Source organism: Sapajus apella, unplaced genomic scaffold, assembly GCF_009761245.1.
Source record: "Sapajus apella isolate SASKATOON/1434 unplaced genomic scaffold, GSC_monkey_1.0 scaffold5, whole genome shotgun sequence".
NCBI classification, from domain to species: Eukaryota; Metazoa; Chordata; class Mammalia; order Primates; family Cebidae; genus Sapajus; species Sapajus apella.
In genome coordinates this window covers 41,916,893-41,988,981 of record NW_022436945.1, presented here as the reverse complement: position 1 = coordinate 41,988,981, position 72,089 = coordinate 41,916,893, and the positions used below count along the sequence as shown (strand labels likewise).

Sequence of the window (72,089 nt, the reverse complement as noted above, 5' to 3'; positions counted from 1 at the left end):
CTGACTCCCTTGGCCTCCCCTGGGTCCTCCCTGCAAACACCTCTGACTTCTGGCTGTGACTCCACTTTAGTCCTGGCCACCTGGTAGTGCTTCACCTACCTCACCTGCACTATAGATCCCAGCCGGATTTTCACAGACTTCTGGGTCACAGGGCCCCCTGTGGAAACTTTAGGAGACTCTAAAGTTAAACCTCGTAACCTCCCTCTACCTGGCCACGCTGGCCCACTAGCATTGAGATGAGGTAGCCTGCAATGAGGCCTCTTCTCAGAGTCTCAGTTGGGGAGCTGGGGAGAGAACCATGCCCTTTTGTCCTTGGTGTTTCCCCCAGTCACCTCATGCACAGTCAGGACACACATCTATCTGACTGCATTGCTTCTTTGTCTCTGTCCCTGTCTGTCCGTCTCTCCTTTTTCTTCCCCCAGTTCTGGGACAGAAGAGGAATGACTTCCCTCCTCCTCTTCCTCCGTAGTCCATTGCCCTTCTACTTAGAGGAGTTAAACCCACGGCCCTGCTGCTCTCCCTATAACAGGAGTGTGTCTTCTCTGCAGTATGAGAGAACGCTCTCAGCTGAGTTTCCAGGCTCAGTGTGATGGTTAATTTTATGTGTTGACTCGACTGGGCTGAGGATGCCTGGAGAGCTGGTGAAATATTTCTGGGTGTGTCTGTGAGGGTGTTTCTGGAAGAGTGTAACATTTGAATAGGTAGACAAGGTCTACTCTCACCAATGTGGGTGGCATCATCCACTCCATTGAGGACCAGAATAGAATGAAAAGCTGGAGGAAGGGCAAATTCTTTCTCTCCTTGAGATGGGACATCCATCTTCTTCTGCCCTTGGACATTGAAGTTTCCAGTTCTGGGGCCTTCAGACTCAGACTGAATCACACCCCCAGTTTTCCTGGTTTTCTAGCTTGCAGATGGCAGATGGTGGGACTTCTGGGCCTCCATAATTACATGAGCCAATTCTCATATATATCTATAGTATGTAGAATATATGTGAGAGATGTATTAACGTAAGTATACACATGTGAGACGTATGTGTGTGTGTGTGTCCTATTGGTTTCATTCCTCTGGGGAACCTTGATTAATATACTTGGTTTCTAGCAGATAGGGGATGAAGGTGAATAAAATAATTAGAAACGTTCTCTCCTAATACACTAGCTTGAGGCCAGGTGTGGTGGCTCACGCCTGTAATTCCAGCACTTTGGCAGGCCAAGGTGGAGGGATCACTCGAGCCCAAAAGTTCAAGACAAACCTGGGCAACTTAGATTTGGCCAGGTGGCAAATCTTAGAATGAGGGCAACCTCATATTTAACCCCCTCAAAAAAAAAAATTAGCTGGGCACGGTGGCATCTGTAGTTCCCACTACTCAGGAGGCTGAGGATCCACTGAGTCCAGGAGGTCGAGGCTGCAGTGAACCATTATTTTGTCACTGCAGCCTGGGTGACAGAATGAGACCCTATCTAAAAAAAAAAAAAAAAAAAATTACAATAACCTGGTTTTTAAGGCTGTTGTTTGGTTGTGCAGTTTTATTTTGAAGGTCAGAAATTGAATTTAATTCTGTCTCTTTGCATTACATGTAAATTGCTTAGAACAGTGACTGGCACACAGTAAGTGGCAACTGTTGTTATTGTATAACAAATCACTTATCTCCTTCTGAGGCTGGGTAGTTTCTTGGGCCCACTAAGAAACATATGTTCCAGGAAAAGCAAAAGAGAAAAATCATACTAATAATTTCTAAGATATCAAACCCATTAACATTTACATTTTACCATATTTTGAAATTATCAACTCATATATGCTTGGAGAGAAATTTAAACAATATACAGGTGTCATGATTACAAAGTAAAACTCCTCACATAACTTTGTGTTTTTTTGTTTTGTTTTGTTTTGAGATAGAGTCTTGCTCTGTCGCCCAGGCTGAAGTGCAGTGGTGGGATCTTGGCTCACTACAACCTCTGCCTTCTGGGCTCAAGCAATTTTCATGCCTCAGCCTCCTGAGTACCTGGGATTACAGGCACCTACCACCACACCCCGCTAATTTTTGTATTGTTAGTAGAGCCGGGGTTTTGCCATGTTGGCCAGGCTTGTCTTGAACTCCCTACCTAAAGTGATCATCTCGCCTCAGCCTCCCAAAGTATGGGATTACAGGTGTGAGTCACTGCACTTGACTCCTTGCTTAACTTTGAAGATTTTCCCTGTTCTGGCCCCCATTTTACTCTTTTCCTAAAAGATTAAAACTTTAAATATTTTGGTTGAATTTTTTCACTCATCTGTCTCCTCCATTACCCTGTGAGTTTTTGAAGTAAGTAACCTACAGAGGGAGTTCCATAAGCCATCAGTAAATGCTTGATGAATGAGTAAATTATTGAATAACGAATGGACACAATTATCAAGTAATACAGAGTAAATTAAGTATCTTTAAGAAAAATGGGTCTGGCGCAGTGGCTCACTTCTGTAATCCCAGCACTTTGGGATGCCGAGGCGGGTGGATCACCTGAGATCAGGAGTTCAAGACCAGCCCAGCCAGCCTGGTGAAACCCCGTCTCTACTAAAAATACAAAAATTAGCTGGGCATGGTGGTGGGCATCTGTAATCCAAACTACTCGGAAGGTTAAGACAGGAGAATCACTTGAACCTGGGAGACGGAGGTTGCAGTGAGCCGAGATCGTGCCATTGCACTCCAGCCTGGGCGACAGAGAGAGACTCCATCTCAAAAAAAAGAAGAAAAATGCACTGTTATGTAAATTTGCCGCGATGCCTAATGCCTGGTTATTTTTTGAACTTTCTTGATAGGATTATATTGATTAAAATAGTTAAATAGAACAGAGATTAAATTAAGAGGCTTTATTTTTAAGTTTATTTATTTATTTTTGGGAACAGGGTCTTGCTCTGTCATCCAGGCCGGAATGGAGTGGCACAGTCACAGCTCACTGTAGCCTTGACCTCTCCAGCTCAAGAGATCCTCCCACCTCAGCCTCTTTAGTAGCTGGGACTACAGGCACCTACCACCACGCCTGGCTAATTGAATAAAACATTTTTTTTCTGGTGGAAATGGGGTTGCTGTGTTGCCCAGGCTGGTTTTGAACTCCTGGGCTCAAACAATCTTCCCGCCTTGGCCTCCTAAAGTGTTGGGATTACAGGTGTGAGCCACTGTGCCTGGCCTATGATACTTTATTTACATGTTTCTTTTAATTGCTTCCTATCATAAGTGCTTCATATATAAGTGACCTTACACTGAGTAATAGAATGGAGATATTAGATGATGACAAGGCATTTTATCACTGTTTAATCACTGTTTTTACCAAGCAGTAATATTTAAAGCTTTCATGTCTTATTTTATTTTTTGATGTGTCATAAAGCATAGCCAATACAGCCTCTGCTCTCTAATGTGATAAAGTAACATGGAATGCACTGGTGATTAATCAACTGGATTTGTCAATGTCTTAAAAGGCAGTAATATGATCTTTTTTAAATTAAAGAAGACATAACTTTGACAGGCTGTTAAAATGGGGACGAGTCATGCCAAGCCAGTGAATCGATTGTTGGCATAGACATAAGAAACAGGACCCAGTTTATGTCTAGTTTCCAGGACTGGTGAGCTGGGCTGTTTTTGAGGTTGTTTTGGAGTATTCTAAACCAATTTCTTGGAAGGTTGGTTGAGAATAAAAGCCCTTCTTCTCTGCTTTGTCCCAAGCAGCCAGGTAGCAAATGTCTTTGCTTGGTGGCTGTGTCAGGGAAGCACAGTTGAAGTCAGACAAGCCAGGGTTGGAATTGTGGCCGCATCACTTTCTAGTCATGTGACTTGGAAAACTGCTCACATGGGCCGCTGACCTCCCTTAGTGTGCTTGTTGTGAAAATTAAACCAGACAATACATTCTGACTGCAGTGCTTGGTACACCGTGCTCTGGGATAATCACAAATGACTACCCATTTGGAAATAGGGCTCTGTTTCTAACCAGTATATGTTTGGGTTGCTACATATGGGAAATCTTCACTTCCTGCTTCCAAATCCACCGTCATCTAAACCAGCTCTCGTCCTTCTCCCCTTCGCTATCTTGGAGGTGGAGCAGGAGGCTATGGTGTGGCAGCTTCAGTGGTAGCAGTGGTGGAAGCTGTGGATTACAGCAGGAGTGATGTCATCTTGAAGCCAAAAGTTCAGTGATGGCCCTTTGACTTCTGGCCCTCCAGCACTTCCACCGATTTTGTAAGCACACAATTTCATGAATGAATGAATTGTTATTATTATTTTTTGAGACAGGTTCTTTCTCTGTCAGCCAGGCTGAAGTGGAGTGTCACGATCACAGCTCACTACAATCCTGACCTCCTAGGCTCAAATAATCCTCCCATCTCAGCCTCCCGAGTACCTGGGACTACTGATGGGCACCAGCATGCCCGGCAAAATTTTTTTTGTGTGTGTGACAGTGTTTCACTCTTGTTGCCCAGTCTGGAGTGCAATGGCACAATCTCTGCTCACCACAACCTCCACCTCCTGGGTTTAAGCGATTCTTTTGCCTCAGCCTCCCGAATAGCTGGGATTACAGGCATGTGCCACCATGCCCAGCTAATTTTGTATTTTTAGTAGAGATGGAGTTTCTCCATGTTGGTTAGGCTGGTCTTGAACTCCCGACCTCAGGTGATCTGCCCACCTCAGCCTCCCAAACTGCTGGGTTTACAGGCATAAGTCACCTCGCCTGGCAAATTTTTGTGTGTGTGTGTATTTTTAGTAGAGATGTGGTTTTGCCATGTTGCCCAGGCTGCTCTCAAACTCCTGTGCTTAAGCAATCTGCCTGCCTCGGTCTCCCAAAGTGTTGGGATTACAGGTGTGAGGCACCTTGCCCAGCCTAAATCCTTCTTCAAATACCTATTATGCTTCTTATTTCCTTCACTGAACTCTGACAGATGCATGTGCTCAAGTTCATTTAAATAAAATCCTGGCTTTGACTGTGAGTATTCATCTGGGTTACTACTGTTCTTTTCTTTTTTTTGACATGGAGTCTGGCTCTGTCACAAGGCTGGAATGCAGTGGCCTGATCTTGGTTCACTGCAACCTCTGACTTCCTGGTTCAAGCGATTCTCCTGCCTCAGCCTCCTGAGTAGCTGGGATTACAGGCACACACCATCATGCTCAGTTAATTTTTGCACTTTTAGTAGACACGGGGTTTCACCATGTTGGCCAGAATGATCTCAATCTCCTGATCTCATGATCTGCCTAACTCGGCCTCCCAAAGTGCTGGGATTATTGTTCTTTTCTTCACAATCAAGCTTCTGGAAAGAGTGGTTCCTTAATACCTTAAACCTTCCTATGCACCTTTGCACTTAATTCTACCACAGTCAGTCTTTCTCTCTGCTACTGAAGCACTGATATGCCTTGACCAAGGTCAGCAATGACCAACCCAATGCCAATTTTAGTGGACTCTTTCCATCCTTCTCTTATCTAACCACTGTTGGATGCTGTGGATCACACCTTTCTTTCTGGAACGTGTTCTTCTCTTGGTCCCTGTAGCACAGTCTCTTCCTGATTACCCCTTACCTCTTTGGCCACTATTGGTCAACCTCCATTGTGAGCTCCTTATCCTCTCTAAATTTTGGCATTCCCCAGAGTTCGAGCTTCAGAGCTCTTCTCTTCTTAGTATATAATACACTGAGCAATCGAACAGACTTCTGTGAATTCTGCTACTGCCCCTATGGTAATGACTCTCAAATCTCTACCCCTCTGTTGTATACAAATCCTTCATGCTCTGGGCACTGTAGACTCCCCCCCTCTATCCTTCTGCCTCCAAATATGTTGAATTCTGAAAACGTCTTGCCAGGTGCTTTCATTCTCCCATGCCTTAACTTACATGGCTCTTTCCCCCTTGTTATTTCTCTCCCACACCCAAATTTTCCTTAACTATAAAAAAACTTGCTTGTTAGACTATGGTTTCTTAGATACAATACCATGAGCATACGGTGACAAAAGAAAAAAAAATAGATGAATTGGGCTCCATCAAAACTAAAATATTTTATACTAAAAGGATAACATCAAAAAAAGAGTTTTTTCTGCAGAATAGGAAAAATTTTCTGCAAATTATATATCCAAAGAGGAACTTAAATTCAAGATATGTTGAAGAATGCTGACAACTTGATAATAAAGAGACAACCCAATTTTAAAATGGGCAAATGATTTAAATACACATTTCTCTAAAGAAGATACGTAAGTGGCCAAAAAGCACATCAAAAGATGCTCATCATCATTATTCATCAGAAATAGATAAATCATCCATATGGGTAAATCATAATGAAAAACTATTTCACATCCACTAAAATGGCTATAATCCAAAAGACAGGTAATAACAAGTGTTGGCAAGGATGTGGCAAAATCGAAACTCTCACACATGGCTGCTGGGAACGTAAAATAGTATAGCCACTTTGGAAAACAGTTTGGCGGTTCCACAAAAAGTTAAACATAGACTTACCATATGACCCACCAATTCCTCTCCCAGATATACATTCAGAAGAAATAAAAAAGTGCTTCCAGTCAAAAATGTACTCAAATGTTCGGAGCAACAGAATTCACAATAGCTAAAATAAAAACCCAAATTTCTATCAACTGATGAATGGATGAATAAAATGTATGTCCATAAAATGAAATATTATTTGGCAATAAAAGGGAGTGAAACTTTTGATACATGCCACAACATATTTTTAACAACATATTAAAAATATGATGTTAAGTGAAACAAGTCAATCAGAAAATACTACCTATGATTCCAGTCGTTCATACAAAATATCAAAATAGGTGCATCTACTTATAAAGAAAGTAGGTTTGTGGTTGCTAGGGGTTGGAGGGAAATGGAGGGTGAATGCTAGTGGGTACGGGGTTTCTTTCTGGGGTGATAAAATATGTTCTGGAATTAGTGGTAATGGTTACACAATTCTGCAAATAAACTAAAAGCCATTGATTGTAAAGGTCCCATTTTGTATTTAAGTTGTATGATATGTGAATTATATACCTCAGTAAAGCTGTTTTTAAAAAATCTCATCTGGGCACAGTGGCTCATGACTGTAATTCCAATACTTTGGGAAGCTGAGGTGGGAAGACCACTTGAGCCCAGGAGTTCGAGACCAGCCCATCTCTCCAAAAAAAAAAAAAAAAAAAAAAATCAGATGTGGTGGTGTGCACCTATAGTCCCAGCTACACAGGAGGCTGAGGCAGGAGGATCACTTGAGCCCAAGAGGCTGAAGCTGCGGTGAGATCATGCCACTGCACTCACCTTGGGCATGAGAGGGAGACCCGGTCTCAAAAAACCAAAACAAAAAACAAAATCTCAGTAGCTTATCTTTTCAGGCTCAGAGTAAACACCATTCCTTTTTATTGACCCAGTTCCTCCCTCAACAAATATGTGCTGAACACCTACTCTGAGCCAGGCCTCATTGTGGCAGATGGAATTTTCGAAAGAGCTGCCATACTATATATCCCGTCCACATGCTCTTTTTACAAAGTGGCTGACACTCTCCATTGAGAGGTAGAGTGTATGTTCCCTCAGTATGAGGGTAGGCAAGGGGCATATCACTTCTCTGACCAATCAAATATGGCAGAAGTGAGTCAAGGTGACTTTTGCAGGTAGGTCATAATCTCTCTCTCTGTGTGTCTCTCTCTCCTCTAACACCTTCCCTTGGAACCTAGCCACCACGCTGTAAGAAAGCATAAAGTCTTCATAGAGAAACCATCTGGAGGGGCCTGAAGCTCCCAGCCAACAGCCAGTCCTGCAAGAAAAGGAGTGTTCAGATGACTGCAGTCCCAACCTGAGTTGCAGCAAATCAGCTCCCAGACATCATGGAGCAAAGACAACACCATCTCTGCTGGGCCTGAATCCTCGTCCACAGAATCCACGAGCACTACAAAATGGTTGTTTTTCCCCTCACTGCAGTTTGGGGTAATTTGTTACATGCTATAATAACTGGAACAAATGTAAACAAGGAAGTATGTGTGATCCGTTCATAGTTTAAAATGCCATTTTGGCTCCTATGAGAAGAACGGATTATATGGAGTAGCAGAAAAAAAAGTATCAAGTCTCCCTAAAATCTCCCAGCAAGTATCTGTTCCTCCAACTTATTATGGATACTTCTAGAATAACACCTTTAAATTGATTATACTTATGGGCCTACATCTCTCTCAAGGATCTTAAATTGTAAAGGATAATATTTCTCTCCAGGAAAGCTAAAGTAGATCTTGTTTAAAAAATCTTGAAAGGTTTTCTTATGAAAAGAAATTGGCTGGGCGCAGTGGCTCATGCCTGTAATCCCAGCACTTTGGGAGGCTGAGGCTGGCAGATCACCTGCGGTCAGGAGTTCGAGACCAGCCTGACCAACATGGTTAAACACCATCTCTACTGAAAATACAAAAAATTAGCTGGGCTTTGTGGCGGGTGCCTGTGATCCCAGCTACTCTGGAGGCCAAGGCAGGAGAATTGCTTGAACCCTGGGAGGCAGAGGTTGCAGTGAGCCAAGGTCACGCCATTGCAGTCCAGCCTGGGCAACAAGAGCAAAACTCCGTTTTTTTAAAAAAATTGTTAAAATAGGGAGGCCGAGGCGGGTGGATCACGAGGTCAAGAGATCGAGACCATCCTGGTCAACATGGTGAAACCCCGTCTCTACTAAAACTACAAAAAATCAGCTGGGCATGGTGGCGCGTGCCTGTAATCCCAGCTACTCAGGAGGCTGAGGCAGGAGAATTGCCTGAACCCAGGAGGCGGAGGTTGCGGTGAGCTGAGATCGCGCCATTGCACTCCAGCCTGGGTAAAAAGAGCGAAAACTCCGTCTCAAAAAAAAAAAAAAAAAAAAATTGTTAAAATAGTTGCCTTCTAGGTCATGTTTGGCCAAATATAAAAGCAACAGAGGGTTAATAATTTAAGGAAGGTAGCAAACTGATGAAAATCTATTTCTTAATCTTTGGGTGATGATACTGTGGCCTGGGTGAAGACATTGTACCCTCTGTATGTAACAGTGATAAGAACGCTTACTTCACAGGGTTACTACCAGGCGAATGAAATGACTTTGGCACACTATTAAAGACTTTGTGGATAATTAAAGCTTCACAAAGCCCTTGATGAGATTCTAGCTATCCTGAGAAAATGTATTCATGTGTGACAGGGTAGGGGTGGGTTGGGGCTTGGATAGGAGGCAGTAAGAGGCATGGATTCCTTTCTAGTGTGGTCCTTTTCTTGGACCAAGGATATTGTACCATTTCATCCATTCACCCTGGAGATTTGAGTTTGAGTTCCCAATCATTGCCAAGAAACACACCATTGATTCATTTCATTTTTAAAATTTAATTAATTAATTAATTAATTTTTGAGACAGGGTCTTGCTGTGTTGTCCAAGCTGGAGTGAAGTGGCACAAACATGGCTCATGGTGGCCTCAACCTCCTGGGCTCAAGTGATCCTCTCACCTCAGCCTCCCAAGTAGCTGGGGCTACAGGCAACAGAGGGTTTATAACACACAATGCCCAGCTAATTTTTAAATTTTTTGTAGAGGCAGGGATCTTGCTACGTTGCCTAGGCTGGTCCCAAACTCCTGGACTCAAGTAATCCTCCCGCCTTGGCCTTCCAAAGTGCTGGGATTATAGGCATGAGCCACAGTGCCCAGCCCATTTCTTTTTAAAATTGAGTACATATTAGTACTGTGCTAAGCATTTTACAAACATTATCTGATTTAATGCTTACAGTGAACCTATCATATGAGTATTAATCCTTAAGTTTTACAAATAAAATGAGGCACAAAGAGGTTAACTTACCTCTATAAAATTATATAACCAGACAGAGTCAGGATTTGAGCCCAAGTTTTCTCTCACTTAGAGCCCGAGCTCTTAATGCTATACTGCTACTGATCTTTCATAGACGCTGCCCAATGGATCGGCAACAGTAACTCAAAGACACATAACCCATTTCCTTTATAAAATCTTCCTTTAACAGACCATAGACATATCTAGCTCCTCTCTCTGAGCTATTACCACATGTGCTATCTGTGTCGTTTGTTTGGCATCTATGATTTTTTTTTCTGTATTGTCTTACACAGTTTATTTGTTTTGTGTATATACATGTTTTATGCTTGTATCAATTGGAGGTCTTTGTTTGCAAGCTACAGAAACTGGCTTCGGCTAACTTAAGTACTTCCTACCACTCCTATACTCTAGCATGGAAGAATATTGGGTAATTCACAGAATCAAAGGTAAACAGAACCACCTGACCTTGAGGTGGGATAGAAACCTGGACAACTCTTGGGGTCTTTCTAGAATAAACTTATGGGCAGTCTCTTTTGGTATGATCACAAGAAGGACTTAACTACAACTACCTTCATTCCACCCAGCGTCACTCTGCTCAAGATTCCGATTCCTGGCAGAGAGGTAGATTGTCTGCTTGGTCCAGTTTAGTCATATATATGCCAAGTCCCTGTTGAGAGTAGGGACAGTGGTGGATATTCCCACCAGGATGCAACATGACTCTACTGTGATATACAATGAGAGACAGACTCATTTATAGAGTAATTTGAGAAATCTTTTACTTTCTGGTGAAAAGCAATGTAATTTTTCAGACAGAAAAAGAAACCACATATATATGTCCAAAGACAAGAATAGACAGCAAGAAATTATTTAAAGGACAAGGAATTCTGAGAAGCAGCAGAAAAATCAGAATGCTTAGAATGGTGCTCTAGGGAGAGGCACATCACGCAGGCTTCATCAATAAAAGTCAGAGTCTCCTTCTCTCTTTTACTTGGAGTCCTGTTCACTGTGATAGACTTCATGGTTTGATCAATCTTACAGCAGATTACTCCTTCTGAATAAATAAATATGGACATGAATTTTTATGAGCACAGGGTAGACACTGTACATTTATAGCTATCATTAATTTAAAGTAAACTTGGTTTATAAATTTCAAGGACAGTTATAAGTAAATTTTAATACTGCTTTCAGATTATTTTTATTCATATTAAATTTTGGGGTCTCCAAGCTTTCTTAGGAAAGTATGTGGTATTTTGGATTAAATATATTCTTCCAGCACTTTAAAATCCTTTTAGAAAGTTGTCCTGGGGCCGGGCGCGGTGGCTCAAGCCTGTAATCCCAGCACTTTGGGAGGCCGAGGCGGGTGGATCATGAGGTCAAGAGATCGAGACCATCCTGGTCAACATGGTGAAACCTCGTCTCTACTAAAAAAAAAATACAAAAAATTAGCTGGGCATGGTGGCGCGTGCCTGTAATCCCAGCTACTCAGGAGGCTGAGGCAGGAGAATTGCCTGAACCCGGGAGGCAGAGGTTGCGGTGAGCTGAGATCGTGCCATTGCACTCCAGCCTGGGTAACAAGAGCGAAACTCCGTCTCTTCAAAAAAAAAAAAAAAAAAAAAAAAGAAAGTTGTCCTGGCCTCAGTGCTATAATATTGACTGGTCAATGTTGACCTTGAAGTTGTTGACGAGCAATCAATATTGGCTTAGTTGCAACTTGGCAAAGCCTGGGGGATAAACTAACTGTTGGCTCACACAAACTATCCAAGGGATAAATGTCTCTCTTAAAATATAGCAAATGCCAGATATGTTAAATTCGAATGAAACAACATAAAATTTCTCCTAAATAACCCTCAAACTTTTCTGCACATATAACGATGTGTTATGTACAAGACACAAAAGTATAGTGACTGTGCTTCTCAAGACCCAAAAATGTTAAATAACTTATCTAAAGTTACCCAGTAAATAAGTGTAACAGTTTGGGTAAGAATTTTTTTTATTCTATATAATTCCTTACTCAATGAAACTTAAATAAAACCCCCTAATGCTTAATAGCAACATCTAGATAACCCTTAAATAAATTTAAGCTCAATCTTCTAAAATTTTAAATGACTGTGCCCATACTCTACTGTTTATATACATGTTACTTTTATATATTTGCTGTGAATGTACACATATCATTCAGTGGTCTACATTTTTCTTTGATCCCTCAGTATAAAACCTCCTACCTTTCCCCTCATGTTGGACACAAGAAACGAAACTAATATCTCTCATTTCAAAATGCTCACCAGGGCATTTGTACACTCATCCAGTAAGGTTTTCAGTTCATCTTTTCTTCCCAAACAAGGACTAGCTTCTGTTCTCTATTAGCCCTGAAGACGAACGGCATGTCTCTTTAAAAGTAATGTGCTGGTTCGCTCAACACAGAAACAATTTCTTAATACTCTTGAGTAGTAAAATCAGGTTTATAAAACCATTAATGAAACAAAATGCTGTTCTAATCTACAATAGTGTCTGGTATCACATTTCACCTTCTCATTTTAATTGCAAATGGCTAGAGCCAGGCTACTGTTGATTGAATATTCTCTTGCTTTTCATAGAATGCTTCTAGAAAAAAAATCACTATGAAGTTATAGATCTCATACTTTGGGTTGTATATGGATATTCTGAAGTGCAATTTTTGAATAACAAGATTTTAAATTATGATTACTATGCTTGGGAAAATCCTGAGGTAGTATGTATGTATGTATGTATGGATGTATGTATTGAGACAGGGTCTCACTCTGTCGTCCAAGCTGGAGTGTAGTGGCGTGATCACAGCTCATTGCAGCCTTGATCTCCTGGGCTCATGCGATCCTCCACCTCAGCCTCTTAAGTAGCTGGGATTATAGGTGTGCACCACCATGCCCAGCTAATTCTTTTTTATTTTTTGTAGAGACAAATTTCCAGTATGTTGCCTAGGCTGGTCTTGAACTCGTGGGCTCAAATGATCTACCTACCTTAGTCTCCTAAAGTGTTGGGATTACAGGGTAAGCCACTGCTCTCGGCCAGAGATTCTTATTTGGCTGAAGTGGGTTGCAGATATCAGTATTTTTTTTTTAAAAACACTTCCCTAGTAATTTTAATAGGCAGCACATTGGGATCCAAAGCTTTGTGCCAATCTCAATTCTTCACCTTAGTCTGGGCATGTTCCTGCCTTGTAAAAAGCAGAGTTCTTAGAAATACCATTTGACTCAGCAATCCCATTACTGGGTATATACCCAAAGGATTATAAATCATTCTACCATAAAGACACATGCACATGTATGCTTATTAAAGCACTGTTCACAATAACAAAGGCTTGGAACCAACCCAAATGCCCACATGTGGCACATATATACCATGGCATACTATGCAGCCATAAAAAAGGATGAGTTCATGTCCTTTTCAGGGACATAGTTAAATCTGGAAACCATCATTCTCAGCAAACTAACAAGAACAGAAAACCAAACACTGCATTTTCTCACTCATTCGTGGGACTTGAACAATGAGAACACATGAACACAGGGAGGGGAACATCACACACCAGGGCCTGTCGGGGGGTCGGGGCCTGGGGGAGGGATAGCATTAGAAGCAATACCTAATGTAGATCACGGGTTGATGGGTGCAGCAAACCACCATGGCACTTGTATACCTGTGTAACCTGCACATTCTGCACTTGCACCCCAGAACTTAAAGTGTAATTAAAACAAACAAACAAAAAACAACAACAAAAAAAGAAGAGTTCTCCAGAAAGCAGAGGTTGCAGTAAGCTGAGATAGTGCCATTGCACTCTAGCCTAGATGACAGAGAAAGACTAAAAAAAAAACCAGATTTCTATCAGTAAGGCAGAGTAGGCAGTCCCCATGGCCCACAGTGTCTAGAAGAGGGCCTTACAGAAGTAGATGTAGAAAACTGTCTTCATAAAGAGTACATGGCTAAATTCTTAGGAGATAACGTTCACTGAGTTCCCTTCATGAACTTAATTCAATCCACAGGTATTGGTTGAATTGATACTATAGTGTGTGCAAGATCTCTCATTGAGTGCTATATGAAGTAAGAATTACAGGCAGAGCACAATTTTCTTTACTTTGTGGGCCACCTTCCTGATAACAACTCCTTCACTCAGACCCTGGCATGAGTATGTCTTCAACATCTAGTTACTGAGCTCCTGAAGCAAGGCAGCCTATTAGGCTTTGGGCTTAAGCAGGGAACAAAGCAGAGCCTCCACCCAGCTGGAACTGACAATGGAGAATATGATTGTGCTTCAGACATTGAAGGCAATATAAAGAAATAGGAGTTGCTGTCTCCTCTTTCCATGAATTAACAATGACCTGTTCACTTTTTGTCTTTTTTTTTTTTTTTTTTTTTTTTCTGAGACAGGGTCTTGCTCTGTCATCTAGGCTGGAGTGTAGTGATGCCATCTCGGCTCACTGCAACCTCCACCTCCTGGACTCAAGTGATCCTCTCACCTCAACCTCCTAAGTAGTTGTGATCATAGGTGTGAGCCATAATTTCTGTAATTTTTGTAGATATGTGATTTTGCCATGTTGCCCAGGTGGTCTTAAACTCCTGAGCTCAAAGCGATCCACCTGCCTCAGCCTCCCAAAGTGTTGGGCTTACAAGCGTACGCCAGAGTGTCCGGCTCACCTCTTGTCTTTCTAAACTTAGTATTTAGGCTGGTGCTGTGGCTTATGTCTGTCATCTCAGGTCTTTGGGAGGCTGAGGTGGGAGGATCCCTTGAGACCAGGAGGTTGAGGCTGCAGTGAGCTATGATTGTGTTACTGCACTCCAGCCTGGGAAACACAGTAAGACCTTGCCTCAAAACAAAACTAAACAAAACAAAACAAAATCCCCCAAGCCCCCAAAATGTAATATTTATTAAGTACTTACGTGTGCTAGATAGATACTGGTAAACAGAACAGTCTTGATGCAAATCATAAACCTTGCAGTCTAAGTGTGGGGGGCAAGATACTGAAGAAATAAAAAGACAAATCAATATATTTCAAAATCTGGCAAGTGCCATGAAGGAAAAGAATAGGCTCCTATGCAGGAATTACAGGGCAGCATAATTTAAATTAAAGGATGGCAGGAAAAGCTGCTTAAAATTAAATGGAGACAAGTGTAACATTCAGAGCAGAACATATTCCTTCAATTTAACTTCTTCACCACCCTCTCTTCTAGCCAATTAGGCAAAATATATAACTGTTAGAAAGACCCATTGTCTTGTATGAGATCCAGATAGGTTGACTGAGCTACTGAACGCAGAGAAGCAGCCCTCACAAGAACGTTGGTTGTAGACGGCTGTTGCTTTGTCTTGCTTCTTGCATTCTCTAAGTTATGATTTTCAGTAGTTTAAAGGTTCTGTGTTCCTCTCTTGTTATCGCTTCTAGCAAATACTAGTATACATCTTTAAGGTTTACAAAACTATAACTGATGGGAGTTATCCACCACCTTTCAAGTAAGAGCCATACCATCACATTAAAATTAACCACTGCCTGCTAATGAAGACAGGTTTTATTTTCTATTGGTAAAGATATATGCATATCCACATATATGAATTTGATTTTAAATATTTAAATCAAGTGTTGGATTGATATAAAATAAGATTTATGACTGAGCACGATGGCTCACGCCTGTAATCCCAGCACTTTGGGAGGCTGAGGTGGGCAGATCACTTCAGGCCAGGAGTCTAAGACCAGCATGGGCAACATAGTGAAAACCCTTCTTCAAAAAAACAAAACAGAACAGAAAAACAAAAATTGGCAGGGCATGGTGGCACATACCTGCAGTCACAGTTACCTGAGAGGCTGAGGTGGGAGGATTGCTTGGGCCCAGGACGTCGACGCTGCAGCAGGCTATGATCATGCCACTGTACTCCAGCTTGGGCAACAGAGCGAGACTCTGTCTCAAAAAGAAAAAAAAAAATTATAAGGTATATGTAGGATATAAAGTGTCAGGATACAATAAAATCTATGTATCCACTGTCCAGTTTAAGAATATTCTAATATGCCTTTAGAATCCTGTATGTCCCTGCCAGACACCATCCCCTTCCTTTCCTGCTCCTCCAGTCACTCCAGAATTGTATCATTCTCTTTTCTTTAGTTTTACATTTGTCATCCCAAACCACATATTATTTAAAGGTTTTTGAACTTTTATATTAATAGGATCATACTGCATGTATTCTTTTGTGATTTACCTTTTTTATCTGACATCATTTTCCTGTCATTAATCTACATTGTTTGTATAGCAAAAATTTACTCATTTTCACTCTATTGGTATTCTATTGAATGACTCTGTACCTTAGTCTACCCCTTCTACTATTATGAACATATGGGTTGTTTGCAGTTTTTTGTTATTACAAACAAAAGTACTGATGGGAACTTTGATTAGACTTTGTATTAGGTTAGTGCAAAACTCATTGCAGTTTTTGCCATTACTTTTAAGAGCAATGACTTTTGCACCAACCTAATACTAATTCATAATACATGTTTCTTTATGGCAGTGGTTCTCAATCCTCAGAGTACCAGAATTAGTGCAAAGTTTTTAAAAATCATAGATGCTTGGCTCCACACTGGACCAATTGAAATTTAATGTCTGTATGGGGCCCAGGCACCTGTATCTATAAGCACGTAGGTTATCCTAATCTGTAAATCAGGATAGGAAGGGGATGGTATCTGGCAGGGACATACGGGATCTTAGAGACCTATTCCTTTGGGGCACATAGCTAAGACTGGAATTACTTAGTCATAAATGACATGCATCTTTACTAGAAGATGTCAAATGGTTTAAGTGATAGTAGAAGCATTTCCTTGGTAACAATTAAAGGTGAACACTTCATATGTTTATAGCCATTTGTTTCTTTCTTCTGTGAAATGCCTGTGTTGTTTTTTGGGTTTTTTTGTTCTGGTTTTTTTTTTAAACTGGTTTTTGGAAGCTTAAAAATAGGCTTTGGATGCTGATTGTTTTGTGACATGTGTTACAGTTATATTTTCTCAATTTGTAGATTGTCATTTCACTTTCATCAAAAGATGACCATAAGTTCCTATTTTTAATATAGGCAAATCTATTCATTTTTTCAATTTGCAATTTTGTGTCTTTTTAAACAAAATTCTTCTGTTTTGAAGCAAAAAAAGATACCTTCTTACACTGTCTTTGAAAAGTTCCATAGTTTTTGACTTTCACATTTAGGTATTCAGTCCACGTGGAATTCATTTTGAGTGTGGTGTGAGATAGGTGTTCATTTCACCTTTTCTCTTACGGACTACCGAATGTCTCAGTACCACCTATTCCAAGTCTGTCATTTCCTCACTGACTTGCCATGCCACGCCACCCAGGTAATATTAATAGAGTCCATATTTGTATGGTTCTGTTTCTGTGCTCTCAGTTTTGTTCCACTGGTCTATTTATCTTCATACCAATAAAATGCTGCTTTAATTATAATTCTTGATAAGGAAACTCCTTCTACCTTCCAAGGAGAGTATTGGCCATTAGTCTTTTGATCTTTCATATACATTTTAGAATCAGCTTGTCAAGTCTTACAGAAACAAAACCAAACCAAGACAGTTGTGATTTTGACTGGAACTGTGCTAAATCTTGAAACTTGAAAATAACTGCCAGCCGGCACAGTGGCTCACGCCTGCAATCCTAGTGCTTTGGGAGGCTGAAGCAGATGGATTACTTGAACCCAGGAGTTTGAGACCGGCCTAAGCAACATAGCGAGACCCCATTTCTACAAAAAATAAAATTAGCCAGATGTGGTGGTGTGCATCTGTACTCTGCTACTTGGGAGGCTGAGGTGGGAGGATCACTTGAGCCCAGGAGGTAGAGGCTGCAGTGAGCTGTCATCACACCACTGCACTCCAGCCTGGGTAACAGAGCAGAGATCCTGTCTCTCTACAAAAAAAAAAAAAAAGAACTGCTATTTCTACTTTAGTATGTGTTTGCATCTGGTATGTGTTTGTATCTGGAAACACGAATACATCACTTATTTTGATCTTCTTTAATATCTTTCAGTAGTTACAATTTCTCCATAAAGGTCTTATATATCTTGTATTAGCTTGGGGCTGGAAGTCTCAGATCATGCATGCTGAGAACCAGCATGGTCAGGTTCTGGTGAGGGCTCTCTTCCTGCTTTGCAGACAGCTGCCTTCTCATTGTGCCCTCCCCTGGCGGAGGGAGAGCGAGCTCTGGTGTCTCTTCTTCTCCTTGCAGGGGCATTGAGTCTAATTAAATCAGGGTCTCTACCCTTCTGACCTCATTTAATCTTAATCACCTCCTTAAAGTCCCTACCTTCAATATAGCCACATGGGGGGTTAGGGCATCAACATAAAATTTTAGCAGGGATCCAATTCAGGATATAGCCCATCTTTTGTTAGAGTTGGTTCTAAATACTAAACATCTTTGATGCTATTATTTTTGTTAAGTGACGGTGTCTTGCTATGTTGCTCAGGATGGAGTACAGTGGCATAATCACAGCTCACTCAAACTCTTGGGCTAGAGCAGTCCTCTTGCCTCCACTTCTAAAGTGGCTTATAGTCATGTGCCACCACACCTGGCTAATTTAGAAAATTATTTTTCTGTAGAGACAGAGTCTCACTGTGTTGCCCAGGCTAGTCTCAAATTCCTGGCCTCAATCAGTCCTACGTCCTTGGCGTCCCAGAGTGCTGGAATTACAGGCATGGGCCACTGCACCCAGCTTACCTTACTTATTATTAAACTTTTAAGTGTTTTGTGGTATGTAAACTTGCAATTAATTTTTGTACATGGATTTTGTAAGGATTTGCTTTAATATAGAAGACAGCATATAATAGACTTTAAAATATTATCAAGTGTCAACTTTTTTGAAAATTTATTTCACATTTATTATTACAGTCACATAATCCTCAAAAATTTAAGTTTACAAATGATCATCACATGAGCCCTCTCCTCCATATACACATTTGTTAGTGTGAAAAAACAATTTTGTACAGTATTTTAATAGTTATATGATTAGCAAGCAACAGAGAAGCAGTGAAAGCTGAAGAACTCCAAATGCATTACAGATAGGACAACCACTCTCAAACACAAGCAGGTAAGCAATAAAGGAAAATTTCGCATCCTGTCACTGAGGAATGCTAACGGCATTTTATGATGACATAAATGCTTCAGTTAGTACATAACCTACAGGGCAAATAAAACTGCTATATAGGTTGGTAATTCTGCACTTAAACATTTGTAGTATGGTACTACCCATTTATCTAACATTTAATAATACGTAAAATTATAAGTCTGGGTTCTCAAAACAGTTGCTTGGTATTTTGGTATAGTGTCTGGTATACTCAAATGCTCCATTCACTTATCTTTCCTTCTTTCCCAAGGTTTAGTGGGACTGTGCAATGCTGGAACAATAATCCAGAATGTCCTGAATAGTGAATTCCATTGTAACACCAGATCCAGGATAGCAGCGAGCTATCAAACCTTCAAAGTGCTTATACTGGCGTATAAATTCATCTTGCATGGAGTGCCACACCACCTATTATTTTTTAAAAAAAGTCATTAGGCCATGAATGGAAATAATATGTAATCTGGTATGCAGAAATAATGTCAAGACATATTCTAAGACTTTGGATACTACAGTAGCTAAGAATGTGCATTCTGGAGCCAGAATCCTTGTCAGTTTTACTTATGAGATTTGTGACCTCCAGTATATGACATCACTGCTCTGCGCCTCAAGTTCCTCATCTATAAACCAAGATAAGATCTTCCTCAAAATTTTATGAGAATTAAATAAGAAATGTACATAAAGTGCTTAGAACCATGTTTGACACAAGTAAGCACTCACGACATTTTAGCTATTATCTTATATACTGCAATATCTAACACAGATGTGGATATGCACAATTATGCATAGAACTAAGACTAGTGATTACATAAAATGTAATGCTTTAATTTCCTATAAAATTTAAAATTTTCTTTAGCTAAAATTGTTGATGTAAAACATTGCTTGATGCCTTGGAGGACAGCAAAATGAGTCAGACCCATTATCTGCAATCAAGTGATTTACAATCTAACAGTGGAGACTAATATGCACACAACTATCAAGACACAATGTGATACACACATTGACATAATAGCTTAAAAAGATTACATTAATCGAAGCTTACTCTTTATCAGCACAGTAAAAAGCACTTTATGAATATATTACAGTAGTATTAAGTCTAATGATGACTTGGTGAGGGTGGGTATTATGACCATCTTCCCTATTTGACAGCTGAGGAAATGCATTCTTCCAAATTTTTTTTTTTGTAAACCCTCCATCTCATAAATCCTAAATTCCTGTCAACAATCACTATTTCCTAAGCAGTATTATGCTTTTTGCTTTTCATCGCTTAGCTTATATTATTTCTTTCTAGAAAGCTACTCCCCTCATCCCCACTTTGCCTGTTAAAGTACATCTGACTTTCAGAGGTTAAAACAAACAATGCAATATCCCTCAGGAAGTCTTCCATGATGATGAAATCAGAACTACTCTCACTCATCTCTGGGTCTTTCAATATGGTTTATAAAGAATAATGGCCTAATTTGGCCTTTAAATCTGGCTCCACTGCCCATTAGTTATGGGAGCTTGGTCCTATTATTCCACCTCTCTAAGCTTCCTTCCTTCTTCCCTCCCTCCCTTCCTCTCTTCCTTCCTTCCCTGCTTCCCTCCCTCCCTCCCTCCTTCCTTCCTCCTTCCCTCCCTCCTTCCTCTCTCCCTCCCTTCCTTCCTCCCTCCCTCCCTTCCTCCCTTCCTTCCTTCCTTACTTCTTCCCTCCCTCCCTCCTTCCTTCCTTCCTTCACCTCTGTAAGCTGACTTCCTCTCTCTCTCTCTCTCTCTCTCTCTCTCTCTCTCTCTCTCTCTCTTTCCTCTGTGGCCTAGGCTGGAGTGCAGTGGTATGATTATAGTTCACTGGAGCCTCAATCTCCTGGGCTACAGCGATCTTCCCACCTCAGCTTCTTGAGTAGCTGGGACTACAGGCACGTGTCACCATGTCCAGCTATTTTTTTTTTTTTAAATTTTTAGTAGAGACAAGGTCTTGCTATGTTGCCCAATACAGTGCCTACTATACAGGAGAGGTGTCATTTCCACTTTTCAAATAAGGAAACCGAGGCTCAGAGAGGTTAAGTAACTTGCAGCTTAATCTGGAGCCAGATTATGAACCCATTTCTAACTCCAACCAACCAACCAAAGAAAAACAAACTTAACGCCTCACCATAATAAAGTAGAAATACAAAAACAAGCAGAAATAGCCATACATAAAAGCCATACTGCTTATATAAAAAGTATTCCTTTCTTCCGCATCATTCATTAATCTGGTCTGTACTTTAACGGAACTCTCCTTCTGTTCTAGATCTGTAGCATTTCTATAAAAATATTTAAAGAAAAGCAATATATGTAAGGATCTTCAGGCCAGATGGTCAAAAGAACTAAGAATACCTGAAGTAAGTTCTCTTCTTCACATAAATGTTTATCAACCTTCTTGTAGAGGTTGTCTAGACCTTTTTTCACTTCCTTTCCAGGGTACTCCTTAATGACTTTACGAAGTTCTTGTTTGTTAAATGCAAGTTGGTAGCTTACTTCCTCCTCTCTTATGCCCTGTGCCACACGAGCTTCAACGCCTTCAAAGAAATGCTTCAAGGAAATGAAAAGAAACAATGGCTAACATTTACACTGAAAAAATCTTGATTACAAAGTAGTGTATAATCACCATGCAAAAACCAGACAATGTGTGAAAGTATAAAGAAAAAAATAACAATCACCTATTAACATACCCCTGAGATAAGCAGTGTTAACACTTTAGATTTCCTTCTAATCTTCTGATGCGTGAATACAAATATGAGATTATAATTTCATGTCACATTTTACATTTGTTTTTTCCTAAATATAAATTTTAATGGCTGCACACTATTTCCTACAATGACTGAACCACAATTATTATTCATCCCTCAGTACTAGATATTTAACATCCCACCCCGCACCTCTTTTTTTTGGACTTGGTAAATCTAGTGAGGCTTTAGAAAATCTATTATAAATATATTTGTAATAAATATTTTTGCACTATTTACTTACCTTACTGATTAAATTTCCAGGACTATAATTACTCCATTGAAGAGCATAACTTTAAGTATCTGAAAGATTCTTCAGTATATATACAAACTGCTTCCTAGGAAAGCTCAATCAATTTATATTTCTGTCAACAGTATATGACGTTGCTACTTCACCATACCATCATAAGCATTATAGCATTATGACAATTTAAAACAATAACTGCCAGAGTAAAAAAAGTTTATTTGTCATTTTATTTTATAATTCTTTGGCTATAAATAAGGTTAACCTGTTTTCATACATTTAGTAGTGATTCAGGTCCCTTGTTCCATTTAGAAATTGGGGACTTAGTGCTTTTCTTACTGACTTTAATAAGATCTTTTATATTAAACATACTGATTCTGTTATACTATTATAAATGTTATTCCCAGGTCTTCTTTTATATATATACTTTCACCGAATGGCATACCTATATTGAGCACAATACAAAGATTTAATAATGACAAACTCAATTCCCTCTCACTACTTTTTTTTGAAACTTTCTTAGTGATTATTATTTTATTCTTCATTAAATTATCATTCTTTGATAAGTTATTCTTAGTGCTTTAAAAATTTTGTTTCTACATAAGCTCTTAATTGGTAGACAGGAACTACACAGTTTCTACATAAGCTCGTAATTGGTAGACAGGAACTACACAGTTTTGCTTTGAATCCTGCCACTTCATCAACACCAGTAATTTCAACATATCATATACATGATAATCTTGACTCTCTTTTCTGTATCTCTTATTTATGTTTCAAGTCTTCTTGTACTGCCTAGCGCTTCAACAACAATGCTAAATAATATAGGATCTAACAATATTTCTGCTTTAAATTGATTTCAGAGGGAATGGCTCTAATGTTGCAGTTAAGTATCATGTAAGCTTTAGGCCTGAGACAGATCTTTTATCGAATTAAAGAAATATCTGTCTGTTCTTAAGTCTTATAAGGAATTAGTTCTGCATTTGATCACATGTCTTTCAAGTATTTTTTTGAATTGCTGATAGCAGATACATATTTTTTATTTTACTCTAATTTCAAGCTAAGAACTTATAAAAGATGACTAATTATATTGTAGACAAAGTTAGTTAAAAAGGTTCATTTAAGCTTCCACTATGTTCTAAAGTTCCCTAAAATCATCATTTCTTAACTTTAATTAACAGACTTGCTCTGGGAAATGACTCAAGTAAGAAAAAGAAGGGAAAGAAAAGTAAAAGACAATGTATAAAGCAACTTTTGGTTATCTTTTATCTTGATAATATTTTTGAAATTTCCACCTAAACTAGACATTGTAAAGGTTGGTCATTTATAAAGTAAGAATTGGGACAGAGTAATGGCAAAACCTAATACAGGTTCATCCCCCAGCTTGGTAATTTATAAGCTATTATAATGTCAGGCAAGTTTTTTTAACTTTCAGTTTCTTCATTTGTAAAATGGGGATAATATTATCTTAGCTCATGCATCACTGTTTATAAGAATTAACAGAAATACCGCATAATAGAATAGTATTAATAATTGGTAAAATTATCATTAAATATAGTAGATAATGTATAAACATAATGCACAGATAAAAGAAATAAAACATATAGCATCTAGCAGTGTCTAGCACATTGGCAGCCTCAATAACTGAGTCCCTCCTTCCTTACCCCTCTGCACCAATACATGAGAAAATTTAAGATAAATGTCTGTAATGTAGTTCACATGCAAACTTATGTATATAGGTTCAAAAGCAAGAAAAAAATGCCGAATGAAAATATATTTACATTTAGTTTTTCTAGAGGTTGTCCTAAAGAGTAAATGACATAAGACTGAAGGTGATCTGTGTATTTTTGTTTGGCTTCTTTTTTTTCAGCTTCTAGACATGAGATTTTCAATCGAGAAAGAGTGGCAAAAATATGGTGAAAGTTTTCCATCATAACCACATCCCTGGGGGTCTTCTGGCTTTCATTTGCTACTTTCTCCACTAAAACCAAAACAGAAAAAATTAAATAACATTTCTGAGTATGACGATATATATGATTTGTTTTTTTTCATTTTTAAGAATTAAGCATATTTCTGGACTTAATAAAATATATCATAATGGGGTTCTTCACATCTACCTGATCATAACGAGTCATCCTAAAACAGTTCCATGTGTATATCGAAATTCATATATAATAAAAGTAGCTTTTCAAATCAACGGAGAAATGATGAATTATTCAAAATTTGTTAGGGTAACCAGCTGGACCATTTTAATATATGAAATTTAGGTTCCTACTTTACATCTTGCAGCCAAATTCTGAACTGCTTTATTATTTAAAATGTAAAAAGCAAACAATACAATCATACGTACTAAAGCAAATATAGCTAATAAAAAAATAATTTTGTGATAATGTGACCTTTCTAAGGTCCAAAATTTAGAAGACTGTTAAAGGGAAAGATGAATAAACTGGACATAAAAGTTGAAAAAAAAAAACACCATACACTAAATCAATGAAATGCAAAATAAAATGGTGAGATAATTTATAGCCTATCAGGTTGACAAAGAATAAAAAGATTAGCAATACCTAGTAATATCCAGCATTGGCACAGCTGTAATGCAACTGCTCATAGCACTGAACTGGCATAAGCTTTCTGTATCACAATTTGGGAAAAGACTTGAGATACATAAACCCTTTGACCCAGTAATTCCATTTCTAGTAATTTACCCTAAAGAAATTATTTGACAAGTATACAAAGACACATAAACTAAAAAAACCCTAAATATTTACTAAGAGAAGACTTGGTTAAGTGGATGACTGTATAATCGTTAAAAATGACTATGGTTATCTATATTAACTGACGAGGAAAGATACTAAGATTATAGAGCCCAGCAGCTTCAAAAACAGTGTGTCAGTTATGATAACACTTTTATATTAAAGAAAACACACATACGTGTGCTTGCACGCACACACAAACACATACACACACAATACGCAAATACAGAGAAGAGACAGGGAATTGAAAAGTTTGGAAGAATAAAAATTTAACATTATCTCTACATAATAAGATTAAAAATGATTTTTACTTTCATTTTGGGGATAGTTATTTATGCTTCAGGTCTTGTTGTACTGGCGAGTGCTTCAACAACAATGCTAAATAATAAAGGATCTAACAATATTTTGGCTTTAAATTGATTTTAGAGGGAATGTCTCTACTGTTGCAGTTAAGTATCATGTAAGCTTTAGGCCTGAGATAGATCTTTTATCCAATTAAAGGAATATCTGTCTGTTATTAAGTTTTCTAAGTTTTAGTTTCTTTATACATGAATTCATTCATAAAGAATGAATAATGAATTCATTCATTCATTTATTATTTACTTTTAAGACATGGTCTGGCTCTTTCACCCAGGGTGGAGTGCAGTAGCATGAATATAGCTCATGGCAGCCTCGACCTCCTAAGCTCTAATGATCCTCCTACCTCAGCCTCCTGTGTGGCTGAAACTCAGGCACATACCACCATGCCTGGCTAATTGCTTTTATTTTTTTGTAGAGACAAGGCCTCACTATAATGCCAAGGCTGGTCTTGAACTTCCTGGGCTCAAGCGACCCTCCACCTGGTCCTTCCAAAGTGCTGAGATTACAGGTTGAGCAATTATGCCTGGCCATATTACTTTAGAATCAGATAAACAAAAGCTACTTTGAATTTTAAAAGAAAAATCAAGGCTAGGCACGGTGGCTCACGCCTATAATCCCGGCACTTTGAGAGGCCCAGGTGGGGAGATCACTTGAAGTCAGGAGTTTAAGACAAGTCTGGCCAACATAGTGAAATCCCATCTCTACTAAAAATACAAAAATCAGTCTGGTATGGTGACGCCCGTGTATAATCCCAGCTACTTGGGAGGCTGAGGCAAAAGAATTGCTTGAACCTGGCAGGTGAAGGGTGCAGTGAGCCAAGATTATGCCACTGCAGGCAAACCTGGGCAACAATTGGTGAGATTATTCCATTTCCTGTCAATTTTTTAGCTTTTACAATTTCTGAATACACACAATCAGATCATTTATTTCAGATGAAATGACATGTCCAGACTTTTCTGCAACTTAGTTGTGGAACCTGACACAGGAAGAAGGAGAATTATAGTAGTTCAGCACTAATTTCTCTTATATTTTAGCACTAATTTCCTTGTATAATAGATACGAAAAAATGAGGCCTAAAGAAGTAAATTGATTTGCTTAAGGTTACCATTTGTTAAAATACAAATGTAATCTGGAAGGTCATGTTTTTGTGTTTAAAAAATGATTTTCTACAAAAAATTAGCAGGGTGTGGTGGTGTGCACCTGTTGTCCCAGCTACTTGGGAGGCTCAGGTGGGAGGATCATTTGAGCCTGAGAGGTGAGGGCTGCAGTAAGCCAAGATCATACCACTGCACTCCAGCCTGGGTGACAGAATGAGGCCCATCTTAAAAATAAAAAAGATTTTCAATTTTGCATAGTGATAAGCCCATATGAACCCTAAAATGTAAGTGGTTCCTGATGAATATAAGTAGGTTTTATGTACTCGTTATTTTTCAAATTTAAGAAATCTTTAATGTTAGAAAACCTAAAAAAGACCGATATATACAAAAAAGACTGTAAGATGTTGTATATCTCACAGTCTTTTTTAGGTTTTCTAACATTAAAGATTAAAAAGACTGTAAGATATACAAAATAATGAACCTATCTGTTCCTGACTTCTGAGTTACCAGAAATAAAAACAATAACTATAACAATTCTTTAGAACGTAACAAAAGCTTACCATTAACAAACACTCCTCTGATAAGTTTGGTGTATGCTTTATCTAAGTCTCCTCGACGCTCAGCATTTTTAAAGATTGATTCTGCAAGTCCAGCAAATTCTTCAAATTCAGCAACAAATGGAAGAATTCCAACTTTACTCTTCTTTGAGATCTTGACTTCTTCCATTTGCCTTATTTGGTTACTCTAAAGTTAGGCAGAAAGCAAGGGAGATAAATAACCAAGCAACTTTAGAACTACATATAATCATAAGAAAATATATAGATGTGGACATAGATGTATAACTAGATATCATAGAGGCAGGATATTATGTAGTACCTAGAACACTTTGGATGCTTACTGATTAAAGGTGAATCACAACAAGGATAACTAAGAAAAACTAACTCTATAGATAATAAAACAATTTTACACTAAGTTTAAGAAAATAAAAATAATACAAATTATTTAAAACCAAATACAGGCTAGGCATGGTGGCTCATGCCTGTAATCCTAGCACTTTGGGAGGCCAAGAGTTCAAGACCAGCCTGGCCAATATAGTGAAACCTCGTCTCTAAAAAAATACAAAAAAATTTAGCTGGGCATGGTGGTGGGCGCCTATAATCCCAGCTACTTGGGAGGCTGAGGAATGAGAACTGCTTTAACCCAGGAGGCAGAGATTGCAGTGAGCCGAGATTGCACCACTGGACTCCAGCCTAGGCAACAGAGCAAGACTGTCTCAAACAGTAAAAAAGAAAAAAAAATAAAACAAAACAAAATACAGTCAAGGCTTGTGAACTTCAAGTCTCTGTTCAAAGTAAAACAGTCAACACACATTTCTACCATTTATGAAAGATGAGTACAAGGCAACTGCTGATTTTAGGTTACATTAGAGCAGATTCCAGAGCACATATAGGATCTCTCCCGGTAACTTCTGGTTGGTGGCCACGTGGTCAAGTTTGAGAACCACAGTCATTTCCAATTTTCATCAGTCTACAATTTCTCTCTGGACAGACAAATTCTCTATTTTGGGGGTATAGAAACATAGAGGGAGGATAAGCATTTCCATTTGGATTTGCATTATATAGCTTTCCATATATTTATTAGTCACTTAGTTCCATAGAGTGCTCGTGCCTATAACAAAATGCAAAAGAAATGTTTCATGCAGACAGAATCCTAGGTTCAAAACGATCCATGGATTCAATTATGTTCTATGGTTCTCAAGGGATCTAAATCCACTCAGTAAGAATGATTACACTGCCAAATACTTTTGTATTATTTCAACTTTCATCTAAAATTACATTGTGTTGAGATTTTGGGAGTACAACTTGAAAACCATATAACATATGGATTAGAAAAATAATTATCTCTAGGCTTCTGACATTAGTACAAGAGAATCCTATGAGTATAGTCAATTATTTCATATTATCTTTACTAATGTTCCACTTCATCAGTATTAGTAACTGTGATGTGTAAAAATGGATGCAGTAGAGAAGGTGTTGATAAGATTGCAGGCACTAGAACCAGACTGTCTGGGTTTGAATACCAGACCCATCACTTTTTAACTGCAGACCTGGGGAAAGTAACTTTACTTCTCAAACAATCTATGTTATTAGGGAGCTTGGTTTAAGATGACACAGTGTGTGCAAAGTGCCCAGATTTGTGCCTGGTACACAGTAAGCACTCTTTTATAAATCCTTGTCTACTGATCTTATTGACCCGCATTCATAAATGAGAGATGAGATCTTATCAAAAATAAGACATTTATTGAGATAAGAATTAAAATAATATATAGAGAAGGATGACAGGCAGAAGAAACCACCCTTTTCTTTAGTGGGAAACCTATATCCTTTAGATATATAGGCAACTTAGAAGAAAATGTGAATTCACATCTTTGTCTAGATTACTTTCTCTAGTGCCATGCCTTAAGAAGCGTTCATGAAGCATTTTTTAACCTGGCCCAGCCCAATTCATACTTAGAAGTATAAAAAAATGTAACGGATAGTAAGAAAGTTGTTAAATTTTTTTCTATTATGAGAAAAATGATAATTGCTCAAAGTTATAACAATTTATTCTTTAAAACAATACAATTATTAAAGCTACTAAACTATTAAAATAATCAAATTAGTTTTATTAGGATGTATTAAAAGAAGAACAATAACAATAAATCCAAGTGACAGTTTCAATTGCTTCATTAAATCAATGGTCACTGATTAGTAAACTGAGATGTCAGTTATCCAGTGGATTTTCTTTTTTTGAGATGGAGTTTTCACTCGTCACCCAGGCTGGTATGCAATGGTGTGATCGAGGCTCACTGCAACCTCTGCCTCACAGGTTCAAGCAATTCTCCTGCCTCAGCTTCCCGAGTAGCTTAGATTGGAGGCATGAGCCATCATGCCGGGCTAATTTTTGTATTTTTAATAGAGACAGGGTTTCACCATGTTGGCCAGGCTGGTCTTGAACTCCTGACCTCAGGTGATCTGCCTGCCTTGGCCTCCCAAAGTGCTAGCATTACAGGCGTGAGCCACTGTGCCCAGCCTCCAGTGGATCTCATGAGCAGCTGCTGCCACTGTGCCATCCACTCCAGAACTTGCTCCAAGATTCAGTGTGGAAGAGAAACTAGCTGGCATAGTGTCACCCAACTAACTCTGTTCATATAGATGGTTGCCATGCCCTGCTTTGAGGGACATAAACAATAGATTCCCCAAGAGAAAGCTAGCAATCCCTCAATTTAAATACATTTATCTATATTTTGCAATCACTAGGATGCTAAGGTATTTTTTTAAAAAAGAAAACTTACAATGCATTTATCAAAGTTCCTTTTGACAGTCACCAAAACATTTCCCAATGTAGTACTTAGGAAAGAGGCAGGGTCCACATTTTGTGCAGTCCACACATGATGACTCATTTTGACTAGCATATAAAGAGAGTTAAAGCTATCAATTTTGTCTCCTAATGCAATTAGGTTGTTCAGCTCTGGCTCAATGCAGCGAAATATTTTAATCATCATTTGGCGGATCATATCTTTCCTGTTCAGAAAACAGACAAGATGTATAAAGTTACAGCAAGCGTCAGGTGAATTCACCTTTAACTTTAACCCACTGAGTATATACAAAAAGATTAAATTTAAATTAAAAATGTCTAAATAGCTGGGCATGTTAGCTCATGCCTATAATCCCAGCACTTTGGGAGGCCAAGGCAGGCAGATCACCTGAGGTCAGGAGCTTGAGACCAGCTTGGCCAACATGGTGAAACCCTGTCTGAACCAAAAATACAAAAATTAGCCAGACGTGGTGGTGCATGTCTGTAATCCCAGCTACTTGGGAGGCTGAGTCAGGAGAATCGCTTGAACCCGGGAGGTGGAAGTTGCAGTGACCTGAGATAGCACCACTGCATTCCAGCCTGGGCAAAAGAGGGAGACTCTGCCTCAAAAAATAACAGTAACAACAACAACAAAAAAAAAACAAATAAAAATGTCTAAATATGATTATAGCAGTTGTTGACATAAAAATATTTTATTGGAGTTGGGTTTTATCATTTGAATTAGCTTTAATTTGTAAAAGTGGGTTATGAAATGCGCTTTGTGATTTCTAAGAAATACACTGCAATTCAAAGGCTTCCTCCTACCAGCAAACAACAGACTGACTTCATCTTTTGTGAGTCCTGGAACAAGGAAGAGTTGAAGAGCCATAAAATAGGACCAATTTTAAATCAGTAAAACATTTGATAAGACAATGGATATATATGCTGGTGCTGTGAGTGCTGTCAGGCTACTGAGAAACATCTGGACCCCTCAATGAGCAGCAATCCATGTTTTAAAGTTTTTTTTTTTTTTTTTTTCCAAATAAACAATAGATAGTAACAAAGACATACTCAGATGAAACCGGCAGTGGTGTGCCACAATTATGTTGCCGTGATAATGTTCCTCCATCCAGGTCCTCTGCTTCAGCCTGTAAAAAGTATTCAGGCACTTTACGTAATAAAAGACAACAATTTGACTAGTATTTATAGAGCAAAAACCTGCTCAATTTAAAAATTCCTAGGAAAGAATACATTATGAAAAATAATGATTTTTAAAGGTAGCATTACTGATAAAGGTAGCTATATAATTTAGTATGCTGTTTACGACTGTTCATGAGATACTCTGTTCTTAAATTTTATCCAAGAATTTGTGTGGAGTGAGAAGTTGTATTTGTATGTGTGCACCTGAGGGGAGGTAGGGAGGTGCAGGAAGCTGAACACAAGGTACAGGAATGGGGGCAGCTTGACAGCAATAACCACAAAAACAGAAAACGTCCAAACCCAACTTTTAAAAGAGAATTTTAAAAATTAAGGAAATCTCATCGAGTATTCAAATAAAACTTCAGTATTAAAAAAATGCTACACAACTTTTTTACGGAAGCCAACAAATAAACAAATTTGCCACCATTACTACCGTAAGAATGAACATTCTAAACTATGTGTAATAATTAATTTATCATTTATTTTACGACTGCTGTTATATATTGGTTTTCTGAACCACATAATTTTGAGATAATTTAAAACACACTTTATTTGCACTGTTTTTAAGTTCTTCAAAATTTTCAAGAAACTCTCTCCTCTTCTCTTACATGTATGCTACCAGAAAGGCATGCTGGGTAGGCACTACGATATCCACTTTACAGAAGAGGAAACTGGGGATCAAATAACTGGCTTATGATCACATAGCTAGTTAGTAACAAAATCAAAAGGAAGACAGATCTAAGGCCTCATTTTCTTTTATTTATCATTATGATTATTTGCTATACCATAGTGTATACATTCAAACATCATTTTTTAAACTTACCTTTTTCTTGATGACTACTAAAATGTTAAAATAGCTTTTTAAATAATGTTCTTTACAAACTAAACTCAGACATTCCTACCCCTAACTAATTTAGAGAATATTTAGGCTTATCCATATTCTGAAATATTAAATTAGATGCCCAAACTTCAATTGTCACTGTTTTTATTATCCTGTGGTATGACAAAAATTCCTTACATCCTAAATCCTTACTGCATAAATTCTTACATCATAAATTCTTTCCTCTTCTCTTCTCATAATAAAATTGTGACCACATGTTAATTAAGCTAATTATGTTATAGATCATAAATACTAGCCAAAGTACATTGTGAGCCATACCATAGTTCCAGGCATACTTTGATGTTGCTGCAGTTTGAAAAATTTACTTATGAAGTCCTGTTCTGCCAGACATAGGGGCTCCAGTTCACTTAGTACCTGTTCAAAGATCTGAAGAAAACCAAAGTGATTCTATAATGAAAGGACTTTTAAGCACCAAATGCTTAAAATAACACTCCACATTTAATTTTCTTTTCTGCATGGACCATGGATCCGTAATCTTACTAATCTCTCTATAAATTTATAATCTCAATGGAATCCCAAAGACTAACTCTTCCAAGATCAACAGGACAATGGTATTAACAAGGTATAACAAGGCGACAAAACATACCTAAAATAAAACTCAGTTATTCACTTCAAATCTAGAAAGAAGAACACAAAGATCAACTTTTAAAACAATTTATGGCTGGGTGTGATGGCTCACACCTGTAATCCCAGCACATTGGGAGGCCGAGGCAGGCGGATCACTTGAGCTCAGGAGTTTAAAACCAGCCTGGCCAACATGGTGAAACACTGTCTCTACTAAAAATACAAAAATTAGCCGGGTATGGTGGCGGGCGGCTGTAATCCCAGCTACTCGGGAGGCTGAAGTAAGAGAATTGATTGAACCTGGGAGGCGGAGGTTGCAGTAAGGTCAGACTGTGCCACTGCATTCCAGCCTGGGTGGCAGAGCAAGACTGCATCTCAAAAAAAAACAAAAAAAACCAACAAAACCAAAAACCAAAAAAACATATTTAATGTAGTACAGAGAAAGGTTAGCATCACAGAAGCTTTTATTTCCTCTTTACTTTCTAGGTGCTCAAACAACTTAGATTCAAGATGCAAGCATTTTATGATTTATCACAAATTTTAATACTTTTTTTAATGTTATTTCATTGATAATTCACATTTTACTTGTCCTTTGACTAGTTTTTTTTTTTTTTTTTTTTTTCAGATTCAGTTCCGTTGGAAAGTAAGACATGGTTAATGCTTAAAAGAGCCAGAAGAATCCAAATCTTTGAACACACTTAAAGCAACCACAAACTGCTGTTAGAAAAGAAAACGAATGTTAGTGTTTAAGAAGTACTTGTTATTTTAGTTTACCTTGTCAAATTTGGTCCTGTCGGCAACATCGAGATCAGAGGCAGACATGTTTCCCATATCCAGCAGGGAAGATGACTGAGACCTGCGATTCCCTGAACTCTGAACACTGAGCTTATTTAGACTAGAAGTAGATCCAGTTAATTTCCCCGAACTTCCATGAAGACCTAAGAAATAATAAAACTTTGAAAGTTGTGATCTTCGGAAATTAATGATCCAAAGTATAAAGCAGGGACAGATCTTGGTCTTCCAGGGCTCATATTAGTTAGTGCACAATCTTCTATATGGGATAGGTGATATAGTTTCCTTATCTTCCATTAACATTTGTGTCCTAATCCTGAGCATATTCAACAAAGCGATATACACAGATCCACAGAGCAGGACTGAAAGGGACCTTAAAGAGCATATTGTCTATAACCTCCCTGCTTCATAAAGTCGCCTGGTGATATCACTAGACTAAAGTAGATGAGGGCTTCTTTTCCATTCAAAAAGACCAGAATATGGATGAAGGTCACTGAGGACCATGTTAGCATATTAGCTAGCATGGCTTCAGAAGATAATTGCTGCATCTCAATGTTACCTCTACAATAAATCAATATATTAGGTTGAACCACATGAAATTGCCCACACTTGATCATTCTGCCCACCAAAAAAAGTCAATTACATGTGATTCAACTTAATATGATCTGAACTCTAAAGCTGCTTTTCCAGTAAGTGAATTGATTATAGACCTTTAAAAACTAAATAAAATGAAGAGAAAAAACACCCTGAAACCTTGTTATATTTAAAATACAAGTGAAATGTAATACATACAGCACTAACCATATTAATATGGGACGTCTGTGTTTAGGTAAAATTTAGGTATCCACCATAGCCATGAGGGAAAATGAGAACATACAGCTGGGCAACGGCTCATGTCTGCCTTTTACACCAAGGAGTAAAAGGATTTGATGTTTAGAAGAAAATATGATATTTTTATTCAGAATTAAATACAAACAATAATTAATATATTCTAAAAACATCCTTCCTGAGTATTTCTCAGTTACCTTGTACTATGTGCTAATGGTCAGAAAGGACAAATGAAGACAAAGTAGGAATAATTAAAGATAAACTTGGGCTTCATTATGTAAAATCCGACCACATCTATATAAGAATTTTTATAGTTTTTAAATAGCCTGAAAACAGAAGTATAATGGTTAAGTCTTTTCATAAATTCCTGACACAAGTTCTACTACTACTCTTCAAGCAGTTTTAACTATATCATACATTGCTTGGATGTACATACCACTACTATCATGTTGCCTTTCTTTCACCAATACCTGGCAATTCAGAGCAATCAAACTTTTTGGTGTTACCTTTTTTCAAGACAACTGATTTCTAGACATTAAACAAACACGCATTGAGAATACCTACTAATACACTAAGCATACTCACTCTCTGTTTCCTGTTTGACAGCACTTTCTTTTCGAGGCAGTGTAGCTGTGATGGATTAGGTTGCAAGCATCAAAGACAAAGACAAGTTAATAAACTGCAATTTGCACAAACCATGCACAAGAGGAAGTTAAAGCTCTAGTTTAAAAGACACATGCAAAGAACCATGAGCATCAAGTAACAAGAAGTGCAGACATGTTTAGTTGGTCACCTACTGCTTGAGAAATTATATGAGAGAAAAAACTTTCCTTTTAATGTATTGTTTTTACTCAAATATTCAGGTAGAAATATCTATGTGTAACCCCCCTACAACTTAAAATTTCTTTAAGTTTATAAAGCTGGTACATTTAAATTTAAAAGACGAAATTTGCAAGTTTTGGTTTCTCGAGAAAACATAATTCAAGTAAATAATAAAGTGGCAATTTATTAGAATGCAGCTGTAGATTTAGACATCAACAATCTTGTATTCCCCGAAAGCTCATGAAAGGAATCTCCACTGTTCTAAATAATTTTATACATATGTAATAAAACATTATAAATGGGGCTTTAAAACCATTAAAAAATTAAAACTAATTATCAAGCTTAATTACTTAGCACTGGCTTTGTGAGTGCCCATAATGAAAAGTAAAAATCATGATACTAACAATCAGATGTATGAATAAAAGGGTAAAGTTGAGGGAACAGATTTAATAAAATAATCTGAACTCTTTTTAGGGTCATTAGGCATTTCTTTTATCTAAAACTTCTCTCTCTATAACATCTATTAGATCAATATTAGAGCTAATTTTGTGAAACAGTCCAAACTCAAATTAGAAGTTGATGTGAGCCGGACACGGTGGCTTATGCCTGTAACCCCAGCACTTTGGGAGGCTGAGGCAGGTGGATCACCTGAGGTCAGAGGTTCGACCATCCTGACCAACATAGGGAAACCCTGTCTCTACTAAAAATACAAAAATTAGCCAGCCGTGGTGGCACATGCCTGTAGTCTCAGCTACTTGGGAGGCTGAAGCAGGAGAACTGCTAGAACCGGGGAGAGGTAGTGTCACTGCACTCTAGCCTGGGCAACAAGGGGGAAACTTAGTCTCAAAAAAACAAAACAAAACAAAACAAAAAAGAAGTTGATGTGAAAAGTGAAGAAAGATCATAGGATGAAACAGAATATCAAAGAATAAAACTAAAACCTAAAAGTATCTTAAAAACAGGAAAAAAAAAAAAAAAGTGTCAGTTGACATTATCCCTGCCAAACTTCAAGGCAAAAATCCTGTCACATCAGTGACTGGTGTATCTTCATCATGACAGGTGTATCTTCCCAGCTGTGGCTACCTGAAGCTCAAAGGAACATGCAAAAACAAGGCTGGACATTAATGTGGCAAACAGGGATCACACTGGAGCTACTAGCTCTGCTAGCCAATCTGAACAGTACTGTCTGGTGCCTTAAGGTGTCACTATGCTATGTTCAGCAGTGCCAGGGCAAAATCTGATTTTTTTACATGGTTTATCTCTTTCCTTTTTTTGAAACAGGATCTCATTATGTTGCCAAGGCTGGACCTGAACTCCTGGGCTCAAGTGATTTTCCTACCTCAGCCTCCCACATAGCTGAGATTATAGATGTGGACCACCATGTCTGGCTAATTTTCTTTCTTTAGTAGACAATAAGGAATACAGACTTACTAGTAGTTACTATCAATTATAACCTGGGTTCATAGTCTATATATATCATTTATCAGAAAATGATAATACTCAGGTAAAATGTTAAATATCTTTTAAATAATCCCCACCACAACGTAAACTTCATAAAGGTAGGGTCTTTGTTTACTGCTGCGTTGCCAGTACTTATAACAGTGAGTTATTAGATAATATGTAATTAATAAATATGTACTGAGTTAATCTTTCAGCCATTTTTGAATTCAACACTGTATTCAAGACTCTTCAGAATCAATAAGATTTCTTAGTTTAGTGGAGAAACAAGAATAGAATAATTTCGGCTAAAGGTTTGAAATGTTAAATAAGAAGGAGGGCAATAATTATGTAAATGTATGTATTAAGGGACTAAAATCTCATACAGATAAGAAGTCATATGTATATATCTCAACTGTAGAAAGTAAAAGTGGTGACTTAAAAAATAATTACTAAATTTCCTTTCCCTGTCATTTATCATTAAGTAAATTTATAGAATACAAAGAAAAAAAATACGCTGAAATAATCCTGGGAGAAAAAATTCCATGCCTTTGATCAAAATAAATCTATTAATCAAAAAAGGCAGTAATGTACACAAAGCCCTTATCACAAAGAAAAGCTACTTCCTTGATACTTTAACATATTTTTGAATTATTTCAGCTAAGTAGGTGTCAAAGACTTGATTCGAGAGTGGTTCAAAAAGAAAGGATTCTCTATTCCCCTGATTCTCTATTACTGTATAGATTATATAGTTTCTTTTTGTAAGATACGTTCATTCTGACTATTCTTATCAGTATCTATTCTTAATAGCATTTGTGACCCAGAATTTTCAGAGCATCAAGTAAAATGCAAAATTAATTTAAGTTTCATTTATAATTACTTTTGATTCACTGAAAAGTCATCTTTCCAAAATTTGAGGCTTCTATTTTAATTATAATTACAGATGTTCCTTGACTTACAATGAGATTACATTTCTTGCCTTTTTTTTTTTTTTTTTTTTTTTGAGACAGGATCTTGCTCTGTTGTCCAAGCTGGAGTATAGTAGCACAATCACAGCTCACTGCAGCCTTGACTTCTCGGGCTCAAGCGATCCATGCACCTCAGCCTCCTGGGTAGCTGGGATCACAGGTGCACACCACCATGCCTGGCTAATTTTTTATTTTTTTGTAGAGATGGGGTTTTGTCATTACCAAGGTTGGTCTGGAACTCCAGGGCTCAAGTCATCCTGCTGGCTCAGCCTCCCAAAATGCTGGGTTTATACGTGTGAGCCACTGCGCCAGGCTGGAGTTACATTTTGATAAACCCATTACAAGTTGAAAATATTGTAAACAGAAAATGCATTTAATAGACCCAACTTACTGAGCATAGAGGCCTAGCCTACCTGAAAGATGGTGAAAACACATTAGCCTAGAGTTGGGCAAAATCATCCAATACAAAGCCTATTTTATAATAAAGTATTGAATATTTCATGTAATTTACTGAATATCATGCTGAAAGTAAAAAATAGAATGGCTGTATGGGTACTTGAAGTATGATTTGTACTGACTGCACACTGCTTTCAAACCACTGTAGAATCAAAAAATCCTAAGCCGAAAAATTATAAGTCAGGACAGTCTGTAGTATTAAAAATTCATTTAAACACAATTTGAATCATCTTAAAAAAATTTACATTATACCTTATTCAGAACTTCTCAAGTCATTTGCATTTAACTTTAATTATTAAAATACTAGCTAAAAGTTAGATTTTCAAACATGAACCAAACTATTTTTATATTCTGAATTGTTTATTTAGTTTTTCTTCTCCTAAAGCTATCAAAATAACTGATACTGTAATTTTCTTTTGTTTTATAGACTATTTCACAAATTAGCGTGTCATCCTTGCACAGGGGCAATGCTGATCTTCTATGTATTGTTCCAATTTTAGTATATGTGCTGCTAAAGTAAGCACATTTTTCTATGCAATCAATTGTCACACATAACTCTCCTATCCTTGCTATTTAATACATTTAATAGAAGATATGTAATTTTAACACTTATAAAACTACAAAAGTACCTTTTAAACCTGTATTATGTTAGTTAAAAACGTTTTTAACAAGATAATTTAAGAATTTCTCAAGGAAGAAAAAAATTTAGGTTACAGGTTAATGCAATGATAACATTAAGATACTACTGTACTTGATTTAAGTTATTTTTTTATTATTTCATTTATCTTAATGTGAATCTTAGACTTGATAAACTATTATGATACTAGGATTAATGACCTACTCAGGAGACAATTTTACAAATATTTCTCTTTTACCTCCAGTTTTCATATACTGAAGGAGTCCTCTCAAAATAAAATGGTTCACTAACAAGTGGTGACAAATATACTTAATGAAAACATTAAACATGTAACTGCATCAATAATATGCTGTTTACTGAAAAAAAAAGCATAACAGATCCACAGTGAAACATTAACAAGGATATAAACACATCGCTGTTTAAGAACAATTAACCTTTAGGATGAGTTAGCATTTCTGTTTCCAAAAGCGTACTGTCCCAAGATTCTTATCAGTATCTGTAAAGTGTAGCATATGGACACACAAATCCAAAGCATTTCAAATGTCTGGACTAGTATGATCAATATATTAGTGCTTCTTTTTTTAAAAACAGGGAGTTACAGAAATAATTACCCATTAATGACAGCCTTCTCTGTCCCACAGAAAAGAATGGAAATATGTACAATCAGTTTTCAATGCTGTTTCTTGATTATTGAAGTTGCTTAGGGCATAGGCTCCTTTCAACAGGCAAATGCTAAACTCATTATTCTAAAGGGGAGCTATGCAGACACACTGAGGAGTACACAATGTGGCCATTTAAGGCCAGGTTTTGACTTGAATAGGCACAAAACTCCATCCAAAAGGAACTCCAGAGATGGGTACATGCAAGAGCGGAATGTGGCCTCGGCAAATCGCCTTCCTCATAACTTGATACTGTCACTGGCTATTCTTTCAAATAATGTTTTTGTCCATTTTAAATAGTTAGAAACAACAAAAATTAACATGCTTCAAAACATTTCTTCAGGAAAATGAGGTAAAATAACATGAGAATGTTTGGTGACTTTTATAGCCCTTTGTCAGGGGATAAAATATTTAAACTTTCTTTTTGATTCAAAATAGCCAGTGAGAAGTAAGAAGCTAGGAATCAGTTTCATTTCTATGTGGAGAGCAATGACTTAAGAGATTAGTGACTTGTCCCCAGCTGTTACAAAAAGTCTTTTAGGGAATCAGAAACTCCCAACATCTGTCTCTCAGTCTAATACTTTTTCTACTTAACTGCACTTCATTTTCTCACCAACTGCTTTTCCTATGAATATACATATTTGATTATAGCATGAATACACAATTGCTGCCATAGTCACATACTATAGAATTTTAATTGGAAAAAAAATTTACAGATATACTTATTTGTTCCATGAAACAGCTATAAATCAAGCCAATGTATTAGATCTCTGTTTTCATTAATTCTACTGGATCTACCTCCACCTTGCTTAAGACGTCTTAGAATTATTTGCTATAAATAAAACCATTTTTAATAGGAAGATAAGCAACTGATATGCCTAAGCTTACCAAACTTCTTGCTTTCTTTAGTTGTGCCAGTCATCTTGATCTTTGCAACTTCAAAGAAATCTTTGATTTCTCTTTCATATAGTCGGGATAAATAATCCATGTAATTCTTAAAATAAAAGTAACACATACTTCTTATTAATAAAACACATATAACAATTTCCATTTTTCAATTCTCCAAGTCCTTCATGCTTATTTTAAATTTCCTGGTGCAAAACTTGGATATATTTCACAGGATATAAAAATAGGTTATTTTCTGTCTTAAAAAAACAATTGAATCGGCATCATAATATTAACAATTTACAAACGTACGAAGTCAAACATAGCTCTATTTATATTTTCATTTTTCTATATTACCTTTTGCATATTTTAAATATCACTGCAATCATACGATACAGAATATCTGAATCAGAACAATCACATTTCTCCAGTCTCACATTTTAATGACAGCACAGTATTCAGTTTTGTTGGTGTAGCACCATTAAGTAAACCAATCCCCTAACAAAGGACAATGAAGAGGTTCCCATGTTTTGCAGTGATAGACAATGTTACAACAACCTTTTCATTTCTAATGAACTATTTCTTTGGAATAATTCTTTAGGGGTGGAATTACAGGGTCAAGGAGTATAAGAATCTTAATTGCTTTCCTCTGTAATGCCATGCCGCTTTAAAAACAGTTCTACCAATCATAAATAGTGTTAATGGCATTTAAGGATATTTAGTTTCACTGAGCCTCTGTTAGCTTGGGGTATAACTCCAAAAGAGGTTATTTTCCCTAAGAATTTAATTAGTATATCTTATAGTTTCCAAAATTAAATAATTAATTTTCTTAAAACAGATTTGATTCTCAAATAAAAACACCTATCCCTTGACATGCAAAAATCACTTCTTCATCATTTCTGCTTATTATCACATAAAAATATACTCTCAGGAAGAGTTCCTCAATAGTGGGAGACTGTATGTTTTTCCAAGCATGAAGTTAAATACCACACACAGAGTTTGACTAAATTTAAATAAATCCATAGCAGAAAAGTCATACCTAGCTATTCCTTTAAGTTTATCATAAAATCTAAGAGCTTCAACTTCCTCTATTATTCCAAATTGCTATGTCCATTTTTAGAAGATGTTTACCTTACTTTAAAGATCAGGTATACTTTCCAAAGGGTACATGTTATGTAAATATTTGTATATTGATTCATAGTTTACCACTGATTTTCTTAAATATTTTATAGATGTAGCCTTATAAAATAGCATTTGGACCAAACATAATATAGATCCTGCCCTTTTTCAATTTGTAGGCCATATACATTTTTCATATAATCTCTGTAAGAACACTTAGTCAAAAGAGAAATTCTTTCCTATGATCTTTGTATAACTTTAAAAGCAAATATAAATTAAAATTCCTATTTCATTGGGATGTATTACTTTTTCAGTGGGACACAAATGACTTAAGATACCATTCTCCTGGTACTCAACAGAACTCACTGATAAGAAAGACCACAGGCAGGTTTTACTTTATCAGTGTCTCCCCAAAACTCTGATGCCAGCCTGGGCAACATGATGAAACCCTGCGTCTACAAAAAATCCAAAATTAGCTGGGAGTGGTGGTACATGCCTGTAGTCCCAGCTACTCAGGAGGCAGAGGCAGGAGGACTGCTTGAGCCCAGAAAGTTGAGGCTGCAGTGAGCTGTGATTGTGTCACTGCATTCCAACCTGGGTGACAGAGTGAGACTCTGTCTCAAAACACCACACAACAAAAAAACAAAACTCTATGGTAAGTTTTAAATTTTAAGATGATACTTTAGCACCCAAGATCACCATCTTCTCTACTGGCTCTCTGATTTTTATCTCCCTTCCACCAGCCTCAGCTTCTCTGGCTCTCTAACTAAATCTGCCTTTCCTCCCAGCAACTCTTGCTCCTACTATTTGGCTTTCAAGTAGCAAGTGGTGGAACCTGGGTCCACTGTAGAGTCTTCCAGAGACCTCCATGTTTTACTTTTTCTTTATACAATGTAAAAGGAAAATAAATTTTGGGGCCCCAAAATCACTAAGCTAAAAGGAAAAGTCAAGCTGGGAATTGCCTTGGCAAACCTACCTCCCATTCTATTCAAAGTCATCCTTCTGCTCACTGAGATAAATGCATACCTGATTGGCTCATTTGGAAAGGCTAATCAGAAACTTAAAGGAATGCAACCATTTGTCACTTATCTATCTATGACCTGGAAGCCCCCTCCCTACTTTGTTGTCCCACCTTTGCATCAAGTTGTTCAGCCTTTCCAGACCAAACCAATGTTGATCTTACATATGTTGATTGATGTCTCATGTCTCCTTAAAATGTATAGCTGTGGCCCAATCACCTTGGGCACATGTCGTCAGGACCTAATGAGGCTGTGTCATGGGTGTGCATCCTTAACCTTGGCAAAATAAACTTCCTAAATTGACTGAGATCTGTCTCACATATACGGGATTCACAACAATAGGACAAATTCTACAAATGTAAAACTGAGGTGGAGAGAAGACATGTGAGTCATTTTCAAGCCAAACTGCCAATCAGGAGGGTATTAGGAGAGGAAAGCTCCTTTCCTACCCATGGATGGACCATCTCTACTAACTGCCCTACATGTATGACCCAAAGTCACAGATAGGGGTAGCAGTCCTGGGAGGAGGGAATTTGGGCAATCCAAGCTACATCTGTTTTCCGTATACCAAAAATTGGGGCATTGCTTAGATTCAGCCTCAGTACAGCTAGAGGCAGTGGCTAGTGATTCTTATTTCCAAAGAATTTTGAACAAGCTTTTCCTGTTCCTGCCAAAAAGAGTGAGCTGTGTAAACCTAAGCAAGTGCAAATAGCTTTCTGAATTTAAGTATGATTTCTTGCTAAAGAAATTTAGCCAGATTTGCCTGTTTCCTTCTTTTTTTACTTCCATTCCTTTCTTCCTTTTTAAGTAAAATCCCTGTTTCTGACAACTCTTCAGCAGCCAAATTAGATTATGAGGTAAAAATACATAATCTGTCAAAAGCTGAAATCACAGGATGAAGCGACATTCTTGGGAAAAGGTCATTTTCATTTAAAAAGCTCATTAATATTGTCAATCAAAAATATAGTCTGAGCAGAGAATGATTCCATAAATCTACTAGGTTGGCTATAATCTTGTTTCTTCACTTTAAATTACATTCATGAATACTGCATTATATATAAAGATAGGGCAATACTAGTTACTGGGAACACAATTAGGCAAAAAGCTTATTGATTACTTATTTGAATATTCACCAGGGGACAAAGCACTTGTTGGCACAAAACTCTTAAGGAAATATAATTTATGTTTAATTATTCAGAATATTAATCCTCCTAAAGCTTCAAAAGGCAAAGAATTCCAATGTAAATTTTTTTCCTTAAGATATCTCCAAATCAGAATTCTGTTGAATGAAACAAGACAAAACAAAATATAACACAACAGTAGAGGCGTGTATATATATGCTTAATACACTAATTCTGAGGAACTAAAATAATCTCACCTAAAGTAGCTAGCCAGATAAGAAGTATATAAGTACCTCAGGAGACTTTTTTTTGATTAGCATTTTTAAAATTACAATTTAAAAATATTATTTATTCTACCAAGGTTTATGTCCCTTTTCTTATGATCTCAGTTTAGAAGTGCAAGAGCCAGATTTTACTTTAAATGGGCAAAGGCACTTCAAAGAGAAAATGCATGAAAATGGATACATGAATATGTCCTACTGTCAAATATGTCGACACAAATGCATTGATAGGAATACACAATTTGCCTCCTTCTTACTATCACACTTCTCATAAATCTCTACCTAACCCTTCTGCTTTCTTCTAAAGCATGAATCTAAGATACCAGATAGAAGTTGTTTTTACATTAGCAATTCCAATATTCTCATTCCACAGAGACCTGGAACATACCATTCTTTCCAATTCTAGAACATCTTTTAGGGCCATATTATCCACATAATTATTATTAATTATTAACGCAGCTTATGCATTACTTAGAATTCTTATTTTTAAACTTCAAGTTCACAGTAACTTACAGCAGTTAAAGGTTTTAGATGTTTCTCAGATTATTTCAGAATTTTAATCAAATGGATCTTCAGCCAGGACTATCTAGAATACTATTAGCTATTTATGTATTTGAGTAGATAGGTAGGAGTTCTTTAGCTCTATTTTTTAAAAAAGGGATATAATGTCCAATTCATAAACTAAAGATCAACAGTATAAATGTCAGAAAAGTACCGTCCCTATGGTTTCCTGCTACAATGGCTATTAAATCTAAGTCGGGTCATGTCATTCCATGGCTCAAAGTCCACCAGCTCCCCTCCCTACCTTGCAATGTCATGCACAGGAAAAGACAAATCCTTACATTGTCCACAACCCCTTCCAGATCCGCCATGCCATCACCAGGGTCTGCCCCTGGCTCACAGTGCTCCTACTACACTAGCCTCCCTGCTCTGCAAGCACACCAGGAATGCTCTGCCTTAGGGCACTTGCGCTGTGCCTAGAAAGCTCTCCTCTGGAAATCCTTATCCCACACCCTTCCCCCAGTCCTGGCATTCCCTGTTTTATTTTCTCTAGAGCACTCAGCAGCACCTCTTAACATACTATATAATCAACTTTTTTGTCTGTCTGTCTCCTCCAGAATATGTACTCTGAGATGGCAAGGTTCCTTCAGTGCTGTATCTCCAAGTGCTTACAACAAGTGTTAGCATGTAATAGGTTCTCAATTCATTTGCTGATTGAATACATCAATAAACAATTTTGCTCTTCCCCAAGTGTAGAATTTTAGCCAGTGGTACATACGACTGTTCTAACCTCCGAGTCCAGCAAATTTGGCATCAGCCTGCTCCTTCTGCCATTGGAGTCTCTCTTTTGGTTTATATTTTCTCTCTATTCCTAACACCATCTTTCTGGCTCAACACTTCATTTCATCTGAAGTATTACATTAGGTTCTTAACTAAATTTCCCTCATCTAATCTTTTCCTATGCTTGAGGAATGCTGGTAGGTCTTATAGCTCATCTTTTTAAACATAATTTCTCACTGTTCTAGAATAGGAAATTTCTGCTTCTGTCACACTTAACCACACTATCCTAGAACAAGGGTATATTTTTCTCACCTTTGTCTGCATATCTTTCTCCCCATCCTCAGAATGCCCTTCCTCTTATTTCTGGTTTAATTGCACTCATTATTTAAACTCAACTGAAGTCCAAAATCTTCCACGAAGTTTCCCCCATGGCCTCAAGACAGGGATTTTCCTTCCCTATACTGCCATACACTTAAAACTCATTTCCAGTTTAATGTTTAATTTTTTGCTGATTGTTTTATGTATGATTCTTCCCAGTCAGATTTAAAGCTAACTAGGGTAGAAGCTTATTAGGTAAGGCCCAGGTTCCTGGAATAGTAGAATGCTTGCTTAATAAAGAGGCATTTTGTATTTCCTTAACAGAACAGATTATAAATCCATAGAGGGCAAATACCTCACTTACAATGTTCATACTTCCTTGTTTCTATACCGCACATAAAGAAACTCGGGAAATTAGTATAGCATTTAATTAAATTGACTGATGCTTCAGGCTACAGTATGGGTTAATATTTTTCCACACTGAAGTTTAAAATTTAGGTCTTCTTTATCCAAATAAACAAAAGGAATGTTATCACTGGTAAAGAGCACTGAATCATTTTCTGCTTTGCTAAGAAGGTACGATAGTACTTTAAACTTGGGGAACTGAACACACGATCTCTTGATTTTAAAAGGTAATGTTCTATTCTCAGTGTGTAAATGACATCAAATCCATACCTTTGTTAGTCCTTCATATTTTCCATAATCTGTACTCTTTAGCCACTCCATCAGCTTGGCATACCGGAGCAAATCTCTATGAAATGGATGATGATTGGGTAAAGTCAGTTCAACAGAGTGTTGAGCAAGAGTTGAACTCTGATCATGACCCTATAGTGAGTAAATAAGTAAACAAATATCATTGACAGTACAAAGAAATATTGTTACAATAAAAAGTCAAAACAATGACCAAAACGTGGCCAAGCAAAGCCAGTAAGACATAGAAAAATAAAAACCATTAAGAATAGAACACAGAAAAAGAAAAACCAAATACTTACTCAACTTTTATTATCTTGTGTGTATCAAATAAACATTACCACCATAAGATAATCATAAACATGCAATGGCACTCTGATAAATCAACTACTCATTCCGTCTTCCAAAGGAGTGAAGATGGAATGTTTGTTTTAGGGAGGCTGTCTCTTTTCCACAGTATTTTACAATTTAACAAGCAAATGAGCTTCCTGATATAGCTTGAATTAAGAGAAACAGAGAAATCATTCAAAACAGTCTACATTTATGGTACTCCCATTAGAGTTTATAATATTTAAAACAACAGACAAAACATGTAGAATATAAAGTCTTAGAGCTTGGAATTGGAACCCTGGTCATCTGAGTCTTGCTTCCATCTTGGAGCAGATTCAATTTAAAAATACAATTTCCCAAAAACAAGCAAAAGGCAAAACAAGACAGGTTTCTTTGAAGTAATTTTCATTCAATCTGATTTGCCTAGATGGTCAGAAGTTATTTGTTAGCATTTTGTGAAAACTGTATTAAAATGACACAGACTGCTAGAGTTTTAGAGCTGGTTAACTAATTTCCTGGTAAGGTTACCTAAAGCTAATTATGAATGTAGATTACACTAGTTGATATACATTAGCTTAATAAGCATCCTGAATTTAAAGAATTTAAATTCTTTTAAGTTAAAAGGGACTTTTTCATCTAATTTATATATTTTACTATATACACAAAATAAGAACTTAGTGGTTATGAATTTTAAAAACTTTTCTTTAAAATACAGAGAATTCAGAAAGAAACATTTCTGGCCTAGAGGAATGAAGAGTTCCCTAGTAACTGCGAAAGAAAGATGGAAGCATAAGACATGCCAAGTACAAAATCCCACATCATCATCCAAGTCCCTTCTTCATAAATGTTTTCAAATCAGTCTGTTGGAAAATTTTCATGTGAGAATACATCCCAATTTAAATGGAAATTAAGAAGAAAAAAGGAAGGACCCATGATACAGAAATTACATATAAAATGGTAGAGAACAACCAGTATACTTATCAGATTCATCTTACTGATATCTACTTAGGTTAACTTGGGAAACCAAACTAGAGATGGCAGGAAAATATCACAAAACGAGACTGACCAGTTCAAAATAACAAGAACTAGAACACAGAGGCAACAGAAGTTCACAGCTACCACAGATATTATATACAAGATATGTTAATAGGTCCAAAATCACTTTCTGTAATTCTGACATCCAGAAAGCTCTGAAAACTCAGAATAAGCTTGGCACAAAAACAATTTTGATGGTAAAACTTGACCTGAATTGACATGGGCCTATTCATAGTTTTTAGAGTGACTATTCATATTTTTTGTTGCAGAAACATGTATGTAGAGTGATTATATAATATATAGTATATATACTGCATTACTTTTTTAGAAGAGCAATATTATACAATCTGAAAAATTCTAAAAACACACTTAACTCCAAAAGTTTTGGATAACGGAGTGTGGACCTACGTGGATGTTCTTTTCTGGGTGGTTACCTGAATATAAAACAAACACAACTTCCAAAAGAACTGATGAGGTCTAAGAGCTAACATGTTGAAGAATGGCCCAATTCTACACACTAAGAATGCCTGGGTCACCATATCTTTTCTGTAAAGGCTAACAATAAAGATGAACAAAATTAATAACATTAAGTAAAATACACAGGTATTACCATTGGACTATTATCTATTTCTGTGTTGCCAAAGGTCAATATAAACATTCTATTACAGAAATGGTTTTTAGCTGATGAAAATGGTATAACAGCAGAAGGATAATCAGGATTCTACAGCATTAGATCCATTAGATACTAGGCTGATACACATATTATAGTTTCAGGTCTATAAATGTATCCAATTGTGTTTTATTTTTTTTAAATTTATTTTTATTTTTATTAATAGAGATGGGGTCTCACTATGTTGCCCAGGCTACTTCCAAACTCCCCGGCTCAAGTTATCTGCCCACCTCAGCCTCCTGAAGTGCTGGAATTACAGGTGTAAGCCACTGCACCTGGCCTAAACTGTGTGCTTTAACTGGTCACACCGATTAATGGGGAAGAATATTACAGACTTATACCATACAAATGCTTTCTAAATAGTTTTTATTAGTAACAATGTATCGTTATCCAAAACATTCTTCCTCATTAATTTTTCTCAATTATTCAAGACTCAAAATTATTGTCTATGTTCTTCTACAACTGTTTACTCAACTCAGGCAGAAATGTCAATTAACTCGTTCAAGGTAACCCAGCTAGGAGGTAGGAGAGTCAGGCTAGTGTTGCACTCTTAAGCACTTTGCTATAGTGACTTTTTAGAAGAAATGATACACTGGGGTCAAAATTTCAGTAACTTTTCAAGATTTGGAACTCTTTCTTTCTGTTACGACACATTTATTCTTGTTTTCTTAAAAAAAAAATCTGAGCAAAGTTCTAACAAATCTCACAAAAATGGATCTTAATCATAAGTCTTTCTAAGCTTTTAACCAGAAATCACCAATCCATGTTTAGAAAAATGTGACATATGCTTAAGGAAATAATTTTTGTAAAAGAAATTGAGTGTTGGTGGTCTACAATACAGGTTTATTATAGCTTGTTTCTGTATATATATGTTAAAAGAAAAATTTCTACACTTAAGCATATGGTAAAAAGTTTCACAACTTCAGTTTTTTCCTGATTCTAATTTTAGTTCAGTACATTTTCATTTTCTCTAAGTTATGTGCATAATCAGTCTCAAGCCGCTAAAGGCAAAAGTAGATAAAATCATGAGGTCTCTGTAGAACAAATGGGGAAAACAAAAGGTAGAGAGCAGTTATTAAAATAAATATTTCAAAAAACAACCAAAACAAATTTTTAAAGGACATATTCTTTATGCCTGCTTTCAATATCATAATCCTAATTAGTGTAACTGGCCAGATTCTCATACTTGAATGTCTTTCTAGATACATAAATCCCTAGTAAATGTAAAAATTATGGGTAAGAGCCTATAATTTCAATGGAAGTTGAGTGTGTAATATCTGAAAGATCTAAAAGAAGCTAGCCATGCTTTATGTAACATTACTCTCATATTTATTACAGTGAGTATCATATTAAAATGCACCTCAAGTTTCACTAAAGTATAATATACGGAAGTATTAATAGGAAAGTTGCATCACAGACAGCATGCTCTGGACCAGTGATTCCCAAATGCAAGATGTTTTTCCTGTCCTACAGCAATAAGAAAACATAAAACGAAATAAGTGAGTCTTTCATAAAGGTAAACGTATTAATTTTTAAAATCTGAAAGGAAATTCTTATTCTTTTAGTGCCAAGTATCATTTTTAAATCAAAAAGATAATGAAAGTGGATGGTAGTATTTATTTTTAAAGGTCTTTATTTGGTAAAATAAAAAATTGGTGATCTCGTCAGTCTCTGAATTTTATTTCTTTTAATTTTAGTAATTTGTGAGTTTCAAAAAGACTGAGAATCAAGGCTTTGAAATTACTGTTATGTTGTGAATAGATTATTTTCACTGAATTCTTCAGTACATTATTTGTAAATGTTATAATAACTACACATTTGCTATAAACTGTATTGCATGGACTCAGGTGCCACCCTATCTTCGATTCCTTCCCTATCTGACTCCTTAAACTCACAATAAATTTACTTTCGATTAAACCTTTTTAGCACTTAAAATCCACAGTTCTACAATTAGCAATTTATTACATACATTGCTAATGTACATTAGTCTTAACTCCTTCTTACAAGGAGTAAGTACATTAACTCCTTACAAGCATCTTGAGGGTACAAACTATTTCTTATTCTTACATATGGAAGACAGTGCATAATAAACACACAATGAAAATTCTGTGATTGACAAAGAGGTGTACCATATTATTTTAATCAATTTTCCCAGCTTGTTCCCCTACCAGGAATAGAAATACCCACGTTTCCCAACTCTTTTGCTAGGTGACCTGATGCACTGAACGCAACACAGAGAAAATCTCTTTCTTATGCGTGGGGTATCTTCTTCCACCTTTTTTGGTACATCTCAGGTTGTTGCAGCATTCTGGTTTTTAACATGCATCACTCACATGTAACAATATATATTAGCTTTTCAGAAGTGGGAAGCATTCATTTTAAATGAAGCCATTAGTTTACAAGGCAAGAAGCAAAATCATAAATAACTGCATGTTACAACAAACAGGGATACAGAAAAGACACTTGTTTACTGGCTGCTATTTTCAATACTATCTACAAATGTGGATAACATCATTGTCAACAGTGTCATTTTTAAAAACTAAGGAACTGTATAGAAATAGATGTTATTGAAGTAATGACCTAAGAAAAACAGGAATCAGTATTTCCTATGTGACTTCTAAGCTTATTTTTTTCTCGACACTTTTCAGGTCAAGGAATCTCTGATTTCCCCCTACCGTGCTTTTAGTTAGGTGGCCTTCCTCTATGCTCCCACAGCTCCACTATCATAACATTTATCCCTCTGGAGTATATTATTTGTTTGTCTCCCTTCCCTAGACCGTGAACTACTTGAGGGCAGGATTGGTCTCTCATTTATCCCAAGTCAATGTCTGGTATGTACCTCAATCACCTGGCAAATAAATGACTACTAAAAAATGAAGGAGTAATATTATTATTATTATTACTAAAGGAGTAATACTACTATTTATTACTAAATATATGAAGTGAGTGAAAAAATGACAGAAAGAAAAGCAAGCAGAATGAAATTAAATGCCTTTTTGGCCCGAATAGTGTCTATTATGGGACACTTAAAAAGTGCTACAGATGTGGGTTAACAGATAGCTTAAATCAGTAAGTTATAATTTGTAAAGATTCTGCTGCTGTTAAGCTTAGCAAACTTTATAGAAAAAAAAAAAAAAACAGAATCACAGAAGCTTGAGCCAAATTTGATGTACTCACAGGAACCGAAAGAAAGTACGACCTGTTATAGAGTTGAAGGAGGGCCTGAGTAAACTAATTGGAAATAAAATATAGTAAATACAATTGTTTTAGAATATTGCAAAGTGAAAACAAAGTAAAAATTTAATGTTTTCAGACTGTATTTCTTGATGAACAGGATATCCCCCCAATTTTTTTTCACCCAATAATGCAATAAAATAAAAAGGACTTTTAAAAGAGATGAAAAAAATAAGAAACCTAATTTATTACATCAGATATTAAAATGCCTTCTAGTCAAATCCCTCAGATACTCTTAATATTATTAATAACAATATTAATACCACACTCTTAATTATAACATTGTTTTCCATATAAAAATATAGGCAAAGCATTTATATGACAATTAGATCAACTCAAATTTACAGTTAAGCTATAGTCATTTTCTTAACAAGTATACTATGTACTAAGTACCTGGAACTTAACAACACATTTAAAATACTGACTCAAGTTCTGAGTCTCACCTCAAAATATTGAAAAATAAAACAGGTCCAATAGTAAACATCTAACAAGTTTGGAGTTACTTTTATAAATAAGAATGTCTAAGTAGTATATGAAATTAATATGCATAGTTATTTGATTTCTACAATCAGAGAGCTTCAGCTGAAGGGAACTAGACTGTCTACCTTAAGAGGCAGCTGAGGCCCAAAGAACATCTATGAGGAAAGAAGTATCTATTTCAAAATCTTAAAATTGAATATGTGAAGGAATTGACTGCAATCCCAATTAAACACATTAATATGTTTGCGGAAATTTAAGGTTAAGGTCATATATAAATAAAATAGGAACATGCTCATGTTAATAATAAGATAAAATTACCTGCTGAACAAATACATTGTTGAGGTGACTGGCCAGTCTCCGGGCAAAAAGCTCTCTCAAATCACTGAATCGCTGCTGTTGCTGTTTGACTGCCAGAAGCATGTCATGGCCTGATACAGAATGACATTTCGTGACCAGTTTAATGGGTAAAAAGATTTCCTTGATGTTTAATGGAACATTAAACATTTCCAAAGTTTTGAAGAACCCAAAGTTTTATGGGTATATTCATTTACTTAAATGATAAAAGTTAAAACAGGATAGCACAGTGGTTCTTAAAGTGTGGTCCTCCCTCACCATCGCCTGGGAACGGTTAGAAATGTGGATTCTAAAACCTCAGCCCATATCTGCTGAATCTAGGGTTGGGGCTAGGCAATCTATGTTTTAACAAGACCTCTAGGGATTCTGATGGACACTCAAGTTTTGAAACCACTACCTGGAAAAACCTTATGCTCTCCAGTCTAACCAAAGCACCTACTTTGTGCTTGGTTCTGCAGACAGCACTAAATAAAAATCATGGTCTTAATTACAGTCATTGATGGTCAATTAGAAGGAGGAACTAAAGTGAAAAAGTTCCTAGTGTCAACAGAAATAAGTTGGGAAATCAGTGAAACTTGAGTAGCTAATAATGTAACCCTAAACCACTTGCCTCATGTTATTTCTTGTCAAAATCTTTACAAGTGACAGGCTTAGTCTCAGATTCTTAGTCACATTTTTATCATTTCTAAAGAACATACCTGGTCGAAGAGCTACATTCATGCACTGCAGAAGGGCATCAGCAGCATTGGTGCAGGCCTCAATGCCTCTGGAAGAAGCAAGATCTCCTTCTTGAAGAGCCTTTATATGACCTTTGGCCAAGTCCATGTGGTTCTAGAACATATGCAAACACACTATTTGCATGTGTAATTTTGGGAAATTTACAGGCAAGATGCTACTCAATCCTATCATTAGGTCTTTGGAATTATTTTAAATCCTGCTCTCATAAGGAAATTAGAAAATATTTACAATTGGGTTTTATATATCATCACTAGTTTTTGTTGTTGTTAATTTACAATCATACTTACCACAAGGAACTCTATCTCAGATAGGAGTTTTACATTATTAGTGTTACTAAGATGAATAAGGTGGTTGCTTTCAGAGATCTGATCCATTTGTTCTTTCACACTTTGGAGCATTTCCTCATAACTGCTCAGTTTCAATTCAATCTGATCTACCTCCTTTAGAGCCTCATCTAGCAATTTCATCAGGATGTTGACTTGTTTTTCAGATGCCATGATTGACTGGATGTTAGCCTACAAAGTTCAAGACCAAAAAAAAAAAAAAAAAAAAAAAACACACCACATAAACCACACTTCATGTTATTTAAATGTGTAAAAAAAGAAAGAATATAGGTGAAATGCTGCTAAATTTCCTTGAAATCGGAGTAACAAAAATTGATATATATTTACACATCTACTTTAGTTTATCACCTTTTATGTTCTTCCATGTTTTACAGAGTATTTCATGCAGGTACACTTGCTTCTATATCAATGTTAGGAACCATGCCTTAGGATTTTATATTTCCACAGACTGCACAAGTAAGGTGCCAGAATGTCACCAGTAATGGCACATTCTCATTGCTATACATTTAGGAGGCATTAGGCCATGTTATCACTACCATTTCCTCCAATTTTACCAACTAGAAATTTTTTTAACATCTATGTGAAACCCTAAATAAACGCATAATCACCTATGTGCTATCTTAGTTGACAAAGCAGCAGTGGTACACCAGACTCTGAAGAATATATGAAACTAATTTATAACTGTAGTATGATGGGAACTAGTAATACAATGTAGAGGAGCATATGGCCAACAGATAGCTCCTTCTATCATCTTTTCTCTTTCATTTGCAACTCTGTTTTTTCCCCCCAGGCAAAGCAGTAACAAACCACCACCCCTTATCACTATTTTCTAAATGATTCTGACTATTGATTCTGAATTCCCTGAAACAAGGAAACTGCCAAATCCAAAATTAAACTTCAAAGCAATCTGCTGACTTGGAACACATATACAATGTTAATTAGAACAAAAAATAAATATCACTAAGCCATATTAAGAAGGCAACTAACATGGTATGATTAAAAACTTGGACAAGAAATTTAAAGAATATCATTGTACAGCTGATGCTGTGGTTTCACACATTATTTTATATAGTATTCACAGTAACTCAAGTGTAAGTGCAATCCGACTTTAAGAGTCAGTGGGGCTCAGAACCACTGACATCTCTTAAGTAACAGAGCTGGAGTTTGATTCTCCCCAGGATAATTTCCTCCTTAACATCTTAAAATCATTTCTGGGCTTTGCTTTCAGTGATCTCTGTAAACTTATAATCTTGGACTATTCATATAATCTCTCTGGGCTGAGCCAGGCCCCATAGCTTCTGTACCTTTCATGTACATAACACTAAAATTTAAATCTTTAAAACGTTCCTTATCCTCTGAGGGATTTCTTAAATGCTTATCTTTTCTTAAGACCAGAAAGAACCCAAATGATTTTAGATAATTCTAACATAAGGGGTGCTGTGCATTCGATTTTTCGTTCTGTTTTGTTTTGTTTTGTTTTGTTTTGAGACAGTGTCACTCTGTTGCCCAGGCTGGAGTGCAGTGGCATGATCTCAGCTTACTGCAACCTCTGCCTTCCAGGTTCAAGTGATTCTTGTGCCTCAGCCTCCTGAGTAGCTGGGACCACAGAAGCATACCACCATGTCTGGCTGATTTTTTTTTTTTTTTTTTTTTTTAGTAGAGATGGGGTTTTGCCATGTTGGCCAGGCTCTTCTCAAACTCCTGACCTCAGGTGATCTTGTTGCCTTGGCCTCCCAAAGTGTTGAGATTACAGGCATCAGCCACTGCACCTAGCAGGTGCTGTGCATTTGAGTTACAGACTCAAAAACTGCGTACAAAACAAAAAGCTCTATTGTAAGACATTTTAGCAGAGAAATCACAGATCTTTTTCTCTGGCTCTCCTGTTTTAACTACTCAGTCAATCTTTTTTGGTAAATGATTCACATATTTCAGCCACATTTCTCTCTTTATACTTCATCCCTATTTTTTTCAAAACACACACACACACACACACACACACACACACACACACACACACGCTATTCTTTGGCACTGAACTATTCCAACATGTTTCAGAGGCTGAGTGAATCAACTCCCAAGATGTTCTCTAGTCTACATTTTACTTCTATTACTTCACATCAAGAACATCCCCAAATCCAGAATCTCAGCCAACTGTCTTCACTGGCTTAATAGGAATAGTTCATCTCTTGAAGAAGAACAGTAAAAGACTGATGGCAGCTGGTAATGTGCTTATAGATAAAGACAGCAATAACACACTCTAAAGGCTTAAGTGCTGAGGTAGTATAATATGAACATCATTGGCCTTCGCAATTCACTATACATCACTTATTCATAGATTTCAAGAAAGTCTTACCCCATCTAGCACCTGCAGCTCTCTGGACAATTTTTCTGCAAAGGCTTCCGCGTTTGAGATTGCATATTCACAGCCTTCCATCATTATTTCAATATCCTGTTCTTCTCTTGCATTTAACTCTTGGTATTCATCTACTACTTCTTCATCACCTCCTGTCACGCTCTGATTTTCTCCACTTGGAACAGATTCTTAAAGAGGGTAAAAATTCAAAGTAAAATAGTCAAAAAAGTAACATGATACATATAGCCAGGTATAGTTATAAGCACAGGTCACATTTAACAGCTGCAAAAGAGGAAAGAATGATTCAAACTATATGAAAAATATCAAACTTTATTTTTATAATTTCATATGTTAATGAAATAAAGTCCTAAAACATAAATAAAAAGCATGCAGTCTAATGCACTGACTTACAATGTTAAAACAGGCTTTCACCACCATTCCCCAAAATATAATTAAGCTAAAATGCACAAGCAAAACAAAAAACAGGTGGAAACAAACCTACGCATTTTTTCGTACCTGATGTGGCTGTCGCTCAATGACTATGAGTTTGGTATACACAAAAATAATTTGCTTTCCTTTTTCTCCCAGGTGGAACTTTTCTTTTGTTACTTTTGTTATTTTCATCTTTGGTAAGTACATTTTTGCCAAATAACTTTTAATTAAAATGAAAGATGCATCTACAATCCATAATTTATTTTGGTCATTAGAATATTAACTGAATTTTCCATTTCTTTGTTTTAAAAATTTCACATGCATTGATAATATTTCTAAAGATGAGTTACTCAATAACTCTAATGTAAGAGCAACAACAACATGGCTGTTTCAAATTATAAAAAGTTAAACAGGCTTCATGCTTTATAGGAAAAGACCAAGAGGTCAAATCTGAAATGCTTTCTAGATAAATGTTTCAGTTCTCTCTCTCTCTCTCCCTTTTTTTTTTTTTTTTTTGAGGAAACACACCAGCATGTGAGCATTGTATATAAAACTTGAGGTTAGGAGCAGTAAAATGAAAGAAATCATTTTCAACTCCTAAGATGTTATTTTTACCATTCTAAATAAAGTTAGTGATTTCATGGACTTAATGGAGCATGATTTAAATCACAAATTCTGTATGCTTTTAGTATTCATTATTTTATAGGAAAATGAATATTTACATTCAGCATGACTTGAAATATGTTCATTTGTCCCAGAACAATAACCAGCTAATTTGAAGTAACAAAAGATTTGCTCTTAAGAATGATAATAATTTAGGCAGATTGAGATAACAACCCAGAAAAAAAGAAGACTAAAACTTTTAGTACAGGCAATTATAGATTTCAGTATATAAGTTCTTCAGAGAGGTATTATCGAGCTCCTTATCCTTTCAATGCGTCCATTTAGTTTACCCGAAAATGTTAAACTGCCATGTGTCACTGCTTATTAGCCACTAGGGGGCAGGGACTGCCCAAATCATTCTGGTCCTTACACAAGTCAACTTAAACAAAAAATATTTTACATGATTATAATTAACTGTTTCAGAAGTATTTTCTAACGAAATGTCCTCTGAAAGCCAATAACAAATACTATCATCAATTTTATTACTATGTGGATTTTCAAAATAAATTTGTCCCGGTACATAATTTCATAAAATATACAACCAATGGTACATAACAATGGCAACTAATAAAAACATACGGAATAGAAAAAGAAAAGGTGTTACGCACCTTCTGCAACTTTAGGCAGTTCTGGAGAGTAAAAAGGTATGAAAAAAGCAGAGGAAAGTAAGCAGAGAATATTAGCTGGGTAGAGAAATAAACAGGCTTAAGTTTTAAAAATACTACCCGTATCTCAGTTGAACTTCATGTTAAATTAAAGTTCAAAAGACATCAAAATCAACTACAAAGTGGAAAGATCCATAAGAAGCTAAATTTGCAGTGTTTATTTTTTCTTATTTACTTTCTGATAGTGACTACAAATATATTTATCTTTCTATTTTCTCTTAAGTCTTTTAAGAAGCCATACTAACTAACCTTTAGAGAAACCTGGGTAACTAATCATTTCCTAAGGATTATATTTAGGGCAGCTATGACTCATGCATTTAGTCTAGTTATATTACCCAAGGCCCAAAAGCTTTACCCAGACACACCCTCACAAAGGATTAGTCACAAAACACGGTTAGAAAGGACAAGATTGAGGCAAGTAAAAAAATCACACAAAATAACAGTTCAAGCTGGCATTTAAGGATTCAAGTCAAATATTTTTTTTTTCTTAAAGCTGGATGCAAGTAAAAGAATGAAAAAAAAGGCCAAACAAAAACTTCATTCTACTTCAACTGCTGAAAAGTCCTCTTTTAAAAACCTTTATTCTGCTGAGAAGCCCCATTATTTAACTTACACATTCAATTGTCAACAATAAAAACTACCAAGTTGGTACTGCTAGCATTTATAATTAAAATAGTCTTACTTGGTTATGAACTCTTAAATGGAGGTGGTAATAATTTTTTATTTGTTTTCTAACATCACCCAAAACTTAGAGACATTTATTTTTTAATGGGAATTAACGGCTGTGATTTCAAGGCCCATGAAACAAGTTTGTAGACATTAATAAAGCTATTCCCTGAACTCCACTAAACCAAAGCAAGAGTTATTGACGTATTGTAAGTAATTTTCAAAATGAGATCCTTAAGGATCTTCTCAGTGTTCTTAAAATTGATCTCAATTAGGGTTAATGTTTATGAACATGAACATGTCTATACTCTTGTTTTATGCCCTGAAAAATTAAATGCCTTTTTTTTAAGTGAGAGACTTCACTTTCAAAAACAGTAATACTCTTCTCACTGATTTTGGTAACATTTCTTAATGAGGCAGATCCAGGTAAGGTATGTATTTTTTTATATTAATATCCTGAAATATACTGGCTTAAAATCATCTTACACAATAAATAACATCTGGAAACGCATTAATATTTGAAGACAGAATATCAAGCTTGTGAATCACTGAGTCACTGACTCATCAGAATGTTCAACCCTGAAATGGTAAAAAAATAAAAGCCATTCAAAGCAAATTAAACCACGATTTAAGGCATAAAAAGTTATCATACATTTCTTGAAGATCACTCCCTCAATACACTCAATTACCAACATGTTGGGGACTAATGTTGGTGAGATGGCAACCCTGGGGGCTCCTACATAAGACCAGCACTACTGGTACCTGACAGATGTGACTTGTGTGCCAGCGTCAAGCATCAAGTAGCAGGCTCACTAATTACTAAGTGCTGTCTTACAATGTTTATATCTTTAGAAAAGAAATTTTAAAAGCAGAAAATCTCATTCTATATTTTCCAAAAATTAAACGGTAGAGTTTTTATCTTGTAACACAAAATGATGTATAGTAACATTCTTGAAGATATGTTGATCCAAAATATTCCAATAAATCCATGTCTAAGGATTTTATCCTGATAACATAATAATGGCTAATATTCACTAAGCATTTACTATGTATGGGGCATTGTTCTTACTATGTTCACATATTAGGTAATTTAACCCCCATAATAACCCTATGAGGTAGATACTATTAGTATCTTTAGCTCTGAGATAAGGGAGACTGAAACATAGAGACTAAGTATCAATGCAAAGTCATACAACTAGTTAGTTGCAAAGCCAGGATTTGAACCCAAGGAGTCTGACTCCAGAGCTATGTTCTATACCACTACATCTACTACCCTCTGTACAAAAATACTGCTACAAGGATATTTATCCCAGAGCTGTTTAAAAGAAGCAAAAATTGGAAAATAAAAAATAAATGATTAGTTAAATAAATTATGGTATATCCATATAATGGAATACTATCGTACTATTAAAAATAATGTTGGGGTAAGTATTCAATAACATGAAAAATGTTCATGATACATTATATAAAAATTATGTTAGAAAACATAATGTAAGTTTATTTATTTTAAAAAGGTATTTATGCATAGGAAAAAGACTAGAAGACTAACTGCTAACAGTAGTTATCTCTGAAGAGCAAGTGATTTTCATTTATTTAACATAATGTATTAATATTCTACAATGAACAAGCATAATTTCTACAATGAGAAAAAGTATTTTAAAATTCTTTTACAATAAGGTAATTCAGTATTCTAATTAATTTGAATGATATCAAATTATATATTCACCTAAAGATATACTTGATTTCACATATACGTTTTAATTTAACTTTACCTTCCAAAAGCTGTGAGCTAACATTGACAAAATCAATTTTCTTCCGGAGATATCGCTGATTCAATTTCCAAATGCAAGAAATAAATGCATTCTTTTCGGCAGTGCTGCTGGCAACCCATTTATATATTTTTTCAAAGTGTAAATCAAATTCAGGATTTTCCTAAAACAAAAATACACAAAAGATATTATTTTTGATCACATCCTTTTTCATTGATAATGTAGAACCTGCATTAAAAAAAAGGAATTTATGCTGCTTTTGGAAAGTAAAGATTATTAAAAATCAGCTAAGCAACTGGAAGAGATGGGTTTGGATAATTCAATTTGTAGCAAAAAGTTTGTTTACCACCCCAAAGCAGCTGGATGAAAAAATAACACACGGTGTGGTCATTTTCTTCCAATGCCCTTTGGGTCTATGAGTAGAAATATGGGATGTATTAATGGCTTTGTGGCTTAGCTTCCTCATCAGTAATATGACAATGGTCTCTAGCTTTGACATGGACCGAATTTTTCTTTTTAAATTGCCTATAGAGTTTTAGAGATACATATTTTCTTTAATAATGTACTACTATTTGAAACTGTAATTGGACACTAACTCCCTAATAAGGACTATATCTTCCAATTATAAAACTTGAGAAAAATGCAATGTATATCCTGGTGTACTTTCTAAGAACAATTGAGGTGAAAAGCAGAGATTGCTCCTAATTATTTTCTATTTTGAAAATAAGGAATGATTAAAGAAGTCTCAAAAGCTAAAAGTGCTGCTGGGCCTTAAAGTTTTTTATTGAGACAGGCTCTCACTCTGTTGCTCAGGTCACAGAGCAGTGGTGCAATCATGGTTCACTGCAGCCTTGACCTCCTGGGCTCAGGCAATCCTCCCACCTCAGCCTCCTGAGTAGCTGTGCCCACAGGCACATACTAGCATGCCTAATTTAAAAATTTTTTTATAGAGACAAGGTCTCCCCATGTTACTCAGCTGATCCTTCGGCTTCGGCCTCCCAAAGTGCTAGCATTACAGGCATGGGCCCCTGTGACTGGCCTAAAGTTCTTTCACGTGATAAAGAAGCTCAACCAATCTGAGAGAATTACACTATACTTTCTACAAGTCTCTTAAACCACATTACAGCAATAATCCACACCAGACTAATATTTCTACCTTGAATGAATAGAATTACTTGACTATTATTTTAAAAAATAGGCTGGGCTTGGTGGCTCATGCCTGTAATCCTAGCACTTTGGGAGGCTGAGGCAGGCAGATGGCTTGAGCCCAGGAATTTGAGACCAGCCTGGGCAACATGGAAAAACCCTGTCTCTACAAAGAATACAAAAATTAGCCAGGTGTGGTGGCTTGCACCTGTAGTCCCAGCTACTTGGGAGGCTGAGGTGGACGGATGGCTTGAGCCTGGAAGGTGTAGGCTGCAGTGAACCAAGATTACTCCACCACAATCCGGCCTGAGTGACAGAGTGAGACCCCATCTCAAAACAAAGAAACAAACAAGCAGACGAACAAACAAACTTATGGATGTACACTTTACATCCAAGGAATTAAAAAATAGGCTCGAATATTCTTAATGTTCCAAAAGAATATTAACATATTTGATTCATTTAAATTGTTACTTGGGGGAAATATAAATACATTAAAGGTAAGGGAAGTTATATCACACTTCTACTGTGAAGAACTGGAATATCTAAGGAATCAGGACTTGATCTTTGGTACAACATCATATTACAGCAGCATGGAATGACTAATTAGTGCAATTTATAGCTTAATAAACAGAATTGAAGCATCAAAAATTAAAAACCTGCCTTTACAATGAAAAGGTAATTGCATTATTATCCAAAAAGTACAGTAAGAGTATTGGCAACTTATATGAAACTTGATGGGAAATAATCTCTTCCCTGGGAATATTTCCCATAATACCATAAAAGAAGTTGAGTGCTCCAGTGGCAACACTCACACAGATCAATGTGTGATACTAAATGGCTAACGTTAAGTTATGTATAAAAATTTTATGTTTTCTATCCATATATAGCGTACACACACCAAGGTGCCTACATAAAATGCAAAAAAAAAAAAATATCCATTAAGCAAGTCAGCAAGAGGCGTCAGCTGTGAGAATGCATTCAAATAAGCATTCAGCAATGTTACTGAATTATGCAAGTCGACAGGGTTACGAAGTGCAAAACTACTGAAGGGAAAAATGCTTTTAATAAAAGTGCAGTTTTAAAGAGCCCTAAAAGTGTTTTTTCTTAAAGAGAAACCAAGCAGAAAAGTTTCTACTCTTGATCCCTCTCCATGGTAACAAAAATTACTTATTAAAGTGGTTTTTAAACATCCCTTTATAATTTTCCTTCCAATCTCCATTCCTCTAAATTTCTGTCAAACCCGGTTTCTACAGTTCACATTTTTCTCAACACTGGGTGCTCCTTAGGGATAAAGCAAAGGGCCGGTATGCTTAAAATACTTAAAGAAAAGGCATGTTCTGCATTTGGAAGAAAGCTGAATTATACAGATATGCAGGGCTCTCCTCAAATTGTTCTTACTTCATTTTTTTTTTTTTATACCCAACTACCTGTCATTTTGTCCAGATTTTTGATCCTTGGAGGTTTGTACCAAAGTAAAGGTAAAACCAGAATTTAATCTTATCAGACTGCTTTACCCAGGCAGTTTTTTTGTTTTTGTTGTTTTTACTTTGTGCCTTTTTCGTAAATGTATGAGATTTGTAGAGTTAAAGAGCACCTGTAGTTTCACTAGTGTAAGCCTTGCTATTATTATATTGTACAAGTAGTTGTGGTACAAAGTATTCCCTAGTGCTCTGGAGGTGGGTTTGGGCTGCAGAGGAAGATGAGGGGCAGAGAGAGGGTGAGGAGGAGGAGGAAGCACCTAATTTAATGAAGGAGGCCAACTTGACTGGTTTGAAAAAAGGGTATGCTCTGAAAAGCCCTGAACTGTCAGGAAGTTAAGTGACCTTTAATGTGATTATCACATTATTCAACTTTGTTGGAGTCTGAGTGTGGTTTATGTATAAGGGGTAAGATTTATATCTTTATAGATCTTATTCTCAAATAAGTTATATAACTCACTATCACTTCTTTTTTTTTTTTTTTGAGTCACAAACATCAAAGCCCTCATGAAGACTAAGAAAGGCTCACTTTGGTTACATGATTTTGATTAAAACCAAACAAACAAAACCTCATGACACACCACTTTAAAATCCATACTATGTATACATTTTATACAAATTAGGCTTAATCTAAACACAGAAATGTGGAGAGTCAAGGTTATACTGCTCTAGCTTATGTGGCTTGTGCACAAACAAAACTGTAGCTTAAAAAAGCAAAAAGTCATAAAACAAACATATACATTAATTTGTTTTTAGATCATCTTAGAATATGTAATACCATGTTATAAAATGAAAGATGCTTTCTGAACACAGGTGGACTAAGAAAAACCTACTTTGATAGCATCTTTGGCATCTACCACAGCAAGATCTCGAAGGGCCCAAGCGATCTGCCTTTTGTAGAAATCTCCCTTATCGGATTTCTTGACTTTGACCACCTTCACCTGCACAGGGCGTTCAGTTGTCACTGTTAAGTAGAACACACACTTTTGTCATAAATATTACTCCTTTTACTCATTCTTTATTCACTCATTATGAGTATAGCTTTCAGGTGCCTAGTAGCTGATACTAAAAGAGTGTAATACTTTATAACAAGTGCTATGACTAAGGAAAGCACAGAATTCTAATAGAAGCATCTATGTCAGGCTAGAGGGTCGGAGGTAGATTCCTTGAGAAATAAAGGAATGATACATTAATATTAAATTAATTCTGACCAGTTTTAAAGAAAAGTATGAGATAAAATTCTAAAGAATGATTGACACATGTAAAGCCCGTGAGAGGCCTGAAAGAGCAAAATACCATTTCAAAGAGCAACAATATATTTATACATAAAGGTCTTACTATGTTGCCAGGCTTGTCTTAATTAAACTCCTGGGCTCAAGAGATCAGCCCGACTCAGCCTCCCTAAGTGCTAGAATTACAGGCATGAGTCACTGCTCCTGGCCTAAGAATTTCTTTATAGCAATGCAAGAATGGCCTAATACAGATAATTATGATTGTTAGGTTATTCCAAAAAGTCAATTTATCTCTCGAAAAACAAAGTATAATTATATACCACACTAACAAGGGAGAAAATTTTATAATAATACCAATGATATGAAATAAGCATTTGATAAAATTCAATACCCATTCATGGTTTTTTAAAAAAGTGTAAGAAACCAAGAATAGAACTTACTTAACACTGCAAAGGACAGCTGTAAAAACCCTATACCAAATATCATGCTTAAAAATGAAGTCGTTCTCTTTGAGATGGAGACTGTATTGATAGTCCTAACTGGTAAACTAAACCAACAAAAATAAATAAAACATACAAAAACTATAAAGGAAGGAAGAAAAATATCACTACTTTCAAAGAGCCTAAAAATAATTAGAATTAATAAGAAAGTTTGACAAGACTGACAGACATCCAAATAAAACACCAACAATGCATTGTAGAATTTAACAATATATGATTTTAAAATGTATTAATGTTAATAAGAGCTATTATTTATGACTATCAAATAAAATCTAGGAATAAATCAATACCTTGGAATAAATCCAACAATATACATGCCAAACCTTTAGAGAATATGATGAAACTTATAAAAAGTTATAAAATACCTAGATAAATGGAGAACTGTACCATGTTCATGGCACAAAGATTCAATATAATAAAAATGCAAGTTATCTCCAAATTGAACTACAGGTTCAAAACAATTCCAATCAAAATCCCAGCAAAGTCTGAAACTTGAAAAGTTGTTTCTAAAATTTAGGTGGAGCATAAAACAAAAACAAAACAAAAATAAGATATAAGATGACACCCAGAAACACTCACACACACCATGACAAATGTCAACACAGGTGAACTAAAACTGAAATGTAAAAAGCAAAATTATAAAACTTTTAGGATTTAGGAAAATATTTTAATGACCACACAACAGATACCTGGGAAAGATCTCTTAAGACACCAAAAGGTAGAGCCATAAAGGATTAATTAATTTCATTTAGTTTAAATTATAAATTTCATTAAAAGGGATCATAAAAAGTGAAAAAAAGACAAGCCACTAACTGGGATGCATACAACCAACAAAAGATTGATACCCAGATTACAGAAAGAACTTGTACAAATCAGTAAAAGGACAAGCAACACAACAGAAAAATGAGCAAAAGGCTTAAACAGGTAAATTTCATAGAGAATGAAATGACTAAGAAATTTATGAAAAGATGCTCAATCTCATCATTATAGGGAAATACAATTTAAAACCACAATGAGATACTATTTCACTGCCACCAGATTGGCAACAATTAACAGCCTGTCAAAATCAAGTGTTGGCTAGGAATTTGTTGACCCAATAATTTTTCCAATTTTGGAGACAATGGGGATATTCAAAACAAAGAGGAAGTATCTCCTAAATAATAAAAGGATACAAAACAAGTACTCTTTCTCACTAAATACCCACCTGTGGCACACAAAAAACAGTTCTTTTTCTTTTTTCCTGCTTTGCAGACATTCACAATGCTCAGCAGGCGTTCATCATTTGGTGTAAAAATGTCTCTTTGTAATGCATGCTTGATTGCTGTCATCTTTTCTCAGCTGAAAAATTCAGAGTATAGATATTTAGCTCATTCTCAACATCACTGCACTTTATACTTTTGAACTTTTGATTTGAAAATGATTTTTGGTTAACAAGCCTAGGGAAAATGATTTAATATATTAATACACCTAAATCACAAAAATATAAAGCTGTAAGTTTGGAAATAAAATTAGAGAACCAGTATTATTAACTCTAAAATGTTTGGAAATGCTCAGAGTATGTATACACACACAAACATACACATACTCACGCACAACCAAGATTTAAGAAAAAAATCTTCAAACCCATGCTCAATCTTTAAATATAGTTTTCTACATAAAGAACACTTACAACTCAACACCAGAAAGACAAATAACCCAATTAAAAGACCTGAATAGACATTTCTCCAAAGATACACAAATGGCCAATAAGCACATCAAAAGATGCTTAACACCACTGGCCACTAAGGAAATGCAAATTAAAACCACAATGAGGTACCAACCACTTTACACCCATGAGGATGGTTAAAATAAAAACGATAGAAAATAACAAGTGTTGGTGAAGATGAGAGGAAACAGAACTCTCCTACATTGCTGGTGGGATTGTAAAATGGTGCAGCCGCTTTGGCAAAAATCTAGGTGGATCCTCATTAAGTTAAACATGGGTTATCTTATAATCCAACAATTCCACTCCCAGGAGAATCGAAAACATATGTCCATGCAAAAATTTGTACATGAGTGTTCATTGCAGCACTATTTGCAATAGGAAAAAAAACAGAAACAACGGAAATGTGCATCAAATGATATATAAGCAAAATGTGGTATATCTATACAATTATTATTTGGCTGCAAAAAAAAAAAAAAGGAAATGAAGTAATGAAACATGCTACAATATTGATGACTCTTGAAAACATTATGCTAAGTGAAAGGAGCCAGACACAAAAGACCACATATTGTATGATTCCATTGATATGAAATATGCAGAATAGGAAAATCCATAGATACAGAAATGTAAGTGGTTTTCAGGAGCTGGAGGGGAAGGTGTAAAGAAGGAAAGGGGGAGTGATTGCGAATGGGTATGGAGTTTCTTTTTTGGGGTGATGACAATGTCTTTCAGCTAGATAGTAATGATGGTTGTACACCTTTGTGAATATGCTAAAAATCACTGAATTATACAATTGAAAAGGGTGAATTTTATGATACGCGATCTCAATAAAACTGTTAAAAAAATAGGTTTCTACTTATCTCCCTTTTCTCATCTAACTCAGCATCTTTTCAAACATCAACTTAAAATATTTCTTAATCTCTGCTTTTTCAAATACATATTTGTGTTGATATCTATTACTATTTTCCAATGCAAATGTGTAGTGTTTCACACATGTGAGCTTGCCTAGGACACTAACTTTTAAAACACTATTTCTACGGGAAAACGAGGAAATTATGATTTTAAATAAATGATTTACAACACATTTTTATAGCACAATGACAATTTTGTAAATTAAGTCTTTCCAATATTTTACTCAATCTGTACAACTTCTATCTCTGCTCCAATTCCAAAAAATTGCTTTTCTCATACAATTCACATCTTCCCACTTCCATTTCATCTCAGCCTCTAGTCTTTTTACATTCTCCTCCTTTCTGTTCCCTTAAGCTGGCCTCTCAAAGTTTACTTCTTTTCCAACCTTGCCTGGAGACAGGGCTCATTTTCCTATACTTAAACTATACCCTACAATTATTTCACCCTGTTTGTAGACCAGCTGATCTTGTTTTTATCAATTTCCATAAACTGTATTTTTTCTTCACTTCTCTAGGATTACCAGATGCCACTTTAAAAAGCCACATATTCGCCTGGTGCAGTGGCTCACGTCAATCCCAGCACTTTGGGAGGCCAAGGTGGGTGGGTCACCTGAGGTTGGGAGTTCGAGACCAGCCTGATCAACATGGAGAAACCCTGTCTCTACTAAAAATACAAAAATAGCCGGGCGTGGTGGTTCACGCTGAGGCAAAAGCATCAGCCTCCTGAGAGGTGGAGGTGGCAGTGACCCGAGATTGCACCATTGCACTCCAGCCTGGACAACAAGAGCAAAACTCTGAATCAAAAAAAAAAAAAAAAAAAAAAAGCCACATATCCATGCTCATTGCATGCAGTACAAATATTTACATCAGGCGAAAGCTAGACTTTCAATGCTGCTCAGCAATTAATCTCTCATTTGATGAATCCTTTCCTATTCTCCACCACCACTGTTGCAAATCCTTATTACTCTTCTTCAGTCCCCAACTCTAGCGTTAGCCTCCTTCCTCTCCACAAATGACTTAACCTACCTTGCAGAGAATATAGAAATACCATTCTCCCCAACTGCTTTCTTCTCCATCTCTCTACACCTTCACCCATCCTAACCTCCTTTTGGTCTATTATAGTGTCCATGCTGCTAATCCCTTAATATATCGTAGGGCCTAGATACTCTACTTCTTCCCAAGCCCAAGCCCCATTGTACATTGGCCAGTTTACTTTTCTAGCTCTGGGCTTTTGTTCATGCAATTTTCTTTTCTTTGAATTCTCTTCTCCCTGGGAAATTAAAATTCATCCCTCAAGAATGTGCCAAAATGTCATCTCTTCTGTAAAGTAACCCCTCCCTGCCACCGCCCCACACAAAGAATATTTTCTACTTCTCTAACATTTCCCATCTACTCTAATAAAACAGCATTTATGAACTGTATTTTCTAGCTAGTTGTATTTTATCCCCTATTCAAAGTAGGACCATGTCTGAATCATCTTTGTATTCCTAGAAGTTTGCAAATTAGGCATTTGGTAAATGTTTAAATTAACTGACATGACAGCTATAGCTCCTCCAAGGTTCCCCCTTTCCAACTTTCACACCTATAAGCAAATGTCCAGGTTCAAAATTCACCATATTTGATTCCCTCTTTTGTTGTCAACATGAAATCTGCTACCACACTCTGATTTTCCCCATCTACATGTAATTTATTCCTTTCTTTTCCCACTGCAAATACACCAACTCAGGTTCATATCAATTTTATTTAACCCTACAAAATCTGGTTATCTCTCTGCATGGCCCCACAACCCTAAACAACAACAAAATAATCTTAAAGACAGTTTGTATTACGTCATGCTCTTACTCAACATTTTCCTAATGTTCTCAAAAACAAACCTTCCACCCCAAACACTCTGTTCATTTTGGATGTCAAATCTTTACTTTGGTACTTTCCATGTAAGGAATATCCTCTCCATCCTATCCAAACCCTAATTACACTTCATAATTTACATGAAGTTGATTCAATGAAGATCTTAACCCAAATTGACCTCTCCTCTAAATTTCTACAGCACTTACTGCGTTTGCTAAACAAATCAAGCATTTACTGTCTAATGGGCTCATTAAATCATAAGCCTCTGTATCTCAAGAATTCTCTTAAAGAGAAAGAAGGGAAGAATGTTCATGACAGTTTTGTGTTTAGTGGATACTTATATCTCTTAAGGTAATTAGAACTGAATAGTAAAAACTGGTCAAATGAATGACTAATACGGACCAACGTTTACCCATACTCCCGCTCTGGATAAATGCAACGACTAAATGGTACAGTAAGCGGCGAAACAAGAGAGGACTGGGCATACCTCATAAAGAAGTTAGACATAATGAAAAGCAGTATGTGACTCTTCATTCAGCAAATACTGATGCTTATTAGGTGCTAGACACTACTCTGGGTTACAGTGGTCAACATGACAGACATGTTCATGAAGACCTGAGGCCGCGTGCTTCTATGGCATTTCCATCCTGCAAGTCGAGTAACTTCAGTCTTTTCAGTACTTTTCGGCAAGTCAGTAAATACATCCCTAGAAGTCCTCTAAAATTATTTTCCAGGTCTGAGAACCCATGTCTGACCACGTTCCAAAGGCAGCCGGCCACTGTTTACTGGTTGTTTCCTTAAACTCAGTTGGACCACCACAGTGTGTGACAAATAGCTGGTCAGTGTGAGTGCCCGTCTGCATTGGGTTCTGCATGCTGCTGAGACATATTAGTGCATGAAGTATTGTCATCTAGAAGAGAAAACTGTGCACGAAAATAGAGCAATGCACTTAAGAGATTTGGGGGGCGGGGAGAAATGTGGATTTGGACAAAGGAGGAAGGCACTGTCACGCTCTCCTCTCCTGGCACGCCAAAGAGCGTACGATCAGGGCCATTTTGCACAAATAAAATCTGGTTCCGATGGGCGGAACCATAATGGGGCCCGTGAAGACTGCCCTCCCAGCTCCGCATTCTCCTAGACCCGAGGACAAGGGGCTGGAGAATGTTCTGACCAGACTGCGTCTTACCGAGACAAACTGGGAAAGGAAGGTCAGAGGGAGCGGCGCCAGACCCCAGGCGTGGAGACAGCAGCGGGACTGAGGAGCCGCCTTAGACCCTGGTGCCCGTCTGTCCGCTTGTCTGCCCGTCGCCGCCGGGACTACCGAGCAGCTGCGGCCGAAGGCTTACCGCAAGGCCGGGCTGAGCCCGGCTGTGCAGAGGCGGGTGTTTCAAAACGGAGACCAGATGGGGGCCACGAGGATGTGCCCCTAAATAAAGCCTTGAACGGGAAGTGGCTGTTCCCCCAACACTTCCTATATCCGGGCACGTGACAAACTTTGCACCGGAAGTTGACCCCGTAGAGAAGGAAGAAGAAGCGAATGGGGGGAAAAAGGAGTGGCCAATAGACGCGGAGGGGCGGGGCGCCAGCCGATGGGTGTGGCCAGGCTGAGCACGGCTTCACTGGAGGGGCGTGTCAGGGAAGGGCAGGGGTGGGGCCTTTGTGACACAGAAACTGACGTGGGAGTTGGGGATTTTATGCTGTGTAGTATTTATTTTCTCTAAAAGAGTTATTTATTCAGGTATTTTCAGCAATTCATTTAAGAAGAAATTCGATTAAATGTTTTCCTTTTTTCATATGTAAAGCTCTATTAACTCTAGATCTTTGCTACTTAAACTTTGGAGAGCTTAAATGAGTTAAATCAGAATCTCTGCGGGTGGGATCCAGACATCAGTACTTTTAATATGGTCCCAGATGATTCTCATATACAGTTATGGTCAAGAACCATTGTTCTCATGACCCTGATACTCAAAGTGTGGTCCGTGGACTAGCTGCTTGGGCAGAATCTGGGATCTTTTAGGAAATGCAGCCTCTCTGGCTCACGCCCGATCTACTGAATCAGAATCTGCATCTTAGCAAGATGATGCTTATGCATATTTAAGTTTGGGAGGCATAAATGTTGTCAATGTTGCTGGTTGTGAGGTAGGTGTCTTATTTATTCCGTATTCCTGGCAGCTTTTTCTGCACTAGACACTTTGATTCCAGGTACAGAGGTGATTCAGGCATGAATCTTACCCTAAAGGAGTTCACAGTGTGGTAGGACTAGACAAGGTGTAGATACAAATATATATAAAATAGGATACAAAATAAGTGACCAAACAGAGATACAGATCAGATAAGTGTGCTAGAAATTCAAAGGAGCAATTTCTTTGCTCCTGCTCAACATAGTCCTTTGCAAGGGGATGCAGGAATACATTCATGCATGCCATTCGTTTGACAAATAACCAGAGCCACCTCTAAGCCAGGCATTGTGTTAGGTGCTGGAGATACAAAACAGGGGTCCCACTTAGAAGGAGGGCATACTCAGTGGGGAGACAGAACTAAATAAATGCGTAAATTACAGTCTAGTAAGGTAAATTCAACAACAGTGGTAGAAAAAAAGAGACTGACTACCATGGGAATGCAAAAGAGGGAGTAATCATTCTGCCAGAGATGGATTCACTGAGAAAGTGACAAATGAGCTGTGCAAAATATCTTTCAGTATTTATCTGAAGACATAATTTGGTGGAAAAAATAGCAGCAATAGCAGGGAGCTGTTTGTTACTTAGATTAATATATTGTAGTCAACAGTACTTAAACTACCTTTCACTTTCATCAAATGACGTCCCTTTTAAGAGTAGGATCTGGTTATATCTTTACAAAGACCCCTTCCTGCCTGGCACCAGAATGCTTACTGTGGACACTCTTTCTATGACAATTGCATGTGTTATTTGGTCCTATTATCTTTCTTTCATTTACCTAAATGTTTATAGTTCCCCTCAAAATTGGGAAATGAATTGCATTTCAGAAGCCTAGATCTCTTTCTTGAACCTCAAGATTTGTGTATATACTGCCCATCACCTGACATTGCCACTTGGATGTCTTATAGACGCCTCAAATTTGTGTGTCCAAAAATTAAATTATTCTTTCTCCTCTTAGATTCCCTGCAAAGTGAGACTATGTGCAATAGTTTATTTGGGGATTTGATCCCAGGGAGCAAAAGTGAGGGAAGAGGAAGAAGACAAAACAAAGAAGAGGAAGATGCAGTATAAGAATGTGTTACTGGCCAGGCGCGGTGGCTCACGCCTGTAATCCCAGCACTTTGGGAGGCCGAGGTGGGTGGATCACGAGGTCAAGAGATCGAGACCATCCTGGTCAACATGGTGAAATACAAAAATTCAGCTGGGCATGGTGGCGTGTGCCTGTAATCCCAGCTACTCAGGAGGCTGAGGCAGGAGAATTGCCTGAACCCAGGAGGCAGAGGTTGCGGTGAGCCAAGATCGCGCCATTGCACTCCAGCCTGGGTAACAAGGGCGAAACTCCGTGTCAAAAAAAAAAAAAAAAAAAAAAAAAAAGAATGTGTTACTGAATTGGTCATCACCATATTTGAATGTTTTCTCAGTCTCTTAGGACCTTCTAAGAGGCCTTATGAAATGAGCCTCAGACCTGTCCATTAAAGGAAAGAACAGAGGAAGCATTTTTGTGTCGGCTCCTGTCCCCTTTAATCGAAGGTTAAAGCCCTTGGGCATTAACTACTCCACACTTCCAAATCGCACAGTTGTGAATGCCAAGCTGACTCCCACATCAGAGACATACTGGGGCAGGAAGTAAGAGGAGAAGTGCTGTCATTTCGCACTTGTTCAAAGCCCATCAGACTGCTCCGAGCAGGTTGCTGCAGCAGTGGTTAGAATAATAGGCTGAAGGGATTTGAAGTGGTGGCCCAAGGTGCATGGAAGGACACAGAAGGTGTCCATACCTTACACCACTCTGATCTGCTTGTGCCCTCTGTTATGTTCAGTCCTTCACAGAGGTCTCTTCAAGGTCATGACCAAATCTCAGCAAAGCCATAATATAAGAGAGTTAACAGAATAAGCTTCAGTTGTTAGTGCTGCACTAATGTCAGGAGCATACTTGTATTAACTCCCTCTTCCACTACCCATTCTAACGTGCCCTCA

The 72,089-nt window shown here is 36.8% G+C and overlaps 1 protein-coding gene and 1 non-coding gene across 12 annotated transcripts; both read right to left on the bottom strand.

Moving 5' to 3' along the window:
• Window positions 1-18,605: 18,605 nt before the first annotated feature.
• Window positions 18,606-69,466, bottom strand: EXOC1 (exocyst complex component 1). 11 transcript variants are annotated; one of them, XM_032274251.1, is made up of 22 exons: window positions 69,285-69,436; window positions 68,426-68,813; window positions 64,682-64,815; window positions 62,579-62,709; window positions 59,125-59,284; window positions 56,630-56,650; window positions 54,927-55,114; window positions 52,517-52,744; window positions 52,190-52,322; window positions 51,456-51,565; window positions 50,601-50,654; window positions 45,374-45,523; window positions 39,563-39,668; window positions 34,281-34,325; window positions 32,850-33,013; window positions 31,770-31,877; window positions 30,482-30,558; window positions 29,409-29,637; window positions 26,635-26,818; window positions 23,646-23,845; window positions 21,235-21,429; window positions 19,132-19,290 (listed from the first exon to the last, which is right to left on the bottom strand). In XM_032274251.1, the coding sequence occupies exons 3-22, from the start codon at window positions 64,803-64,805 to the stop codon at window positions 19,138-19,140; spliced, it is 2,760 nt and encodes a 919-aa protein (XP_032130142.1). In that variant the 5' UTR covers window positions 64,806-64,815; window positions 68,426-68,813; window positions 69,285-69,436; the 3' UTR covers window positions 19,132-19,137. The 11 variants fall into 11 exon arrangements, with proteins under 11 accessions (XP_032130141.1, XP_032130148.1, XP_032130149.1 ...); XM_032274250.1 differs by lacking the exon at window positions 68,426-68,813 and having other exon boundaries at window positions 18,606-19,290; window positions 69,125-69,466; XM_032274249.1 differs by lacking the exon at window positions 68,426-68,813 and having other exon boundaries at window positions 69,285-69,441.
• LOC116548886 lies at window positions 37,796-37,902 on the bottom strand. Its single transcript, XR_004267597.1, has one exon. It is a non-coding gene; the product is annotated as a U6 spliceosomal RNA (small nuclear RNA).
• Window positions 69,467-72,089: the final 2,623 nt, after the last annotated feature.

Coding starts and splice junctions, on each gene's coding strand:
- EXOC1 (XM_032274250.1), bottom strand. CDS start 64,805: ATGACAGCAATCAAGCATGCATTACAAAGAGACATTTTTACACCAAAT. Junction 59,285..62,578: donor ATGCCAAAGATGCTATCAAA/GTAGGTTTTTCT, acceptor TTTTTGTTTTAG/GAAAATCCTGAATTTGATTT. Junction 45,524..50,600: donor CGTACTTTCTTTCGGTTCCT/GTGAGTACATCA, acceptor TACTCACTATAG/GGTCATGATCAGAGTTCAAC.